This window comes from Corticium candelabrum, chromosome 7 (genome assembly GCF_963422355.1).
Source record: "Corticium candelabrum chromosome 7, ooCorCand1.1, whole genome shotgun sequence".
In the NCBI taxonomy this organism is placed as follows: Eukaryota; Metazoa; Porifera; class Homoscleromorpha; order Homosclerophorida; family Plakinidae; genus Corticium; species Corticium candelabrum.
In genome coordinates, this window is record NC_085091.1 from 4,546,861 (window position 1) to 4,607,808 (window position 60,948).

The 60,948-nt window shown below is 41.9% G+C and overlaps 4 protein-coding genes and 1 long non-coding RNA gene across 8 annotated transcripts in view; 3 read left to right on the forward strand and 2 right to left on the reverse strand.

The window, feature by feature from the left end:
• Positions 1-8,464, reverse strand: part of LOC134182144 (murinoglobulin-1-like) — a 13,127-nt gene extending 4,663 nt beyond the window's left edge. For both annotated transcript variants that reach the window (XM_062649498.1, XM_062649497.1), the window contains exons 1-13: positions 8,279-8,464; positions 8,041-8,216; positions 7,953-7,978; positions 7,713-7,878; positions 7,254-7,324; positions 7,144-7,195; positions 6,946-7,019; positions 6,826-6,877; positions 6,682-6,769; positions 6,515-6,614; positions 373-582; positions 118-315; positions 1-61 (exon numbers count right to left, since the gene is read on the reverse strand). The exon at positions 1-61 is cut by the window's left edge and continues 56 nt beyond it. In XM_062649498.1, coding sequence (XP_062505482.1) covers positions 1-61; positions 118-315; positions 373-582; positions 6,515-6,614; positions 6,682-6,769; positions 6,826-6,877; positions 6,946-7,019; positions 7,144-7,195; positions 7,254-7,324; positions 7,713-7,878; positions 7,953-7,978; positions 8,041-8,216; positions 8,279-8,358 — 1,354 coding nt within the window. In that variant the 5' untranslated portion in view covers positions 8,359-8,464. The remainder of the gene's footprint in view (positions 62-117; positions 316-372; positions 583-6,514; positions 6,615-6,681; positions 6,770-6,825; positions 6,878-6,945; positions 7,020-7,143; positions 7,196-7,253; positions 7,325-7,712; positions 7,879-7,952; positions 7,979-8,040; positions 8,217-8,278) is intronic.
• Positions 8,465-14,060: 5,596 nt separating this feature from the next.
• On the forward strand, positions 14,061-21,645 carry LOC134181916 (alpha-2-macroglobulin-like protein 1). Its single transcript, XM_062649203.1, has 32 exons — positions 14,061-14,181; positions 14,241-14,416; positions 14,480-14,505; positions 14,582-14,747; positions 14,812-14,882; positions 14,942-14,993; positions 15,107-15,180; positions 15,247-15,298; positions 15,356-15,443; positions 15,503-15,605; positions 16,388-16,597; positions 16,656-16,853; positions 16,912-17,028; positions 17,093-17,152; positions 17,217-17,447; positions 17,507-17,656; positions 17,716-18,024; positions 18,098-18,209; positions 18,267-18,477; positions 18,539-18,764; positions 18,819-19,043; positions 19,104-19,155; positions 19,216-19,347; positions 19,417-19,593; positions 19,655-19,736; positions 19,799-20,036; positions 20,094-20,477; positions 20,550-20,702; positions 20,764-20,939; positions 20,995-21,088; positions 21,150-21,224; positions 21,288-21,645. The coding sequence occupies exons 1-32, from the start codon at positions 14,099-14,101 to the stop codon at positions 21,435-21,437; spliced, it is 4,653 nt and encodes a 1,550-aa protein (XP_062505187.1). The 5' UTR covers positions 14,061-14,098; the 3' UTR covers positions 21,438-21,645.
• A 9,276-nt stretch (positions 21,646-30,921) lies between these two features.
• On the reverse strand, positions 30,922-35,305 carry LOC134182102 (uncharacterized). 2 transcript variants are annotated; one of them, XR_009970266.1, is made up of 7 exons: positions 34,929-35,305; positions 34,675-34,870; positions 33,483-33,688; positions 33,323-33,425; positions 32,223-32,411; positions 32,089-32,159; positions 30,922-31,311 (listed from the first exon to the last, which is right to left on the reverse strand). It is a non-coding gene; the product is annotated as an uncharacterized LOC134182102 (long non-coding RNA). The 2 variants fall into 2 exon arrangements; XR_009970265.1 differs by lacking the exons at positions 34,675-34,870; positions 34,929-35,305 and having other exon boundaries at positions 33,483-34,659.
• Positions 35,306-36,660: 1,355 nt separating this feature from the next.
• On the forward strand, positions 36,661-44,242 carry LOC134181944 (alpha-2-macroglobulin-like protein 1). 2 transcript variants are annotated; one of them, XM_062649240.1, is made up of 32 exons: positions 36,661-36,765; positions 36,824-36,999; positions 37,062-37,087; positions 37,164-37,329; positions 37,394-37,464; positions 37,524-37,575; positions 37,709-37,782; positions 37,849-37,900; positions 37,957-38,044; positions 38,104-38,206; positions 38,982-39,191; positions 39,250-39,447; positions 39,506-39,622; positions 39,687-39,746; positions 39,811-40,041; positions 40,102-40,251; positions 40,311-40,619; positions 40,692-40,803; positions 40,862-41,069; positions 41,130-41,355; positions 41,410-41,634; positions 41,694-41,745; positions 41,816-41,947; positions 42,012-42,188; positions 42,250-42,331; positions 42,394-42,637; positions 42,689-43,072; positions 43,145-43,297; positions 43,359-43,534; positions 43,590-43,683; positions 43,747-43,821; positions 43,885-44,242. In XM_062649240.1, the coding sequence occupies exons 1-32, from the start codon at positions 36,683-36,685 to the stop codon at positions 44,032-44,034; spliced, it is 4,656 nt and encodes a 1,551-aa protein (XP_062505224.1). In that variant the 5' UTR covers positions 36,661-36,682; the 3' UTR covers positions 44,035-44,242. The 2 variants fall into 2 exon arrangements, with proteins under 2 accessions (XP_062505224.1, XP_062505225.1); XM_062649241.1 differs by having other exon boundaries at positions 42,394-42,631.
• Positions 44,243-52,859: 8,617 nt separating this feature from the next.
• Positions 52,860-60,523, forward strand: LOC134182036 (alpha-2-macroglobulin-like protein 1). Its single transcript, XM_062649357.1, has 32 exons — positions 52,860-52,980; positions 53,039-53,214; positions 53,277-53,302; positions 53,379-53,544; positions 53,608-53,678; positions 53,738-53,789; positions 53,923-53,996; positions 54,063-54,114; positions 54,170-54,257; positions 54,317-54,419; positions 55,213-55,422; positions 55,481-55,678; positions 55,737-55,853; positions 55,914-55,973; positions 56,040-56,270; positions 56,331-56,480; positions 56,540-56,848; positions 56,918-57,029; positions 57,087-57,297; positions 57,359-57,584; positions 57,639-57,863; positions 57,924-57,975; positions 58,034-58,165; positions 58,235-58,411; positions 58,473-58,554; positions 58,614-58,851; positions 58,908-59,291; positions 59,363-59,515; positions 59,577-59,752; positions 59,810-59,903; positions 59,966-60,040; positions 60,103-60,523. The coding sequence occupies exons 1-32, from the start codon at positions 52,898-52,900 to the stop codon at positions 60,250-60,252; spliced, it is 4,653 nt and encodes a 1,550-aa protein (XP_062505341.1). The 5' UTR covers positions 52,860-52,897; the 3' UTR covers positions 60,253-60,523.
• Positions 60,524-60,948: the final 425 nt, after the last annotated feature.

Genomic DNA, 60,948 nt, shown 5'->3' on the forward strand with positions numbered 1-60,948 from the left:
TTAGAGAAGTGTATGCATCAGCAAAACGATTTGTTTCTCCTGCTATCAGAACTTCAGCAGCCTAAATACATAACGCGGTTGCATAAACCTTGTAAGCTTCAGAAACTTTTTACTTACTTTAAAACTGAGAGACAAAGCGTTGCATGGAGTACAAATATTAAATGTTGCTACTCCACTTTTATCAGTCTGTTGGTAAATAGCGGTCAGCGATTGAGAGTTCGATTTTTGACATCCGCTTTTGTTCATTGTGTATATCGTACTCGTCAGGCTTACATTTGCATACTTTGGAGTTCCCGTCAAACTTGAAGCTGCAACCTAGAGCGAGAACACTTAGAAACGATCACGACATCCAAATCTTCTAATTGTTTTTACTTTTACTGTGGTGTAGTGGCACTGGCTGAATGTTTTGTCTTCTTGGATAAAAGTAAGTTTGTTTGGTCTGTAGGTTCTTGTGATACTTGTCGGTCCGTCGCATTGGATGGTTTTTTGAGACTGTAGATCTGTCACGTTGACATCGATATTTAGCTTTCCTCCACAGCCACGTGCGCAGAACTTCATGCACATTTCAGTGGCTCCATTGATCTGTAAGAGATGTTGAATTCACTGTTCACTGTGTGCATACACAGTTTACAAATTCGCATTTAATATCATTTGCCTTCTAGATCAACAGAATATACTTCTTGATCCGATGTTAGTACGTGTATGTTACACTGACTGAACAGTGCATTGCATTGATACACTGACATTGTCTCATGTAATGCTACATTTACTAATTGCAATAGAAGAATTTCTCCCATAAATTGACAAAAGTATAATTACTAAATAATTTAAATTAATAAAAAGGTTGTTTGCTGTATCGCTCGTCTTAAGCTAGCTGAGGAGCGTTTTCTCTCGGGAAACCAGAGCACAGTTTGAAAAGTCGGCAGCTAGAATCTCTACGGTCGTTTGGAAGACTAGAAACAGTTGTACAATGAAGTAGGGCGACTGGTCGAACAATCTCTCGTTCTGCATCTGGTTTGAATTTGGCTTCAAATTCCGTTAGCGAGACTACTATGCCACCGTTCCTTAGGAATCTACTATCTCATCTAACTGAAGCGGCACTCCAAATAAACGGAAGTGGACACAACACACGACACAGGTAAGTACATTGTTACTACTGCGCTGGGTTGTCCAGTTTTAGAAAACTCATGCATCATATATGGTGTGACGAAATCCTTCTCTGACTAACGTCTCCAAACAAAGGCAGACCAAATGAGATATTTCCTAACATCTGGAAAACGGACTGAATCAGAGTTGAAAGAGATGAAGCGCGAGGCCGAACAGGATAAAACACCCGTCTCAGGTTTGTCATTTGTTACAACTTATCTTTGTGCTGGTACAGATGTCGACATTGGATGCGTTTTCTGACTCGGCAGCTGACGTTTCGGTGAACACACCCTCGCATGTCAATTCTGTATCACTTAGTACGGCTTTGGTTAGGAAGGCGCCTGTTGCACGAGGTGAGAAACTTGTGGTACTAATAATGCAAAAGGATCATCAGTCTACTAATTACTTGGGAAATGGCTCCTTTGATCAGCCATTCACTGTTCTGTCTGGAGACTGCACATCTATGGATTGCACTTTGGATTCAGGTTAGTGCAGAGCTACTAAGGAATCACCATCCTCTTGTGACTCAGTGAACTGTGATATGATGACCACACATTCTATTATACCTTCTCGGCTAGAAAAGATGTAGACTCTGACTTCTCCAATCAGTTCAGTCCACTAACAAAGAAAGAACGGTCTCTTTCACTTGATGATGATGCTTCTGTAGACCTTGTGCTATGTCGGGAGTTTCTTGATGGTTGATTGAGATACAAATAGCCAGGCAAATTCCTATCTGAGACAAGGATCCCTGTGAACAGTGTGACCCTGATGATTATTATGATGTTCTTCATGCAATCATCAAGTTTGTGAAGGCAAACCAGATGGTGAACTCAAACACCGACATGGATACGAAGACTGGATATGGAGATTGATGCACTTCAGCTGGCGATATCTGTGTTGCGGGAAGTTAGGAGTGGCACATCGAGTAGTCGTTTGTTACATGAGCTCCAACTACTCCGGCATCAATTTAGCATCCCTCATTCGGAGACTTGTGAGGTCACCATAAATCGGCTGAAAATGGAATTGCAGTGCAGGGTCGAGCGGGCTAGGAGGATGGAGAAGAATCGTAAGAGACTTCGCAGAATGGTTTGTTTTAACGGGATGCTGGGCGGTTTTACAGGAAATTGGGTGAGCGGACTATCCAGATCACTTCACCACCATCCGAATATGAGATTGAGCAGTATAGGGGTGATATCCTGGAAATTGAAGTGTGTCATAATGAGTTTGCCTTCTGGCTGAGGCGTCAAACCAATGGGGAGACGTATCGGACAGCAGAGCAGCAATGGCAACCGAACTCAGGCAATGAAGTCACATTGCGTCTCAAGAGGATAGAGAACTGGAAGTCTCCTGGTCCACATCAGGTTTACTGTTTCTGGGTCAAGCGCATCACGTGTCTTCACGATGACTTGACTCGTAACTACAACCTCCTGTTTCTAGACCTGCACTCTTTGCCCGACTTTTTATCTCTTGGAACAACCACTGTGATACCTAAGAGTGACAAGAGTAACCAGCCCAAAAATTACCAGCCTATCGCGTGTCTATCTGTTTCCTACAAGACCCTCACCTCAGTCGTCAGACAGAGGATTGCATGGCATTTGGTTCAAGAAACCTAATGGAATCGGAGCATAAGGGTTGTCAGCAGGGATCCTTTGCCGCAGAAAGCTGCTGATTAACAAACTGCATACCGAGGACTTTAAGACCATGGCAAGGCACAGGAGATTGAGCATGGCATGAGTTTTTACCAGAAAGGCCATGACAGCGTTCCACACAACTGTTTACTCCGATATCTTCAGCTGCATAAGATTAGTCCAGTCTTGTGTAGGTTAGGTTCCTATCACGTGTTATGAAGAGTTAGAAGAGACATCGATGGTGCTTTATTACTGGAACGGTGCCATCAAGACGAGGCTCATGGAGATATTTCCAAAGTGATTCACTATTTCCTCTTCTTTTCTGTACGGCTTTTAATTCTCTCAGTGTGGAGTTACGCAGAAGTGGTCAAGGTTATTTGATGAGCACTGGGCGTTGGTGAGACTGCCAAACGTCAGCTTGTCAGTCTTCTACTTCACACGGATAATCTGAAGCTGTATGGCAGGAATCTTGATCAGCTGAAAGGGTGGTCATCCAGATGAAGTTTGGTCTGGACAATTGCGCTGTTGCAGACTATGTCAACGGCAAGCTCTCTGGATACAATTCTGGGGTGATTGTAGGCAAAAGAACACACCAGAAACGTTTTGGAACCGGGTAAAGACTACAAGTATTTGGGTGTGAACGAGAGTAACGGTATCCAGCACAGCACTATGCGGGAGACACTCCGTCGTGAGTGCTTTCGTAGAACGAAGATGGTTCTACAGACCGAGTCGTACGGCCGGAACAAGATTTTGGCCATCAACGGGTTTGCACTGCCGGTTTTCACTTACGGCTTTGGTGTCATTCATTAGGAAACCACAGACCTGCAGCAGCTTGATCGACGAACCAGGAAACTTCTCTCTATGCACGGTGTCCACCATCCTGCAGCCGGCGTTGCGACTGGCTGTACGCTCTGTGCACCGAGGGCGGTTGAGCGTTACAACAGATAGAATCGACGTATCAGTGTTGTATTGTGGGGCTGGATTGTTACCTTCGTAGCAGCTCTGATCTCTTCATGCAAATGGTACAGGAGTGTGATGCTAAGAGGTCCTTTTTAATTCGATTCAACGCATGGTCCGTCAGTTTACTGCACAGCTGCAGGGGAGTGTCTCTAAAGGACAACAAGTCGCAGAGCTTACATCGAAGTGGGACCTTCCCGTCTGATGGTTTCTTTGAGCAAGCACCTCAGACAGATGCAAAACATTTCCACACGTGCAGCAGTTCTCTTCGTGTACATTGCTGGGGCAGGAAACCTATGCATGTTCAGTGTCGTCGTGTCACTTACCTGTGGACATGAAAGAGACTTACAGATGGCTGAAGTCATTGAATCTTTCTGCTGCACTGAGGGACTGGTTGTTGTTGCTCAATTCCAACTCTTGGGACTGTGTATTATGAACGCAATATTCTGCATCGAGATGTCAGTCGCACTTGACGCTTGTGCAGTGTAGGCCTGGAAACAGTTGACCACATTGTGGCAAGCTGTAGTGCCTTGGCACTGATGGAATACACTGATCGACACAATCAGGTGGCCTCCATTATCCACTGGAACATTTTTCGTCTCTTTTGGGTTCCATTGGAGAGCAGCTGGTACCGGTATCATCCTGATAGGCTTGTGAAGACGGACAACATTACTGTGACGTGGGATACAGCCATCCCTACTGCTAGGAAGATCGGTGCCAATCGTCCTGACATTTGTTTCAGAAATAGAAAACAAACACTTGTCTTGTTATTGATATCAGCTTTACTGCTGATGGCAAAATCGCCAGGAAACAGGCTAAGAAGTTGACGAAATACAGTGAATTGCGGGTGGAAGTAAGTCGCTTATGGCAATGTTGGACACTGGTTGTTCCAGTGCTGTTGGGAGCGTTGGGCATGTGCACAGTGCGCGCAGGTATTGCACGGTGGCTGGACATTATTGCAGGTCATCACAACCTGCAGCAATTACAGAAAGCGGTGCTTCTTGGATCCAGTCGGATCCTACGTAAAGTCATATCTTCAGTCTAGACAACCATGATGGTCTAAACACCTCTGAGGCCGGGTTTGCCTCCTGTGCTTACAAGAGACTTTACAAACCAGACTGATCTGGTTGAGTACGACATAAATAATATTAATAATATGAAATATTGCCTAACAAAAATTTTAAGGCAAAATATGAAATCTTTGAAGCTATCACATTTAAGTGCAAGTACAGCACAAGTCTTAGAGGGGAAGTCCAACAAAAATGAACTTAACTTGTATGAGTAGAGCTTACCAAGACAAATTGATCGGTATAAGTTACTCCGTTATCGTCGCTTTGTATACGAGAACGAGCGATGTTTCTGTGATGTGCAACGCCCACGCGCCTGCTCCGCGCTTCCTGGTCGATGAAGCTCCGCCCACTGCAAACGAATCAATGCGTTTACTGATGACTGCTACGGATATATCGAGAATGCAGAATGTGGATGCGAAGACATTATGAAGATCTGCCTTCTTGCCGTCAGTGGTTCTTCTCTAAAGTAAAATGGTGTCGGTAGAGCTGTTTTTCCGCCAGACTTTGAAGCAGAATTCCTCAACACCACGGCTTAGCTAGAGAACGCGCTTGTGCTTGAGTATTTGTTTATCCTTGTTCTTTTAATATCCGAAGAGAAACGTTCAGCGAGCAGTCTGGCGTGTGCTACAGAGAACGTTTTCCTATTTTCACATCCGGTGTGCTCACTTTCTTTGCCGCTGATTGGTAGAATGTTACAATCCCGGATGTCAAAGTAGGATCATCCTCTGATGCACAGGACAGACGGCAAGCTGAACGTTTCTCTTCAGATATTAAAAGAACAAGGATAAAAAATACTCAAGCACAAGCGCGTTCACTAGGTAAGCCGTGGTATTGAGGAATTCTGCTTCAAAGTCTGGCGGGAAAACAGTTCTACCGACACCATTTTACTTTAGAAAGGAACCACTGACGGCAAGAAGGCAGATCTTCATAATATCTTCGCATTCACATTCGACATTCTCGATTTACCCGTAGCAGTCATCCGTAAACGCATTAATTCGTTTTTAGTGGGCGGAGCTTAATCGACCAGGAAGCGCGGAGCAGGCGCGTGGGCGTTGCACATCACAGAAACATCGCTCGTTCTCGTTTACAAAAGCGAAGATAACGGAGTAATGGTAAGATCTACTCATACAAGTTAAGTTCATTTTTGTTGGACTTCCCCTTTAAACTCAGCTTACAGAAACATAACACCTTTTACTCAGATGACTACCAGTTACCACACTGCAGATACACTGATTGTGACAAGCCTAGTTTTAAGAAGAATATAGGCTGTACCTATTGGTACGAAGTAAAATAGATTACTATTATTATTATTAAAATTAAAATTTATAATATAATAATTAAACTTAAAAGTAATAATTGAAAATAATTTTGAACGTTAAATAAATCTGACTAATTCTTAATTAACAACTACATGATTTGTATGGTAAGCAGCGCCGGATCCAAGAATTTTCAAAAGAGGGGGTTCACCGTTAGCAGTTATTTATGGCATTACTAATTTCCTCTTTTCTAATGAAGTTATATAAAATTATTGAACCACGCTTATTGGAAAAGAGGGGTTGTAACCCTTGAATCCCCCTCTGGATCCAGTCCTGGTAAGAGATGAGATCCTAGCAGAAAATTTACGTCATCTTAACAACGGTTAAAATGATATACACTTAAATTTAAATAACTTCAAATACGGTGAATTACTTCACTTAATTAATCACATCTGACCTTGCGCGTTGTAACAGCTTTTTCTCGACATCGCAGCCATCTGTAATTAGGAGTCACTTGTGCTTTCAAATATCCTGTAACGTTTTGACCGTAAGTATAGCTAGAATATTGAATCAATTAACAAACTACATTTTAGAAGCTTGTAATATAATTATATAGATGCTTACGTTGCTGACACGGTGAAGCAGAGCTTTTTTGTAACACAATCGATGACATCATTAGTGAGAGCCACCAAACAGGAAAACTTGGGCAAAACTGCAAGAAACATTTATTGCAAAAGATATATTTTGGTTAGAGTGAGCAGAATTTACCGTAACGTTTGACTTTAAATGTAAAGCAAGAACGCTGGGTTTTGGGCACACCCTATGTATGAAGGGATATAAAGTCTTAGAGTACCTATATACACAATTAATTGGTAAGCGTGTACATACCTCGTATGTAGCACATAGCGTGTGTGTTCCAAGAACGGGTTCAGAAGACAGTGGAAACTCAAACTTGCCAACACCTGCGCAAGATACCATAGTTACAAATTCATTGATCAACGAATGCCCTGTCAAAGCGTGCCAGCTAGTGCTGCAGTGTGTTGGTAACAGCATTCTTAGTTAACGCATTGAATTTTAGGCACTCACCAAATTCTAAGTCAATGTTGGAATAACGTCCAATGGTATATGATTTAGGATTCTATAACATAATGAAGTATGTAGACCAAAGTTGGCGCGGAAATTGTGATCATGCCCACCTCTATAGTGACGGTAACTCCTCCTGTCACTGATCTCGTCTCACGATCAAGAACAATCACTCTTCCCATGACTGAAAACCAAAACCCATTTAGCATCATCTAGAGGTTGATTTGTAGACAGTTTGTCTTGTGTGCTCTGTATTTAGTTGTGTGTGTGTGTGTGTGTGTGTGTGTGTGTGTGTGTGTGTGTGTGTGTGTGTGTGTGTGTGTGTGTGTGTGTGTGTGTGTGTGTGTGTGTGTGTGTGTGCGTGTGTGTGTGTGTGCGCGCGCGCGCGCGTGTGTGTGTATGTGTTTGTGTGTGTGTTTGTGTGTGTTTGTGTGTGTGTGTGTGTGTGTGTGTGTGTGTGTGTGTGTGTGTGCGTGTGTGTGTGTGTGTGTGTGTGTGCGTGTTAGTATGCCCCCAGTGGGAACTGTATTACTGTGCTGATGCGATAGAAATATATTATGATTATATTATACCCGTTTCTCCTGGTTTGTAGATAGGTTTGTCTGTCTGAATGAGGATGATTCTGTTCTTTCCAGATATCGTAAGTGGTAGACTCCTGGTCACCAACGTTTTCAGATGCGTTGTCATATTGACGTCGATGCTGTACGGACCGTCAGCCGGATCAGCATCTTCAGGAATCTAAGGTGTAAGGTAACTACAGTAAGTGCATAGTTAAAGACAAGTAGAAGAGTAACACGTGTACAAAGACACACCGCTAGTGAAAACGTGTTGACTGAACCTACAGAAAACAGATTCCCTCTGACTCGACTATTGAAATAAACTATATCAATACTTTACTACCTGGGATTACTGTTCTCTCCTTGCTTGAAGCAAGCGAGCTGCCGGAAGAATGTGTCACGTGTACAGACACTGACTGTTTTGCCTTGGAAAGAATGTCTTCTACGTGAACGTACACATCAAATGTTTCTCCCGGTGCTACACTTTTTGGTGCCACGACATGACTAATATTGGGAAGCCTGAAAGGTAATAGCCAACCGTAGCACAGTCATTTTGCAAATGTGATATTAGCTAGTCTCACGGAACAAGAGATTGTGAAGATACACAGCTCAATGTCGCAAACAGTCCAAATGATGCGAGAAGCAAATATTGTGCCTTCATCTTGAAATGATCTAACGAAAGATCGAATGAGGGTCCTTTGTTCTCCAGCTATGTGACGTCAAAGTGACAACTGCGTAGGAGGGTGATTAATGACACGACAAGTGAGAGGCGGGAACTATGTCGTTTCGTATGAATATTAATGGTATAGCTGTGATATCCAGTTTTGTCAAGATTAGTGGACTTACATACGTATCTGCTAACGCGCTATCGAATTCGATTGCATCTCCAACGACAGTCTCTTGTAGCTCCTGCAGCAGCCTTTTGAGGTTGTGTTTCTTCGACCGTGCACGTAGGACTGTGGCGTGTGTTTGTGAGTTTAACGGTGTGTTTGCAAGCTTAATGAGATGTCATATAGGGGCGTGTTTGATGTTATTTGAATAACCGCTAATAAGTGGGTACTGCCTCTCAATTGATCACGCATTAGGCGGATGAAGTCTAGACGACGTCCGTTTTGTCCAAGGTACTACCACGCACTTTAAGCACAACAGCGACTGGTAAAACTAAGTCTTGCGTCTCTAATTGTTTATGCAATTGCTTACAACGAAAAGTCAGAAAGTAGTTGCATGATTGGCCTTGGTATTGGGAATTTCACGTCTACTGGTCTTGAAAAGAGGGAGGGGATGGCTGTGTGAGACAACGACACGCCTACATATGTAAGCAAATATCATTATGTTGTGCATTTTTCTATTCTTTTCGATAACAACAACTATGCAATTCTAGATCTTTGCCATAGTGAAACGTGTCAACTCATGCACTAGTCTCGGTACATGTACTCTAGACTGCTTTTTGGCCGTGATGGGAGGAGAGAAGAAAGCAGTATATAATTGACTTCGGAAATAGGTGGTGTTCTACAATGCCCATGCTCGTTAGGAACAGTATACCTGATGGGATATTGCTGGAAGCTGTTTGCTGACAGTAGCGAGACTACCAATGAACGCGGGAGTACATAGAAAATTAGTGACTTGGTGATTTTGGTAGAAAAACAGGCAAAGACATTGCGAATCCGTACCAAAATCGCCTAAGCTAGTGATATGTGTATACATACATACTGATCTTGGATATCAATGTCATTCCGCTTCTGGTGAGAGGCAGATATAACTGCCTCGATATATGTATTTATGAAATTCCCGTACGATAATAATAACAGTTTCCACCATGCACATAGGCAGCCACTCTTCTGTCAATTTTTTCCATACATTCAGCAATCATTTCCATCTGGCGTAATCTTGCTTTCATCAATAGAGAGTATTTTCCCTACTCTTGTTAGCCCAATCATGCCAGGCGCGAATCCAGAGCCCGAGGATGGGGTGCACGATTAATATCAATAAAATAAAATAGATATTAAAACAAAAATTATCTCACATAACCTCGGTAGTTGTATAAAACGGCATTACGCGCTAAGCTACCAATTAGTTATCTGATCATGAGTCTATTATATTAAATTCTTCAGGAATGCTTTCTAGCAAAATTGCATGTCCTAGTGAATCGAAATTGTAGCTAGGAGAGACAGTTACGTTTTGTCTGTCCCATTGTGAAACGCAGGTAAGTTTAAGTTATGTCGTTGTAGTCCACTGATGCAACTAGAGTGCATGGTTACTGTTTGTGTGCATGCAAGTAATTCTCAATACAATTGGAGAATACTGTGTATACTGTAAAATACTGAGTTTGCAAAGTTGAGAGCAGGTTTTCTATTTCAAAGCCTGCCATTGAACAATCCAACATACCCTGAAGGTCCTCGTCCAAAGTGGCACGATTATCTATAGCCAGATCCGCCTGTAAAATAATTAACTAACCAAGGTCTTCCGCTTGTTGATTCCAAAAGGGATATATATGTACACATGTTATAGGGACAAGGCTTAGTCCAAGCAATGACTTCTTCTGCGTTTCATAAACTCTTTTCCTTCGCAATTGCATTGACTAAAGAAATAAGGTCCCAATCACATTTGAGTCAGAACACTTACCTAATTTGACCAAGGAAGTGATCCAGAAACGTAATGGCAAAGTTCTTCTATAATACTTTTCTATTGTCCCTGATAAAATATTTCCATGGTTTCTTTGCTTAACACAACGACGAGTGAAGGACGGCACACAGTTACCTAGTGACCTACTTAGAGCTTTTTGAGCTTGCTCAGCTGCATATTTAAATCATTAGTCACTGTGCTTCGACAAGTCATCTCTGAAATGCTGCAGCCCTTGGAAAGTCCTATCTATAACTCTATATATTCTGTAGCATATTTTTATAGAATTTCTATAGACATCTTTTAAGGCATGCCTACTGGATTGGGGGTGGGCGTGAACGTGCACCAATTGCACCATCTCTGGATCCGAACCTACCATGCCTTGGTGAATGTGGACGCAACGTATATCCTATAATAGTCTGTTGATTGTACTCTGGCTAAATGACGTCTGAAAAGAGTGGCTCCATTTTCTGAAAGATGACTTGGCAAGAGTTTCTGCTCGCTGGCAATCATTTGCAGGTGACGCACGTCCTGATGCGTAAGTTTTTAGGTCTTCCCGTTCTGTTTTTGTTATTTTCAATTTGTTCTATTTTTGCAACACTATTTGTTACACAATTAGGTAAAGACAGAATACCTTTGGTCGCCTACATCGCACACATATGTTGGACGAACATAAATTACTATTTAGCTGTCAATCTTAAATTACTATTTAGCTGTCAATCCATGCAGTTGCTTTGAAATTCTTCAGTATGCTCGCCATTGCTGACCACGTAGGCTAGCTCTCTGACTGCAAGTATAACATTTTTATCTCTGCTTTCACTATATGCCAAAAATCTCTGAATCTAGTCACTTTTAGTTGTGAGTTGTCTTGGCTAGAACACACGGTATATGCTGAAAATATATCTTAGAGCAGCCTTCTTGCTTAATTAAACTTTAAAATCGAGTGAGTCGTTCTGAAAAGACTTACAGGTTTTACACATTTTTGCATGCGATATGAGTCTTTTGGGTAAGCTAGAGATCTCAGAACAAACGAATCTTGCGGAAGTAAGTGCTTGTGTACCTTACGACGACTTTGGTGACTCACTGTTAATTCATGATGACATGCAAATTGCAGCGCTAGAGACTAATTGAATATTTTTCTCCCAAACACTAAAAGCTGCCTCATTTTTCTCCCCTCAATCAAATAATGCCTCCAGATGATTTTGCCAGAATTTTTATGTACGGTATTCCTTGGCTGCTGTTCTTCGACTTCCAAAATGTTAACAAAATCACTGAAGTAGAGATTCTACAGAAAGCCCATAACTGAAAGCGACGGGGTAGACAAGACCTCAATTGTTTGTATAAATTAAAAAAATCGATTCCGTGTCCGACTACAGATGATTCTAGGAACGATTCGTACAAGTGACCAAACGGCAAAGAAAAAGCTTGATGAAGTTCCGTCGCCCTATCGTTTTGTATTGTAGATAGGGACGGTGTGTACTTGACAACCAAGAAACATCTTCAGGAGTTGAATGCCATCTACAGTCAACTATTCACACTTCCCATACTTCAATCAATCCTTTACTACACTGTGCTACATCTAACACTGTTGATAGTCAATGTTTGCCGATATCAATTTCTATGTCAGTAAATGCCATACCACTGTCGTTACAACGGAACTGAGTGCATACCCTAGACTGTACATTTCAATTGTCTTGATCGCGATCGCAAACGAAGACTACATATACCAGGCCTATATACGTAATCTAAACTACTAGGAAGTTTGCATGTTTACTTCCATGACAGCTAGGGTCTCAACAAATACGTATTGTCTAGCTAGGACACGGCGTCTCAGTAGATGGTCTAAAACTCCGTTGGACGTGTTAAGCTGGATTTACAATATGCAAACGTCTGAGCGTCGCGTCGCGTCACGTCGCGTAGTACAAATTCAAATTGTAAATGGTCTACGCGACGCGACGTTCGACGGACGCGACACTCGTGACGCGACGCGTCCAAATAGAACCAAGTTCTATTTGAGCTTCGAATCGGAAGCTGTACACGTCGCGTCGGAAGTAGCACCTTGATTTCGACCAATCACAGCCAACTATAAATGCACGTGTGGCTTCCGTGGGCAATGATTATTGATTTGGGCGCTGTACTCGACGTTGAGCGGTCTATAGATTGTGTAGGGAGCTGTCCTTGCTTGTAGATGATCAACTGCAAGACGTACAAAGACCTGCGTGCATGGGAGAACGCCTAGAAATTGATTTTGAGCAAGCTGGGGGTTCCGGCAGAGTTCTGCTAGTAGAAAATCGAAGCGCGAGTGGTCAGTTCAATAATTCAGGCAGCGACGTCTACGGCGCGCTGAAATCGTATTGTGAATGGTACGACGCGTGTGACGCGATACGTGCCACTCCCACGCAAGACAACGTGACAGGACGCACGCGACGCGACGCTCAAGCGTTCCCATATTGTAAATCCAGCTTTACTCACAAACGCGAGGCGTCTACGGATACCGTAAAACTAGTTTAATTGATAGTCTAAATTCAAGTAGCAATGCCAGAATTTATTGGAAACACAGCACTAATTTTTAGGTGTGCTTACCTACAGTTTATGTAGTACAGTACAGTACACTTATCATTACTTTAATATTTGTTGTGTGCTGCCTGCGTGTGTGCGTGCGTGTGTGTGAACAACAACTATATTTACTGGTTTATTAGCGGTGGCACACAAAACACTAGGGATATGTGTGCGGGGAAACTTGCAACCCGGGGAAACACATATCACCGTCATTGTTTGTCGTCCGTTCAGTGATGTGTGTGCGAGGACACACAAAACACTAGGGATATCTGTGCTGAGAAACTTGTAACTGGAGAAACACATTACTGTAACACCAGCTGGCCTCCACTCGTGGTTTAGCTCACGTGAGTGCAACCGGTCTGTACCTACCAAGGTTAGATACGTAATCTAAAATACTAGAAAGTTTGCATGTTTAATTCCAAGACAAGGTTTCAACAGATAGGTTTTTATTGTCTAGCTAGGACGCGGCGTTTCAGTACAGTCAGAAATCTCCGTTGGACGTGTTGCTTACCAACGCGAGGCGCCTACGGATACAATAAAACTAGTAATCGATAAAGGATAGGGAAATGCAAAACGTACAGAGGCTTGACGTACGCCCCAAACTGACCAAATGATATTGCATGTCCAAAGTGCTACTGATGTGTTACACTAGGAGTAGGCGGGTGTGACCACTGGCCACAACATACCACTTTCTCACCTTGTTGTACGCAATTGTAACTAATTTAGAGACGCAAGAGCTGGTTGTACCAGTCTCTGTTTGGTAGTACCATGAGCAAAACGGACGTCGTCTAGACGTTCTCCGCCTGATGCGTGATTGAGAGGCACTTCCCACCTAGTAGTTAGTCCAATAACGTACAACGCGCTTACTATAGATGACAGCTCGTAGCCCTCTGCAAACACTCCGTTAGACTCACAACTACAGTCCTACACGTGCACGTGTTGAAGTAGCACAAAATTTAAAAGGCTGCTGCAGAAGCTTGTAAAGACTGTAGTTAGCAAATTGCAGTCCAAACGCGGTATCTACGAACTGCACTAGTCTTGACAAAACAGGATCTCACAGTTCTAATTAGCATTCGTAATTTACGGTCGCCTCTCGTTTATGATGTCATTAACCACCTGCCTACGCATGCAGTTGTCACCCACGCACGTCAAACAGCTGGAGAACAAAAGGCCCTTCATTCCGTTCGTTTGATCATTTTGAGTTTCAGCTTGGTCTGACCAAGATGACGACACAATATTTGCTTCTTTCATCATTTGGACTGTTTGCGACCTTGAGCTGTGTATCTTCACTATCTCTTATTATTCCGTGAGAAGACTATACATTGGCAAAATGGCTGTGTTTCTAAAGTCGGTTTTACGTTTCAGGCCTCCCAATATTAGTCATGTCGTGGCACCAAAAAGTGTAGCGCCGGGAGAAACGTTTGTTGCGTACGTTCACGTAGAGGACATTTTCAGGAAGGCAAAACAGTCGGTGTCTGTACACGTGACACGTTCTACTGGCAGCTCTCTTGCTTCAAGCAAGGAAAGAACAGTAATTCCAGGTAGTGAAATATTGATTTAGCTTATTTCAAATAGTCATGTCAGATGGGATTTATGTTCTATAGGTTCATTCAATGCATTTTCACTGACGGTGTGTCTAGACACGTGTTACTCTTCCACCTGTCTTTGACTATGCATGAACTTACTCTTGTTACCTTGCACCATAGATTCCTGAAGATGCTGATCCAGCTGAAGGTCCGTACAGCATCGACGTCAAGATGACAACGCATATGCAAACGCTGGTGACCAGGAATCTACCACTTACAATATCTGGCAAGAACAGAATCATCCTCATTCAGACAGACAAACCTATTTACAAACCGGGAGAAACGGGTATAAAATCAACCTCTAGATCGATGATGTTATTAAGTCTAATATAATATACATCGTTTTTCAGTTATGGGAAGAGTGATTGTTCTTGACCGTGAGACGAGGTCTGTGACAGGAGCAGTTACCGTCACCATCGAGGTGGGTGTGTTCACACTTTTAGCGCGAATTTATGCTCTACATGCTTCATTGTGCTATAGAATCCTAAATCATATACCATTGGTCGTTATTCCAACATCGACTTACAATTTGGTGAGTGCCTAAATTTAAGAGCATTAATTAATTAAGTAATAGTGATATTACCAACACACTATAGCACAAGGTATTCGGTGATCAATAAATTTGAATTAATATATCTTGCGCAGGTGTTGGCAAATTTGAGTTTCCGTTGTCTTCTGAACCCGTCCTTGGAACACACACGTTATGTGCTACATACGAGGTAGAAACGTTTACCAATTGATGTGTCTAACGTATAGTCTAAGACTTTCTGTTTCTTCAATTATAGGGTTTGCCTAAAAATCAACGTTCTTGCTTTACTTTTGAAGTTAAACGTTATGGTAAACTGTGCTCATTCTAATCAAAATCCAGTTTATTGCAATAAATGCTTTTTGCAGTTTTGCCCAGATTTTCCTGTTTGGTGGCCCTCACTAATGATGTCATCGATTGTGTCACAAGAAAGGTTTGCTTCACTGTTTCAGCAACGTAAGCATCTATCCAATTACATTACAAACCTCTAAAACGTAATTGATAAACTGTTTTAGCTATACTTACGGTCAGAAAGTTAGAGGAAATTTGAAAGCACAACTGACTCCTAATTATAGATGGTTACGATGTCCTCTAGAAGAAGTGGTTACAATGCGCGAGGTCAGATAATGTGTTTAACTAATTAATTAATTAATTAAGTTCTGAAGTCTTTACCGATTAACCGAATTTTTTTATAAACAACAAATTTGCTATTAAATATATAATATTTGATGTGTCACTATACCCTCCATAATGGGCAAGTGTGGTCTTTACGCCATCTAGCCCAGCAGGGTACATGTTTCTGTGTATTCCACATGGCGATTAGTAACTAGCCAATTAGATATAGATTGCAGGAATTACGGTGACCGCAAACTCGGTACAGCACTCCTAGGGATATCAATGATCTCCAGGCGCTGAACGTCATCGTCAACTGATTATTCACCAGACAACAGAAACTCCCCAAAGACCGAAACAGGTCATAGTACTATGGACAAAGCTAAAGAAACCTGAGAGAGAAACACAGACAGACAAGTTTCATAATTTACTGTCGTCACTGGGGTTTGAACCCCAAAACCATGGAGTGGTAGCTACTGTCGCTAACCACAGAGCCATTGCAGCGACTTAATGTTATTGTAACTATTATTTATTAAATTTAAATTATTTATTAATTATGCATCGGCAAATTTATGGGAGAAATTCTTCTTGTGGCTACTAGGAAATGTAGCATGAGACAATTATTTCAATACAATGCAATGTCGAGGCTCGGTAACATACAATATAACTTCGTATATAGAAATCGAAGTGTACATGTATAATGTTGAACTAGAGAGCAAATGCTATTAAATACGAGTTACTATTCTGTGTATGCACACCGTGAACCGTGAATTCAACTTTTTTTACAGATCGATGGAACAACTAAAGTGTGTACGAAGTTCTGTACACGAGGCTGTGGAGGAAAGCTAGACATTGATGTCAACGTGACCGATCCGCAGTCTCAAACAACCGTCCAATGCGACGGACCGACAAGTATCACAAGAAGCTACAGACCGAACAAACTGACGTTTATTCAAGAAGACAAAACATTCAGCCAGTGCCACTACACCACAGTAAAAGTAAAAAACAAGTAGAAGCTATTTGAATCGCTATCATTTCTAAGTGTTCTCTTTCTAGGTTGCAGCGTCAAGTTTGACGGGAACTCCAAAGTATGCAAATGTAAGCCTGACGGGTACGATATACACGATGGACAAAAGCGGATGTCAAAACAAGAAGTATCAATCGCTGACAGCTATTTATCAACAGACTGATAGAAGTGGCGTAGCAACATTTAATGTTTGTACTCCATGCAACGCCTTGTCTATTCGTTTTGCCGTAAGCAATAAGTTTTAAAGCTTACAACGTTAATAATGCAACCGTGTTATGTAATTAGGCTTCTGCAGTCCAGACAACAGGAGAAACAAATCGTTTTGCTAATGCATACACTTCTCTAAATATGATCTATGCTCCCGAACGAATTGTGTTGTCAAGCAACCAAAAGCGGGTAGAGGTATAACGTAATTTATTTCATTTGTCTGGATAGTGCTTTGTGGTGACGGTTTGTTTTGATGCAGGTCGGTAATACAGTATCTGTCTATGCATCTTTTTCTAGCAAAGCAGTTGCAGATTTTTATGTAAGTCATTACCGTCTTCATTAAAGAGTAGCAAACGATATTTACGTCATCTACACTTATCTAGATTGTTAGCAAAGGTAAGATTGTCAATCATGGTCAGTGCTTACCTACAAGAGATGAGAATGTCAGAAGCAAACATCAACAGTTGTGTGAAGATGGAGGCATAAAGAGAACTTGTTCATTCTCATTTTCTGTGACGTCATCGATGGCTCCAAAAGTTACTGTTATTGTCAGTCAGAAGAATCAAGCGGCTTCACGCATCGCTTTTGATGTAATTGAGAATACCAAATCACAGGTCAGTTGCCCCGCAGCCTGCAGGTGTCTTACTTTGTATTACAAGCTTGTTCTTTCTAGATGTCACTTGAATTTCAAGAAGAAGAAGTGAGACCTGGCGAGAAAGCCCATTTACTAATACAAGCGCCTGTCTCGTCATACGTGGGTGTAGTAGCAGTAGATCAAAGCGTTTACCTTCAGCAAGACAAGAACCAACTTACAACAGCTAAGGTTACCTTATATGTCTTGTCATTTCTAAACCATTCCATAAACAGTCGTTTGTCTTTCAGTTGTATGATGAGATTAGACAGTTTGATGAGCACAAGCCACTGGCCATCAAGAGCTACGTTTGTGGCTGGTATGCATACTGGAATTGTTATTGTGACTGCTATGGATATTCCAAAGGAGGAAATCCACCTTTTCCACAGCCGAGACCTCTGTCTGCATTAGGCGTAAATGGTCCTCCTGGAGTCAAAGGAGACGTAGGAAAACCGCAACCAGACATTATCAGGCCTCGTAAATGCTGTGCACGACGTTGCTATGATGTCATTTACTCTCCTCGGTATTGTTCTTACGTCAAAGCAAGCAGCTACTTTACCGTATGACTAATACTATCGATTGCAAGACAGACTCTTGTTACTAACCGAAACGAATTTGCTATTTATTTTGCAGGCTTCTGGAATTAGTGTGTCGGACAGTGATACGACGTCTCCGACTGAATGCTCGAAACCATCACCTCCACCCAAACCTGAAGTTACATACGACTGTTGTTATCAATGGCCATGTTAGAAATCCTGCAGGTGATAAAACAAGATTTTGTTTTATAATTTTTGAACTTTAGTTTGGCGAACAAAAACCCTCGGTGGTCCAATTGGTCTAGCTGGCAGATTAGATGTACCATTTGCAGCTCCAATTCAAGAGGATCGTCTACCAGGTCCAAAAGGCGAACCAGGTAAAGCAATTGACTCACCGAACGTTGCCAATCTTTTAAATCCAAGTCGTGTACGAAAATACTTTCCCGAGACTTGGCTTTGGTTTGAGATGGAGATGAAGTATATCATTGATTTCTATTTTGTCTTGTTGCATTGGCTAATCAATTATATTGTTATTCAGTAATCATACACAGACAAAGGAAGTTACTGTGCCTGATACGATTACGTCTTGGGTTGCGGATGCTTTCTCTGTTTCACCGTCAACGCACATGTCAATAGCAAGACCGACAACTTTGAGAGTATTCAAACCATTCTTCATCACTATCAATCTGCCCTATTCGGTGATAAGAGGAGAGCTAGTAGAGATCACTCTCACCGTTTACAACTACTTGGAGACACCACTAACAGTGAGCGACCAAACGATTTCATGTTATCTGCCATTGCGACACACTTTTTCCTAGGCAAATGTCAAGGTCCTAGTCGACAGCAATGATCTACGAATAGTGTACGGAAAGGGAAACAAGACAGAGCTAAATCAGGCTGTTAGAACGGTGACTGTTCCTGCGAGCGCAGGCAACTCCCTATCGTATTACCTCCTACCTCTCAAGAACGGCCACCTGCCTATAAAAGCCACCGCCAGATCGACATCCGCTGCAGATAGCCTGATACGAAATCTGTTTGTCGAAGTAATCAAAATCATGATTAAAATATAAATTTGTAATCTAACTCTCTACTACTGTTGTTAGCCTGAAGGAGTGAAAGAAGAGTATGCCCAATCAGCCCTCCTGTGTATTGAAGGTATATATATATTTAATTGTGTTATAAATGCTTTCAAAACATTAACGTTATTAATTGCAGATACTCCTACTCCCACCACCAAACTCGACGACGCGTCTGATGACGGTGTGAAGTGCATTACAAAACGCTTCAATGCATCTCTCCCACCAGACTATGTTCCCGACTCAGAAAGCGCAGAAGTTTCGGTAACAGGTTTATATACATTCATTTTAACAGCGTATCATACAAATATAAGGCAATAACAACTATGTATATATTCAGCGAATTACATGGGACCAACTATTAGCGGTCTCGAAAGTCTTTTGAGGTTGCCAACGGGCTGTGGTGAGCAGAACATGCTCAACTTTGCTCCCTCCGTCTACATTGCTCGCTACCTCGACACAATCGGAAAGCTTGACGCTGCAACGCGCAAGAAGGCTCTCCACTACATGCAAACAGGCAAAACATTAAATGCTCTCAGAATTTACTCAAATCAATTAAAAATACCTTGTTGTATTAGGCTACCAGAGAGAGTTGACGTATCAGCGTCAGGATGGATCATACAGCGCATTCGGAGATCGCGATCGTTGTGGAAGCATGTGGTATGTTGAACCAACAAAATGTATTACAATTTCTATAACATTGTTTATCATCTTCTCGTCAGGTTGACCGCGTTTGTATTGAGATCGTTTGGTCAAGCGGACGGCCTCATTGGAATGTCTATCGATAACAAAGTACAGGAAGAAGCAATCGACTTCATCATATCGAAACAGAACGACGACGGTTCGTTCCCGCCGGTGTGTGGTCCAATACACAAGGAGATGCAAGGATGCAGCGGTGGTGGTTGTTCTCTGACCGTCTACGTCACACTGGCGCTTCTTGAGGCTGGACTACAACCAAAGGCAACAGCAAACGGATATTATATGCTCAAGATAAACTGCTAATACGTTTTGGTGTAGGATAAAGCGGTAACGGCGGCTCTGAGCTACTTGACAAACAACTGCATACCGTCCAACTGCAGTAGCCCGTATAATCTGGCTTTAGTCGCTTACACGTTGACAAAAGTCTCAGGATACGAGACGAACGCGGACGCAGCTCTCGATTCGTTAAGAAATTGTGCCAAAACAGATGGCGACCACACTTACTGGCAATACACACTTTCTCCAACTTGTGAGAACAAGTGGGCGTGGTCCCATTATTGCCGATCGAGCTCTTGTGACGTGGAGACGAGCGCCTATGCGTTATTGGCGTTTGCGAACAGAGGAAACATCGCGTATAGCCTACGAATTGTTCGCTGGCTACTCGAGCAGCGTAATCCGAGAGGAGGATTTAAGTCCACACAGGTTGGTATCAATTGATCTATAGTATTTATAACACGGAGTGTCACTAAGTGTTTGCTATTGCGTTTATTGTAGGACACTGTGGTGGCACTTCAAGCTCTATCGGAATATGCCCAGTTGACTTTGTCTGACGGGCGCGTTTCGGCAACAGTGCAACTTACAGCTAGTGGTCTAGACCAAGAGCTAATTATCGATTCCTCGAATGCCATGCAAGTACAAACTGTCCAGGTTGACTCCAAATTTGCAACAAAATTGTTTTGATAGCAAAATTGAGTAAATGTTTGTTTAGCTTCCCGTTCTTCCTACCCCCATCGAAGTGTCTGTTTGTGGTAGCGGTTGCTTGTTAGCCTCACTCGGTGTCAACTACAACGTGCCCAAACCGGACGAGATCGCGGCATTCGAGGTGTCTGCCGTCGCCACTGTTCAGAAGGGATCATGCAAATACGTCGTCAGAGTCTGCAACAGGTTAGCTTTCATTGCACGTTATATACCTTCCCTCTATACAAAATGGTTGATATAGGTGGATCGTCAATGATTCGGATAGCTCCAACATGGCGGTGACCGAGGTTACATTCTTTTCCAGTTTTGCACCAGTGCAAAGCGAGTTGAAGCAGGTTAACTACATTGATTAATTAATTAATTAATAATAACTACAAAAATTATTGTGTTGATTAGTTGGTGAAAGAAGGGCGATGTATGATCAAAAGAACAGACTTTAAAGGACGAGTTCTTAGCGTTTACTTTGATGAGGTACGTCAATTTTGACAAATAGACAGAAGTCTAGTCTTGGTTAACACTGTCTATAATGTTTAGGTGACCAAAAGAAAGTGTTGCTTTGACGTAACGATGAAGAGGATTTCAGTGGTCGAAGACCTGCAAGGTGTTCCCGTCATTACGTACAACTACTACGAGCCCGACCAGAAAGGAGGAACTATGCTGTACCCTCGACAAGATTGCGAATGACACATAAAAATTGTACTTGACGTTGAATAGTTACGTGACGTCGACTGGTTGCTAAAAATATATCTTAGAGCAGCCTTCTTACTTAATTAGACTTTAAAATCGAGTGAGTGGTTTTGAAAAGACTTTCAGTTTTTGCACATGTTTGCATGCGATTTGAACTTTTTGGGTAAGCTAGAGATCTCAGGACAAACAAATCTTGTGAAAGTTAGTTCTCGTGTACCTTACGACGACTTTGGAGACTCACTTTTAATTCATGATGACATGCGAATTGCAGCGCTAGAGGCTAATTGAACATTTTCCTCCCAACTACTCTAACAGCTGTCTCATTTTCTCCCGTTAATTAATTAATACTTCCAGATGACCTTGCCAGAATATAATTGTACGGTATTTCTTGGCTGCTGTTCTTCGCCGTCCAAAACGTTAACAAAATTACTGGAGTAGAGATTCTATATAATACTATCGTGGATTACAGAAAGCCCATAACTGAAAGCGACGGTGTAGACAAGACCTCAATTTCTTGCATATACTTAAGTTTATGTAATACACATACTCGCCCCGTTCTTCGTACGGGCAAGATACTGTAGGGTTCTGACGGAGGACGCAGTCAGAGCGTGTTTAGACACGTCACGTGCAATCTTTGTTGCAAAGTTTCATGCTGAATGAAGTCGAATCTAGCTCTTCGCACTTTTTTCGATAGAAATCTATACACTCTCCATGTAGCCCTTGGTGCAGGAAACGTCTTTGTAATCCGTGCAAATGCAATCTGAATTTGGAGAGAAACGAAAGCGCTAGAACAGTAGCGCTGCAATCAACAAGAAATATTCGATTGCTCGAAGCTTTGCGAAGAACGGCGACGCGTACAGTCTAAACAGGACTGGTGTAGGCGTGTGTTCGAATTTACTAACGTTTGCGCAGCGGCGTAGCGTGGCATGTTCGTATTTCAGTTACCAGGAGAGCTGCAAAATTGGTCTGGAAGTTTGAAGTACATAGACCTATAGAGTCGACAATTGGAAATCGTAGAGTTTGCATGTATTTGATCAATTACCAGTGACATAAGATGTTTACGAGCTAGGGGAGGGGCTGTACCGTGTAAGTCATCACGAGTAAGAAAAAACTGTCTCGCTTACCAGACCGTATATACATTTGTAAAAGTAACTGGCACAAAAATTCCAATTTATTTACTGAGCGAAGGGCTTCAACCCCCTAGCCGCCGCTTATTACGCCGGTGATAACCTACCCGGTAGTTATTGCCGATTATAGCGAGGCTTCTAATCCGGGTCGCACAACAGACAGGGGCATAGTCATATGTGAATCTCCATCCAACTCTCGGAATATATATCCGCGCGCGCGCGCTCGCCCGAACCTCAAATATCTCTTCCTTACGACCACGTTTCATTTTAGGACTTTCTTCAAAAAATCATTTCCGTGTCTGTGATATACCGCTTTAGTTTTATTCTGTGTAATCTCTTGTATTCTAATCTAATCGAGGGCAACAATCAGTCACTAACACTCTTTCTGTAGCCATGTCATATGCAGATATGTTTCAAGAAATGGGACTTATACATCGTTGCCAATATACCGTCAATTTGCAAGAAACAGTCACTCCTCAAGCTGTGGCCAGTCTTAGAGGAATTCCCTATCCATTGATGGTAAGGTAAAAGAAAAACTGGATTGAATGTTAAGATCCGGAATCGTTGAAGGAGTTTTCCAGCCGACAGACTGTGTCAGTCCTATCGTTCCAGGGCCGGATCCAGGAATTTTTGAAAGAGGGGTTGACTCGGTAGCAGTTATTTATAGCATTACTAATTTTCTCTTTTCTAATGAAATTATATAAAATTATTGAACCACGCCTATTGAAAAAGAGGGGGTTGCAACCCCCTGATCGTCCTGTCTGGATTCGGCCCTGGGTTCCTGTGCTCAAAAAGGACCGTAGCGTGCGTATTTGTGTAGAATATACGGCTGTAAACAAGGGGTACAACGAGGAAGATTTTAGTTACCAGTAGCAGAAGACCTGTGCCAAAATGCACGGTGCTTGGTATTTTACTACCTTTTACGCCGCATCAGGTTCTGGCAGATACCTTTGTAAGCCAGTTGTTCTAGTCTTACCACATTTATTACACGGTTTGGGAGATTCCGATACACGCGTCTGCTATTCGGGATTACATCAGGACCTAAAGTCTTCATCGTGTCATCAAGAATATGTTGCCTGATATGTAGAGGAAACCGATTGCTTTATTGATGACATTGTCATCTGGGGAAGCACCCATGCGAAGCATGACCAAAGATTACAGCACGTCTTTAGACGTTTTGAGAGAATGGTCTGACTCTCAATCAGTCCAAATATTCCTTTCGTCGCACGGAGATAAAATATTTGGTTATGTCCACACACAAGAAGGCACCCGAGCAGATGAAGAGATTACTAGAGTGGTAGCGTCCATAGAAAGGCCGAAAAACCGCGAAGAACTACAACGGTACATGGGCATGATCGTGTGTCTAGCAAAGTTTTGCCATATCATTCGCACGTTTTTGCTCCTTTGCGTACCCTGCTGCGAGACGACACAACGTGGACGTGGACCCAACATAAGGAAACGCTTACCATTAGCTCCAGGCAACGATCACCGCTCCACCAGTTTTGGCGTTCTTTTCGTCTCAGGCGGACACGATCGTGTCCACTGATACATCGTCATAGGGTATAAGCGTGGTGCTGCTCCAGGTTGAGAGTGACGGTCGCAGGGCACCTGTTTCTTACGCCTCACGGGCCCTCGCGCCCGCAGAATAGCACTTTGCGCACATAGAAAAAGGAGCACTCGCCATGACGTAGGCGTGAGAAAAATTTAAATGATGTCTTTTGGAAAGCCTAACGCCCTCTGTGGTCGAACCAGACGATTATGAACATGCAACCTCTAGATCAGTGCCCGCCTTGCATACAACGTCTTAAAATGCGGTGATGAGGTACCTCTTTCAGGTAATGTATGTTTTGGGAAAGGAACTAACGATAGCCGATACCCTATCTCTGAGCCCCGTTGACAAGAGTGACGAGACTCTGAGCACATAAATTTACTTACAGCAGTCCGGCTAGTTCCAATTTTATGAAAAATAGAATGCGGAAAGAGACGTTAAAGGGCCCCCAATTATCACAGTTGTTGCAGATATTACAAATCCACTGGCCCAAAAAATACATTATCTAAACATTGAACTACGACAGTTTTGGAATGAGCGTCACTTACTCACAGAAGTCACTGGTATTGTACTTCGGAAAAATAAAATTGTGATTCCAACAAAATATGCATTGACATGATCGAAAGAGGTTAGGAAGCTCGTCTGGGGATTGCTGACATCAAGCGCAGGGCCCGACAAGTTATCTGGTGGCTGGGTATGGATGTCCAGATGGAAACGGTGGTCGCTAATTGCGATTTGTGTGCCGCCATCGGAGAGAGCAGCGAAAGGAACCCTTGCAAGTCTCTACCCTTTCTGAACTACCGTGGCAAAGAGTATCCGCCGATCTATTCCAACAAGAAAATGAGCAGCATCTGGTACTATTCGCGGTTCCCCGAAGTATACAGCCTTTAGCAACTTCAGTCTCATGACGTAGTAAGTGGCCTCAAAGAAATTTTGTCGCGCTATAGGAACTTCACTCAGAGTCTGAGGCACCGGGTCACAGTTTGTGAGCGACGTATTTCGTCAATTTTCTCAAAAGTATGGCTTTCATCACACGATATCGTCTCAGCACCATCCGCATGTCAACGGATTGGTGGAGCGGTCAGTACAGACTACTAACGTCTTGTCAACAAAGGCATCAGAGGCCGGTGGGAATTTTTACTTTGCCTTGTTGGCGTATAGAACATGCCCTTCCGAGGCTACGACATTCTCTTCTGCTCAGCTTTTAATGGAACTTTGCCTCAGAACTAACTTACCTTTAATGTCTTCTGTTTTACAGCCAGCAACACCAGCTCTAATAATCAGAGATCAAACAAAGAAAAAACAGCAAACCAATTACTACAACAAGCAGCACGGTGTTCGACTCTTGCAACTACTGCGTCCGGGAGACGCAGTATGCTCTGATATGGGACAAGCCAAGTCACAGCTGAAAAATCCCAGCAACAGTACAACGCCAGATTCATAATCGTTCGTACAGTTCCGTCTACCAGGGCAGGGATAATACTCAGACGTAACCGAAAACAACTTTAGCGTCGTTCTCCAGAACGAGCGTACACGCGAGACCCATATGAGGATGATATAGACAAAACATTTTGGGATAGCACCAGTCAGGAGAAGGAGGAATAAAGAAGCAGAAGCAAGCACATAACTTGTCAGGAAACCAACAAGAGATGCTAACGACTCGTTCTGACCGCGTAATTTGCCCTCCGTCTTGGCTGACAGACTATTATTAACAGTGTAGGTTAATCTAGTTGATAATTATGTAGACTTGAGTTGCAGGTTGAAGTGAGTAACAGGCTAATAGATATAGGTTGTGTAGCCTAGGGTTGCCAACCTTGCTGTAAGGAGTGAGATGTGATATACGGGTCTTGAGTTTTAATCCGGGTAATCTCTTGTAGTCTAATCTAATCTAGTAGAACTAGAACACTGCGTGTACGCTACGTCTCGAGAACACGTACCACAGTGTCCAACTACAGATCAATACAGAACGATTCGTGCAAGTGACCAAACGGCGACGAAAAAGCCTCATGAAGTTCCGTCACGCAATCCTTTGTATTATAGCTATGAATTGTGTGTACTTGACAACTCAGAAACACCTTCAGAAAATGATTGCCAAATACAGTCAACTATTTAAATATCCTGTGCTTTACTAGAAGTTTGCATGTTTACGGTAATTTCCATGACAGGGTTTCAACAAGTACGTGTACTGTCTAGCTAGGGCGACGCGTTCAGTAGGCTACCGTGGACGGTCAGAAGACTCCGTTGGACGTGTTACTCACCGACGCGAGGCGCCTACGGTCACCGTACAACTAGGTATCCGTAGGCGCCCACGTTGGTGAGTAACACGTCCAACGGAGTTTTCAGATCGTCTACTGAAACGCCGCGTCCTAGCTAGACAATACGTATTTGCTGAAACTCTGTAATGGAAGTAAACATGCAAACTTCCTAGTAGTTTAGATTACGTATATACGCCTGGTATAGGTAGTCGTCGTTTCGCGATCGTGCTCAAGGCAATTGAAATGTACAGTATAAGTATGCTGTCAGTAACGTTGTAACGACAGTGGTATTGTATTTACTGACATAGATATTGATATTGGCAAACATTGACTATCAACAATGTTTGCTGCAGCACAGTGTAGTAAAGGATTCGATAGCAGTACGGGACGTGTGAATAGTTGACTGTAGGTGGCATTCAGCTAATAAAAGTATTTCTTAGTTGTCAAGTACACACAATCTCTAGCTACAATACAAAAGGATGGGACGACGGAACTTTATGAGGCATTTTCTTTGCCGTTTGGTCACTTGCACGAATCGTTCGTGTATCTAGCCCTGTTGATAGTCAATGTTTGTCGATATCAATTTGTATGTTAGTAAATACCATACCACTGTCGTTACTACTGAACTGAGTGCATACTGATGTTGTACATTTTAATTGTCTTGATCACGATCGCGAAACGACTACTATAGACCGGTTGCAGTAGGCGTGAACCTACTCACGTGCGCACGTGCTGGAGGACACTCGAGACTTCACTTAATAGGGCAATGAAAACTTCTGTGTTGTTGTGGGTTGCGAAAGCCGTGCCGATCGTAACTGAGACATTATTTTCGTTTGTTTTCCAGCGATTGTGACAGTCAAAGCCGAGAAATTTGACAGAACGGCGACGATGGGCGTGGATCACTGCTATCAACAGAAAAGACCAGAAACAGGTAAGTTTGAAGTACACACGTGTCTTTTGCGATCACATTGTAAGCGTAAAATCTTCTGCAACGGAAGACCAAACAAATCCGGATTAGGTTTCTAGTCAAAATCTGTGATATTCGTCAAGGCATTCATTGACGACAGAACGGTACACGTACGAACGAGTACAGCAAAGGGATGCAAAGACACTGCGATTAGAAGAAGACAACGAAACCGTTCCTCCACTTGATTGCAGTGCATGTGCAAGCGAAATTACAGACGACATTGAAACTGATGACAATTGCAATTTAGTGAATGGGAGCGATAGCATGCATGCAGACCTAGCAGTAAAGATGTTGACACTGTCAAAGGCTAAAGAAGCCGTTGCACTGTCTTCAGGAGGAACTGGCAACAATATGCGGAATTTCGATTTTTATCTAAAGCAGTTTGCTTTCAGATAAAAATTCATCACGCGTAGATGCAGGTTTGTCGCTGTGGCCACACGTCGACGTCCTCGGACAACTCGCTGATGGAAATTTCGTAAAGGTCTCGACCATCAGCGTATTGCAATTTAGCGTTGTAGCGACGTCGGCTGTCAGAATCTAACAATCTGTCGCGATAACCGAAGAAACAGCTAGGCCTCTAACTTATCGAAAACGTTCCGGTGTTACAGTGATATGTGTTTCCCAGGGTTACAAGTTTTCCCGCACATATATCCCTAGTGTTTTGTGTGTCCCCCCGTCGCACACATATCACTGGACTGTCTACATCAAAGACACGACAAGAGCGCATGCTCCAACCATTCAAAATTGGCGCGCACGATGGATAAGGAACAACATGAGAGACTGGTCGCGTTTATTGTAAATGGAGAGTATCCAGACGGACTAAAGAAATCAGAGAAGTTTGTACTGAGGCGAGTGAGCAAGAGCTACTCGGTGAAAGATGGGAGGCTATATTACGAGGACAAAATGGCGGATGGACAAGCTACTCTCTCGCGCTTGGTGAAACAGGGGAGAGAAGAAGTGGAACGTGTATACACAGAATATCATTTATTAGCTGATGGTCATAAAGGACGAGATGCTACTATCGAAAAACTCGAACTACGATACTAATTGCCAAACTATTACAAAGAAATCACAGAAAAGGTAAAGTTGTATGGGCTTCACGATAGGAGGTGTAGGGAAGTGCGCATATTTGCCATACTTGAGTACAGAAGGCTATACAGTACTTACGTGTTGAACGCTGTTTTGAATTCTTTGTAATTGCTTTATATGACGTAGAAATTGCATTTTGTATCTTTAACTTTATTGATCAAATTATGTGACAGATGCCAGAGAAACGATCCTCAACTGCAATCTGCAGCTTTGCCATTGCAGACCATTAAAGTTCACCCAGAAGTCTAGTATCTTGTTGGCATGGACCTGATAGGACTTTTCAGAAGAGTAAAAATTGCAACAAGTATGTCCTAACAATCACAGATCACTTCAGGAAGTACGTAGAAGCTGTCCCAATACAAGACACGTCAGCATTCAATGTTGCAAGAGCAATATACAAGGTATTTATTATCGTTAGCAAGTCCGTTGTGTCAGTTTTCTTTTACATAGTCGCTTAATAGTCTGGATACCCAAAAATAGAAGATTTAAGTAATTTATTTCATTTTAAAAAATCACTAAAATTTAGTGAGCAGAGACTTAATTATACTAAGTGGGTGTGATGTGTTAGGTATACTGTCGTTATGGAGCTCCTGTTATCCTGATTTGTGAGCAAGGAACTGAATTTATGAACAAGGTAGGTAATGTGTATGTTGGTTCCACTGGAATAGATTTGATGTGTGCTAAATAAACTCTATTGGTGTATTATAATTCAGTTGAATGAAAACCTTCAGAACAAGTTTGACGTCAAATGAGAATTACACTGGCATACCATCAGCAATCTAATGGGTTGGACGAAAGAACAAATCAGACAATCATGAGGTGTTGTACCTGTGTTTATACTTGATTTCCATAGATGATGATTATTATTGTTGCAGATCTCTCTAAAATGATGTCTTCACCTGATGATGATGGGGAGAAGTACTTAGATTCGGGGATCTTTGCAACAAATACAAGTCGACAAGGCACAACCAACACCAGTCCATTTAGAATGATGTTTGGACGTGAGCCAAGGTTTCCATTAGAAGCTGAGAAGGCTGGAGATGGTACAGACATGAGTGATGTCAAGAAGCAATGGCAAGATTGTGACATTGAACAAGTGATAGACAGGATTATTGAAAAGCAAACATCTCTTTTCCGTGAAGTGGAGCAACGAATTACGAATGCGCAGGAAAAGCAAAAGGAGCAGTATCAAAGACGCAAAGGGATTGTTCAATATCTATTTGAGATTGGATGTAAGGTCTTAAGACGCAACATGAAGCAGAAAACCAAAAAGGAGCACAAATCTAAAGATCGATGGCTTGGCCCCTACACTAATGCAGAGCTCTTAGCAACATCATGTTTTCTGGTAAACAAACACAATGACAGACTTGTGGATGCTGCCCAGGACCTGCTTAAAGTATAGTTTTCAAACGTACCTGGCTTTCAGAACACACTTCTTGGACAGAAGTTTTGATTTAATGTTCAGCCATCAGAGTTTGTCCAGATACTTCACAATGGTCAGAACTACTGGTTAATGGTGTCTACTATTGGTTGTGGCCCTGGTGAGATTGAAGTATACGACAGTGCGTCCAGCAACCTTACTACTTCTTTGAAGAATCAGATTGCATCTCTCCTGTTTACTCCATTGCCATGCATCACAGTCAGGTGTGTAGAAGTATTTAAATACTGAATACTGTTTGTAATGTAATACTCAGTATTGGTTGATTTAATTCAAGGTACATTGATCCTCGAAGACAAACTGGACCATCAGACAGTGGTCAATTTGCAGTGGAAAATGCCAGAGCTCTGTGTTCCGGCGAGCAACCAGAAGCTCTGATGTTTGATCAACATTCGATGCGAAAACATCTATTAACTGGACTAGAAACTGGCAACCTCCGATTTTTTCCAACAATGAAAAAGAGAAGAAGATGGAAGAGAGTCACATATGAATGTCAAATTGAAGTGCATTGCTCTTGTCGAATGCCGGAGACAATGGCGTCTACTATTTTTCAACGCGAAAATGCAAGAACTGGTTTCATTTGAGTACTTGCGTGAAGGCAGAACTTGACAAAAAGCAGTGGCTATTTCAGTTGTGTGTCTAGATAATTTTAAAGTTTTTCAGGTGATTGGAAGACATTTTAAGTGTTTTTCTGTAATAGCTTTATTTAATTAATATTCTAAATTCAAGTAGCAATGCCACAATTTATTGGAAACACAGCACTAAATTTTTTAGGTGTGTTTACCTACACTGTTAAAACAGAGGTGTTCTACAAACTCCAAATTACGTGCAAAGATGCTGTCGCTATACTAACACTCGCAAGCGTGCGGGAAAGTACCACAATCTGGTGTAACACTGTTACACTATTTCATGGTGCTTAAAACAACTTTCGTTTAGTGTTACCCAAACAACAAAAAGATGTTTATCTTATTCTTTAGTAGGCTGCTATTAGCACCATTTTCTAAAGGCGGTCTGGAGTCCGCGGCCAACGGTTCTGGCACGTGCACATCAGAAAGATTTCAATACCATTGCTTGTATTTAAACATTTAAACCAAAAATAGTAAGTCAACACACTACACAAAAAGCAAACACAATTCATCAAACAAAGTTCCTCATTGCAATCCAGCTAAAAAACTAGATATCACTGGAGCTGAAGAACATCCCAGTAACATGACGTCCAGGCACCAGTAAAAAGTTGCTAAAGATTGAGGGAAATTTGTATTGAAAACATAAATTACAGCAAGCAATAGGGCTGGACGGCATATGCTGTTGCTGCACTGAATTTCAAACATGATGATGAGCTCGAATGCCAATAACTTGGCTTGGTTTGACTGGATTGCCACATACAATCAAGTATGGAGCAACTTGAGAAACCTTGTCTACTGTGAACTCTGCATCATCACCTTCCTAGGAGAATACACAAAAGGCATAAGGTATCCATATCCAGTGGACCACACATTAAATATGTTCTATGTGGCATAACATATTATTGCATACTTCACAGAATTAATCTACTTAACAAATCTCCTAAATGTGTGTGTGTGTGTGTGTGTGTGTGTGTGTGTGTGTGTGTGCGTGCGTGTGACGTTTTTAGCTCAATTGGTTAGAGAGAGCATTTTAAGAATAAAAACATCCGGGACCTTTGGGTCATGAGTTCAAGTATGGGCTGGGCATGACGAGTATAAATGATTACCTGGTCATTGACTGAGGTGGACAAGACGGCTGGCTTGGCAGAACATCATGCAGTATGGGGACATGTGGGCTTGAGATCCAGTACTGAGACTGCGCCAAAGTCAGTGCCTTTGGATGCTCTGGCCAAGTACCTAAGGGTACGTCAGCGCAGCCTAAAACTTGAGTAGCGCTGGAAGCCCACCTAGAAATAGGCTGGGGGCGCTGTCTTCAGTACTCTACTGAAGTGTGTATCCATTTGTGTGTGTGTGTGTGTGTGTGTGTGTGTGTGTGTGTGTGTGTGTGTGTGTGTGCGTGTGTGCGTGTGTGCGTGCATGCGTGTGTGTGTGTGTGTGTGTGTGTGTGTGTGTGTGTGTGTGTGTGTGTGTGTGTGTGCGCGTGTGCGTGTGTGTGTATTATACAATAGTGCAAAGATGTCGCAGCTAGTAACTTTGAGGCAAAGTGTCTATATGTTGCAAAATATAGATGTACGACAACAGTAGAAAAATTTCATACTGATAAATACTTGATCACAGCATCTATAGCTGGTATTTGACGTTTGCATGACAATAGTACATGAGTATGACCTTCATCAAAGCAAGGCACTTAGAAACTGCATAATGAATTGCATTAGTATCAACATCAATTACCTTCTACATTCATATTCAAGAGATCGTATTCATATTTTCTGACTAGGTCTTTTGCCACCTGCCTTCAACTCTCTTTGTCCTTGGTTGAGTTATCTTACATGTTTCAGACCACTTCTCAGAGGGAGTCGACAAGAAAGTCGATTGTTCATGATGTCCAAAGGCAATAATATGTCCAAGTTCACAACCAAGCTAGGAAAAACATCAACATATTAATTAACTTGTACAAGATGTCACACGCAGAACCAGAGAAACAGACACACATGCAAACACACACACACACACACACACACACACACACACACACACACACACCACATACACACACACACACACACACACACACACACACACACACACACACACACACACACACTTCACTTCTTCACTTCACGCTGCGTTCATTCCAATAAGAAACGATGCAGGCCAAGGTCACTTAGGCTATATCGGAGAAGTGTATGTTCTCTGACAGCAGAAATGCTCGTGGTTGTGGAGACCTTGTTGGCGGAATGTTTGGTGACAGTACTGACATTGACTAGTCAAGGACTGACCATGTTTCTGTCTCTGGTAGTACACAAGGCCGGCACACCATCAAAGCTGCAGTGTAAAGCAAACTCTGATGTCGTTTGCCTTGCTTCACACACACACACACACACACACACACACACACACACACACACACACACACACACACACACACACACACACACACACACACACACACACACACAATGCTGAGTAAATCTGAGAAACTGTGATGAATGCAAACAAGACCAAACATTTTGAAAAAATGAGAAAACTGTACGGTTGCCGTACAAAAAAGAATAGAAACAAGACCATGTAAGGTGTGCTGTGAAATCTTTCATGAATTCACTCATACAGACTGAGCAATACATCATCCCTACATTGCACCATTTTCCAAGGTATCACATAGTGTTTAGAAAATGGTGCAATGTACGGATGATATATTGATCAGCCTGTATGAGTGAATTCATGAAAGATGTCACAGAACACCCTACATCTTTCTCATTTTTTCAAAAGGTTTTTAATCTTGTAATATACAATGGGACATTGTTACACTATCACATATGAAACAATCTTACCGATAATCAGATATATCAACTTTGACTTCTTGTCGAATTGGTTTCTGCATCTTGCTGGAAAGCTGCACCATCATCAGCTCAATGGCAGCAAAGCATCTGCAACCTACACACTTACAAGTGTTACCAACACGTAAACCTAAATCCATTATATCAGTTATACCTGAATTATCAATGTCTTTAAACTCAGCCCCACATCTCTGTTCAAGTTCAATCATTCATTTTCCACCCACTTTGGTTTCTTGCTGCCCCATCGCCAAAGTCTTGTGCAAGAATCATTCCACTTCTCCATCATGCTTGCAGTAAAGATTAGCACAAAATGCGTCCGAACTCTGAACAAAGCTAGACAATGATTCTCATCTGATCATTCTAGCAAATATGTATTGATAAAACCACATTACATGTTACAAGACATCCCATGCATACACAGTGTTACCAAGAACAAGGTAGCAAGTACTAATAATCAGAAATAGAGTGTATAGGGTTATGTGTTTAAAACTTGAGACAACTGGACATTCGTCAGGAATCAATGATGCAAGCCGTGGTTCAACCAGTACTCATTTTCTTTCTGGGTTAGGCGAGGTTATGGAGGATTAGGAATGGTTAGATTAGGTTGGTACACTGTTTACAGTTAGGCGGAGCACCCACATTAGTCAGGGTAAGTGAACCACTCGCCACTAACACCAGCATCAAATTAATTAATTAATTAATATATCATAATTACTGTTACCAAATTGTATTGCTAACAATACACTATGACACTTTTCAGTTAGGTGAAGCACCCAACTTAGTCAGGGTAAGTGGACCACTCGCCACTAACAGCAGCATCCAACTAATTAATTAATTAATATGTCATAATTACTGTTACCAAATTATATTGCTAATCATACACTATGACACTGTTTTCAGTTAGGTGAAGCACTCAACTTAGTCAGGGTAAGTGAACCACTTGCCACTAACAGCAACATCCAAATAAGATAATTAATTAACTAATCATAACAATACATTAGAACACTGTTTTCAATCAGGTGATGCACCCAATCTAGTCTCGACAAGTGATTCACTCATCAGAAACTGGAGTGACATATTTTTTGCTCTTCTAGAAGTACAAGAATTGGTTTAATTATAATTAATTAATTAATATAAATTCTTTACATTAATTAATTAAAATAAATTTAATTCTAATTTAAAATTGATTAGTTAATCTATTATTTATACATTTAGTCTACTAACTCAATCATATTAGGCTACTCCAATATAATTCATTGCTTCCCATTTCCCGCCCGCGTCCTTTTGGGGGACCGCATGCTCTATTTGATGAAGTGTCTACTTTTACGAGCACGTGACAGAATCACCTGACTCAAAATGGCGGTCGTGAATGTTCCGTGGTGTGGTTGTCGAGGAATCTCCTTTCAGTACGTATAGTGCAGGCATCACGCACGAATGCAGTGCGTACATCTCGCAAAGAAGGAAGGTAACACCGTAGACGAAAACGGACGGCTAGCGTAGCCCGCGACGAGGCGCAATCGGTTTTTGCAACAAACTCCTAGTCTACAAGTTGGGAAGTTGAGCGCTATACACATGGCAATTATTATTGTAAATACTGTACCTTGCATCACTGTCTTTTTCCATAATGTCGCCGGCAATCCACGCTCAGTTACTCACACGTTAGGTATACGGGATTTCCTGCAATTGAGCCAGGTAGGGTGTTATTGCTACACCTCCTGGCGTAAAATTTGCACCGATATCGGTGCAAAATTTTACATCCTCAGTAATAGCACTGAAAGGTGTCACTAGAGAACTTTAGTTCTAACAGTGAGTAAGTGTATGACTTGACACCAAGGTGTAAGGCACAAACAAGGGCTAGAATAGCACTCGAAGGTGTAGATAGAGCACTTCATTTTTAACAGTGTACAGTTTATGTAGTACAGTACAGTATACCTATCACTACTTTAATATTAGTTGCGTGCTGCGTGTGTGTGTGTGTGTGTGTGTGTGTGTGTGTGTGTGTGTGTGTGTGTGTGTGTGTGTGTGTGTGTGTGTGTGTGTGTGTGCGTGTGCGTGTGCGTGTGCGTGTGCGTGTGCGTGTGCGTGTGCGTGTGCGTGTGCGTGTGCGTGTGCGTGTGCGTGTGCGTGTGCGTGCGTGCGTGCGTGCGTGCGTGTGTGTGTGTGTGTGTGTGTGTGTGTGTGTGTGTGTGTGTGTGTGTGTGTGTGTGTGTGTGTGTGTGTGTGTGTGTGTGTGTGTGTGAACAACAACTATATTTATTGGTGTATTAGCGGGGGCAGACAAAACACTAGGGTTATGTGTGCCAGGAAACTTCCAACCCAGGGAAACACATATCACTGTCATTGTTTGTTGTCCGTCCAGTGACATGTGTGCGAGGACACACAAGAAACTAGGGATGTCTGTGCGGAGAAACTTGTAACGGAGGAAACACGTATCACTGTAACACCGACTGTCCTCCACGCGTGGTTTAGCTCACGTGAGTGCAACCGGTCTATACCTACCAGGGTTAGATACGTAATCTAAAATACTAGGAAGTTTGCATGTTTACTTCCAAGACAAGGTTTCAACAAATGCGTATTGTATTGTCTAGCTAGGACGCGGCGTTTCAGTACAGTCAGAAATCTTCGTTGGACGTATTACTTACCAACGCGAGGCGCCTATGGATACCGTAAAACTAGTGATCGCTAGAGGATAGGGAAATGCAAAACGTCTAGAGGCTTGACGTACGTCTCAAACTGATCAAATGATATTACACGTCCAAAGTGCTACTGATGTGTTACACTATGAGCAGGTGGGTGTGACCACCCGCCACAACATACCACTTTCTTATCTTTGTTGTACGCAATTGTAACTAATCTAGAGGCGAAAGAGCTGGTTGTACCAGTCGCTGTTTGGTAGTACCATGAGCAAAACGGACGTCGTCTAGACGTTCTCCGCCTGATGAGTAATTGAGAGGCACTTCCCACCTAGTGGTTAGTCCAATAACGTACAACACGCTTACTAGAGATGACAGCTCGTTGCTCTCTGCAAACACTCCGTTAGACTCACAACTACAGTCCTACACCTGCACGTGTCGAAGTACCACAAAATTCAAAAGGCTGCTGCAGAAGCTAGTAAAGACTGTCGTTAGCAAACGCAGTCAAAACGCGGTATCTACGAACTGCACTAGTCTTGACAAAACAGGATCTCACAGTTCTAATTATCATTCGTAATTTGCCGTCGCCTCTGGTTTATCATGTCACTAACCACTCGCCTACGCATGCAGTTGTCACCCACGCAGGTCAAACAGCTGGAGAACAAAAGGCCCTTCATTCCGTTCGTTTGATCATTTTGAGTTTCAGCTTGGTCTGACTAAGATGACGACACAATATTTGATTCTTTCGTCATTAGGACTGTTTGCGGCGTTGAGCTGTGTATCTTCACTATCTCCTATTATTCCGTGAGAAGACTACTTTTGGATAATGGCTGTGCTTCTAAACATTTACTTTACGTTTCAGGCCTCCCAATATTAGTCATGTCGTGGCACCAAAAAGTGTAGCGCCGGGAGAAACATTTGTTGCGTACGTTCACGTAGAGGACATTTTCTGGAAGGCAAAACAGTCGGTGTCTGTACACGTGACACGTTCTACTGGCAGCTCGCTTGCTTCAAGCAAGGAAAGAATAGTAATCGCAGGTAGTGAAATATTGATTTAGCATATTTCAATAGTCATGTCAGATGGGATCTATTTTCTATAGGTTCATTCAATGCATTTTCACTGACGGTGTGTCTAGACACGTGTTGCTCTTCCACCTGTCTTCAACTATGCATAAACTTACTGTCGTTACCTTGCACCATAGATTCCTAAAGATGCTGATCCAGCTGAAGGTCCGTACAGCATCGACGTCAAGATGACAACGCATATGCAAACGGTGGTGACCAGGAGTCTACCACTTACAATATCTGGCAAGAACAGAATCATCCTCATTCAGACAGACAAACCTATCTACAAACCAGGAGAAACGGGTATAAAGTCAACCTCTAGATCGATGATGTTATTAAGTCTAATATAACATTACTCCTTTTTCAGTTATGGGAAGAGTGATCGTTCTTGACCGTGAGACGAGGTCTGTGACAGGAGGAGTTACCGTCACCATCGAGGTGGGTTTGTTCACACTTTTAGCGCTAATTTATGGTCTACATACTTCAATGTGTTATAGAATCCTAAATCATATACGATTGGTCGTTATTCCAACATTGACTTAGAATTTGGTGAGTGCCTAAATTTGACAACATTAATAAAGTAAATAATAGTGATATTACCAACACACTGTAGCACTAACTCGCACGCTTTAACAAGGCATTTGTTGATCAAATGATTTTGCAACTAATATATCTTGCGCAGGTGTTGGCAAATTTGAGTTTCCATTGTCTTCTGAACCCGTCCTTGGAACACACACGTTATGTGCTACATACGAGGTAGAAAAGTTTACCAATTGATGTGTCTAACGTATAGTCTAAGACTTTCTGTTTCTTCAATTATAGGGTTTGCCCAAAAACCAACGTTCTTGCTTTACCTTTGAAGTTAAACGTTATGGTAAACTGTGCTCATTCTAATCAAAATCCATTTTTGCAATAAATGCTTCCTTTCAGTTTTGCCCAGATTTTCCTGTTTGGTGACCCTCACTGATGATGTAATCGATTGTGTCACAAGAGAGGTTTGCTTCACTGTGTCAGCAACGTAAGCATCTATCCAATTACATTAGAAATCTCTAAAACGTAATTGATGAACTGTTTTAGCTATACTTACGGTCAGAAAGTTAGAGGAAATTTGAAAGCACGACTGACTCCTAATTATAGATGGTTACGATGTCCTCTAGAAGAAGCCATTACAATGCGCAAGGTCAGATAAAGTGATTAATTGATTACGGTATTTGAATTTCTGAAGTCTTTACCGTTTAAACGAAAAATTTTCTATTAACAACATAAATTTTCTATTAAACATATATTTGATGTTTCCTTATACCTCTCCATGATGTGCAAGTGTTGTCTTTACCTCATCTGGGCGCCCACAAACATGGTAGGTGAGCCCAGCAGGGTACGTGGTTCTGTGTAGGCCACACGGCGATCAATGACTAGCCAATTCGATATAGATTGCAGGCATTATGGTGACCGCAAACTCGGTACACTACGCCTAGGGATATCTGTGATCCCCAGGCGCTGAACAAAATCTTTACTGGACTATTCACCAGACAACAGAAACTCCCCAAAAACTGAAACAGGTCATAGTGCCATAGAAAAAGGTAGAGAAACATGAAAGAGAAAGACAGACATGGTTTGAACTCCGAAACCATGGAGTTGTAGCCACTGTCTCTAACCACTGAGCCATGGCGGTGACTTAATGTCAGTATGACTATTATTTATTAAATTTAAATTATTTATTAATTATTGTACATCTGCTAATATATGGGAGAAATTCTTCTTGTGGCTACTAGGAAATGTAGCATGAGACATTGCAATACAACGCAATGTCCAGTATCGGTAACATACAATATAACTTCGTATATAAAAATCGAAGTGTACATGTATAATGTTGAACTAGAAAGCAAATGCTATTAAATAAGAGTTTATATACTGTGTATGCACACCGTGAACCGTGAATTCAACCTTTCCTACAGATCGATGGAACAACTAAAGTGTGTATGAAGTTCTGTACACGTGGCTGTGGAGGAAAGCTAAACATCGATGTCAACGTGACCGATCCGCAGTCTCAAACAACCGTCCAATGCGATGGACCGACAAGTATCACAAGAAGCTATAGACCGAACAAACTGACTTTTATCCAAGAAGACAAAACATTCAGCCAGTGCCACTACACCACAGTAAAAGTAAAAAACAAGTAGAAGCCATTTAAATCGCTATCATTTCTAAGTGTTCTCGTTCTAGGTTGCAGCGTCTAGTTTGACGGGAACTCCAAAGTATGCAAATGTAAGCCTGACGGGTACGATATACGCGATGGACAAAAGCGGATGTCAAAAAAAGAAGTATCAATCACTGACAGCTAGTTATCAACAGACTGATAGAAGTGGAGTAGCAATATTTAATGTTTGTACTCCATGCAACGCCTTGTCTATCCGCTTTACCGTAAGCAACAAGTTTTAAAGCTTAAAAGGTTAATAATGCAACCGTGTTATGTATTTAGGCTTCTGCAGTTCCGATAACAGGAGAAACAAATCGTTTTGCTAATGCATACACTTCTCTAAATATGATCTATGCTCCCGAACGAATTTTGTTGTCTAGCAACAAAAAGCAAGTAGAGGTATAACGTAATTTATTTCACTTTTCTGGATAGTGCTTTTTGGTGATGGTTTGTTTTGATGCAGGTCGGTAATACAGTATCTGTCTATGCTTCTTTTTCTAGCAAAGCAGTTGCAGATTTTTATGTAAGTCATTACCGTTTTCATTAAAAAGTAGCAAACGATATTTACGTAATCTACACTTTTCTAGATTGTTAGCAAAGGTAAGATTGTCAATCATGGTCAGTGCTTACCTACAAGAGATGAGAATGTCAGAAGCAAACATCAACAGTTGTGTGAAGACGGAGGCATTAAGAGAACTTGTTCATTCTCATTTTCTGTGACGTCATCGATGGCTCCAAAAGTTACTGTTATTGTCAGTCAGAAGAATCAAGCGGCTTCACGCATCGCTTTTGATGTAATTGCGAATACCAAATCACAGGTCAGTTGCGCTGTAGCCGGCGAGGTGTCTTACTTTGTATTACAATCTTGTTCTTTCTAGATGTCTCTGGAATTTCAAGAAGAAGAAGTGAGACCTGGCGAGAAAGCCCATTTACTAATACAAGCGCCTGTCTCGTCATACGTGGGCATAGTAGCAGTAGATCAAAGCGTTTATCTTCAGCAAGACAAAAACCAACTTACCACAGCTAAGGTTACCTTATATGTCTTGTCATTTCTAAACCATTCCAAAAACAGTCGTTTGTCTTTCAGTTGTATGATGAGATTAGACAGTTTGATGAGCACAAGCCACTGGCCATCAAGAGATACGTTTGTGGCTGGTATGCATACTGGAACTGTAAGTGTGACTGCTATGGATATCCAAAAGGAGGAAATCCACCTTTTCCACAGCCGAGACCTCTCTCTGCAGTAGGCGTAAATGGTCCTCCTGGAATCAAAGGAGACGTAGGAAGTCAGCAACCAGGCATTGTCAGGCCTGAAAAATGCTGTGCACGACGTTGCTATGATGTCACTTACTCTCCTCGGTATTGTTCTTACTTCAAAGCAAGCAGCTACTTTACTGTATGAATAATATTATCGATTGCAAAGCAGACTCTTGTTACTAACCAAACGAATTTGCTATTTGTTTTACAGGCTTCTGGAATTAGTGTGTCTGACAGTGACACGACGTCTCCGACTGAATGCTCGAAACCAGCACCTCCACCCAAACCCGAAGTTACATACGACTGTTGTTTTCAATTTCCATGTTAGAAATCCTGCAGGTGTACAAAAACATCATTTTGTTTTATAATTTTGATCTTTAGTTTGGCGAGCACTAACCAACGGTGGTCCAGTTGTTCTAGCAAACGGATTAGCTGTACCGTTAGCAGCTCCAATTCAAGAGGATCGTCTACCTCCAGCAATCTCAACAGATGAAGGAATAGATTCACCAAACGTTGCCAATCTTGTAAATCCAACTCGTGTACGAAAATTCTTTCCTGAGACTTGGCTTTGGTTTGAGATGGAGATGAAGTATGTCATTGCTTTCTATTTGTTTTGTTGCATTTGCTAACCAATTTTATTGTTATTCAGTAATCATACAGAGACAAAGGAAGTTACTGTGCCTGATACGATTACGTCTTGGGTTGCCGATGCTTTCTCTGTTTCACAGTCAACGCACATGTCAATAGCAAGACCGACAACTTTAAGAGTATTCAAACCTTTCTTCATCACTATCAATCTGCCCTATTCGGTGATAAGAGGAGAGCTAGTAGAGATCACTCTCACCGTTTACAACTACTTGGAGACACCACTAACAGTGAGCGACCAAACGATTCCATGTTATCTGCCATTGCGACACACTTTTTCCTAGGCAAATGTCGAGGTCCTAGTCGACAGCAATGATCTACGAATAGTGCACGGAAAGGGAAACAAGACAGCGCTAAACCAGGCTGTTAGAACGGTGACTGTTCCTGCAAGCGCAGGTAACTCCCTATCGTATTACCTCCTACCTCTCAAGAACGGCCACCTGCCTATAAAAGCCACAGCCAGATCGACATCCGCTGCAGATAGCCTGATACGAAATCTGTTTGTCGAAGTAATTAAATCACGATTAAAACATAAATTTGTAATCTAACTCTCTACTACTGTTGTTAGCCTGAAGGAGTGAAAGAAGAGTATGCCCAATCAGCCCTCCTGTGTATTGAAGGTATATATATATATAAATATATTCAGTTGTGTTATAAATGCTTTCAAAACATTAACGTTGCTAATTGCAGATACTCCTACTCCCACTCCAGAAATCGACGACGCGTCTGATGACGGTGTGAACTGCATTACAAAACGCTTTAATGCATCTCTCCCACCAGACTATGTTCCCGACTCAGAAAGCGCAGAAATTTCAGTAACAGGTTTGTTTACGTACATTTAAAGAGTGTATCATACATTATGTAAAGCAATAACAATTATATGCAGCGAATTACATGGGACCAACGATTAGCGGTCTCGAAAGTCTTTTGAGGTTGCCAACGGGCTGTGGTGAGCAGAACATGCTCAACTTTGCCCCCGCCGTCTACATCGCTCGCTACCTCGACACGATCGGAAAGCTTGACGCTGCAACGCGCAAGAAAGCTCTCCACTACATGCAAACAGGTAAGACATTCAAGGCTCTCAGACATTACTCAAATCAATTAAAGATATCTTATTGTATTAGGCTACCAGAGAGAATTGACGTATCAGCGTCAGGATGGATCGTACAGCGCATTCGGAGATCGTGATCGTTGTGGAAGCATGTGGTATGTTGAACCAACAAAATGTATTACAATTTCTATAACATTGTTTATCATCTTCTCGTCAGGTTGACAGCGTTTGTGTTGAGATCGTTTGGTCAAGCGGACGGCCTCATTGGAATGTCTATCGATAACAAAGTACAGGAAGAAGCAATCGACTTCATCATATCGAAACAGAACGACGACGGTTCGTTTCCGCCTGTGTGTGGTCCAATACACAAGGAGATGCAAGGATGCAGCGGTGGTGGTTGTTCTCTGACCGCTTACGTCACACTGGCGCTTCTTGAGGCTGGACTACCACCAAAGGCAACAGTAAACGGATATTATATGTTCAAGATAAACTGCTAATACGTTTTGGTGTAGGATAAAGCGGTAACGGCGGCTCTGAGCTACTTGACAAACAACTGCATACCGTCCAACTGCAGTAGCCCGTATAATCTGGCTTTAGTCGCTTACACGTTGACAAAAGCCCCAGGATACGAGACGAACGCAGACGCAGCTCTCGATTCGTTAAGAAATTGTGCCAAAACCGATGGTGACCACACCTACTGGCAATACACACTTTCTCCAACTTGTGAGAACACGTGGGCGTGGTCCTATTATTGCCGATCGAGCTCTTGTGACGTGGAGACGAGCGCCTATGCGTTATTGGCGTTTGCAAACAGAGGAAACATTGCGTATAGCCTACGAATTGTTCGCTGGCTACTCGAGCAGCGTAATCCGAGAGGAGGATTTAAGTCCACACAGGTTGGTATCAATTGATCTATAGTATTTATAACACGGAGTGTCAGTAACTGTTTGCTATTGCGTTTATTGCAGGACACTGTGGTAGCTCTTCAAGCTCTATCGGAATATGCCCAGTTGACTTTGTCTGACGGACGTGTTTCGGCAACAGTGCAACTTACAGCTAGTGGTCTAGATCAAGAGCTAATTATCGATTCCTCGAATGCCATGCAAGTACAAACTGTCCAGGTTGACTCCAAATTTGCAACAAAATTGTTTTGATAGCAAGATTGAGTAAATGTTTGTTTAGCTTCCCGTTCTTCCTACCGTCATCGAAGTGTCTGTTTGTGGTAGCGGTTGCCTGTTAGCCTCACTCGGTGTCAACTACAATGTACCCAAACCGGACGAAATCGCAGCATTTGACGTGTCTGCTGTCGCCACTGTTCAGAAGGGATCATGCAAATACGTCGTCAGAGTCTGCAACAGGTTAGCTTTCATTGCACGTTATATACCTTTTCTCTATACAAAATGGTTGATATAGATGGATCGTCAATGATTCGGATAGCTCCAACATGGCGGTGACCGAAGTGACATTCTTTTCAAGTTTTGCACCAGTGCAAAGCGATTTGAAGCAGGTTTAACCAAATTAATAAATTAATTAATTAATAAAAACTACAACCAATTGTTATGTTGATTAGTTGGTGAAAGAAGGACGATGTATGATCAAAAGAACAGACTTTAAAGGACGAGTTCTTAGCGTTTACTTTGATGAGGTACGTCAATTTTGACAAATACACAGAAGTCTAGTGTTGTTTAACACAGTCTAAAATCTTTAGGTGACCAAAGGACAGTGTTGCTTTGACGTGACGATGAAGAGGATTTCAGTGGTCGAAGACCTTCAAGGTGTTCCCGTCATTACGTACAACTATTACGAGCCCGACCAGAGAGGAGGAACTATGCTGTATCCTCGACAAGATTGCGAATGACACATCAAACTTGTACTTGACGCTCAGTAGTTACGTGACGTCGACTGGTTGTTAAAAATTTATCTTAGAGCAGCATTCTTACTTTATTAGACTTTAAAATCGAATGAGTGGTTATGTAGAAACTCTCAGTTTTTCCATTTTTGCATGCGATATGAGTCTTTGGGTAAGCTAGAGATCTTAGAACAAAAAAATCTTGTGAAAGTTAGTACTCCTGTTCCTTACGACAACTTGGTGGCTTACTGTTAATTTATGATGACATGCGTCCAAACACCCTAACAGTTGCCTCATTTTCTACTCTCAATTAATGAATACTTCCAGGTGATCTTGCCAGAATTTTTAAGTACGGTATTTCTCGGCTGCTGTTCTTCGCCGTCCAAAACGTTAACAAAATTACTGGAGTAGAGATTTTAGATAATCTTATCGTGGGTTACAGAAAGCCCATAACTGAAAGTGACGGTGTAGACAAGGCCTCAATTGCTTGCATATATCTAAGTTTATATAATACACATACACGTCCCGTACTTCGTACGGGCAAGATACCGTAGGGTTCTGACGGAGGACGTAGTCAGAGCTTGTGTAGACACGTCACGTGCAATCTTTGTTGCGAGGTTTTGTTCTGAATAAATTCGAATCTAGCTGTTCGCACTTTTTGCGATAGAAATCTATGTAGCCATTGGTGCAGGAAACGCCTATGTACTCCGTGCAAATGCAATCTGAATTTGGAGAGAAACGAAAGCTCTAGAAGACTAGCGCTGCAATCAACCAGAGATATTCGATTGCTCGACGCTTTCCGAAGAACGACGACACGTACAGTCTACACCGGACTGGTGTAGGCGTGTGTTCAAATTTACTAGCGTTTGCGGAGGGGCGTAGCGTGGCATGTTCGTATTTCAGTTACCAGGAGAGCTGTAAAATTGGTCTGGTAGTTTGAAAGTACCTGGACCTATAGAGTCGACAATTGCAAATCGTAGAGTTTGCATGTATTTGATCAATAACCAGTGGCGTAAGAAGATGTTTACGAGCGAGGAGAGGGGCTGTACCGTGTAAGTCATCGCGAGTAAGCGAAAACTATATCGCTTACCAGACCGTATACAGATTTGTGAAAGTCACTGGCACATAAATTTCTATTTATATTTTGAGCGAAGGGCTTCAACTCTCCATCCCCCGATTCTTACGTCGGCGATAACATACCCACTAGTTATTGCCGATCATAGCGAGGCTTCTAATCTTAGTCGCACAACAGACAGGGGCGTAGTCATATATGAATCTCCATCCAACTCTCGGGATATATATCTGCGCGTGCGTGCGTGCGTGCGTGCGTGCGTGCGTGTATGTGTGTGTGTGCGCCCGAACCTCAAATTTCTCATTCTCACGACCACGTTTCATTTTAGGTCATAGTTCAAGAAATCGTTTCCGTGTCTGTGATATACTGCTTTAGTTTTAATCCGTGTAATCTCTTGTATTCTAATCTAATCAAGGGCAACAATCAGTCACTAACACTCTTTCTGTAGCCATGTCATATGAAGATATGTTTCAAGAAATGGGACTTCTACATCGTTGCCAATATACCGTCAAGTTGCAAGAAACAGCCACTCCTCAAGCTGTTACCAGTCTTAGACGAATTCCCTATCCATTGACGGTAAGGTAAAAAAGGACTAGATAGAATGTTAGCATCAGGAATTGTTGAAGAAGTTTTGGAGCCGACAGACTAGGTCAGTCCTATGGTTCTTGTGCTCATAAAGGACGGCAAGGTGCGAATTGGTGTAGACTATACGGCTGCAAACAAGGGGTATAACGAGAAAGATTTCAGTTATCAGTTGCAGAAGACCTGTGCCAAAATGCATGGTGCTTGGCATTTTACTACCTTGGACGCCGCATCAGGTTCTGGCAGATACCTTTGTCAGCCAGTTGTTCTAGTCTTACCACATTTGTTACACCGTTTGGGATATTCCGATTCACGCGTCTGCCATTCTAGATTACATCAGGACCCAAAGTCTTTCATCGTGCTATCAAGAATATGTTGCATGACATGTATAGGGAACCGATTGCTTTATTGATGACATTGTCATATGGGGAAGCACCCATGCGAAGCACGACCAAAGATTACAGCACGTCCTTAGACATGTCGAGGGAATGGTTTGACTCTCAATCAGTCCAGATCTTTCTTTCGTCTCACCGAAGGTAAATATTTGGTCATGTTTTCACATAAAGAAGGTACCCGAGCAGATGAAAACACTACTGGAGTGGTAGCGTCCATTGAAAGGCCAAAGAACCGCGAAGAACTGCAACGGTACATGGGCATGATCGTGTATATAGCAAAGGTTTTCAATATCATTCGCACGTTTCTGCCCCTTGGCGTACCCTGCTGCGAAACGACACCACTTGGACGTGGACCCAACCCAAGAAAACGCTTACCATCAGCTCAAGGCGACGATCACCGCTCCACCAGTTTTGGCGTTCTATTCGTCTCACGCCGACATGATTGTGTTCACTGATACATCGACATAAGGTATAGGCGTGGTGCAACTCCAGGTTTAGAGTGACGGTCGCTGGACACCTGTTGATTACGCCTCATGGGCCCTTACGCCCGCAGAACAGCGCTATGCGCACATAGAAAAAGGGGCACTCGTCATAACGTAGGAGTGATAAAAAATTTTAATGTTGCCTTTCGGGAAGCATATTGCCCTTCGTGGTCGAACCAGACAATTATAAACATGCAAATTCTAGATCAGTGCCCGCCTTGCCTACAACGTCTTTAAATGTGCTGATGAGGTAGCTCTTTCAGGTAATCTGTGTTTCGGGAAAGGAACTAACGATGGCCGATACCCTATCGCCTAGCCCCGTTTACAAGAGTGACGAGACTCTGAACACATAAATTCACTTAAGAGGTCCGGCCAGTTCCAATCTTATGCAAAATAGAATGCGGAAAGAAACGTTAAACAACCCAATTATCATTGTTGCAGATATTGCAAATCCAATGGACCAAACAATACATTATCTAAACACTGAACTACGACAGTTTTGGAATGAGCGTCACTTACCCACAGAAGTCAATAGTATTGTACTCCGGGAAAATGAAATTGTGATTTCACCAAAATCACGCAGTGACATAATCGAAGGAGGTTATGAAGGTCATCTGGGGATCGCTGACACCAAGCGCAGGGCCCGACAAGTTGTCTGGTGGCCGGGTATGGGTGTCCAGATGGAAACTGTAGTCGCTCATTGTGATTTCTAGTTGCCGCCATTGGAGAGAGCAGCGAAAGAAACCTTTGCAAGTCTCTACCCTTCCTGAACTACCGTGGCAAAGAGTATCCGCCGATTTATTTCAACAAGGAAATGAGCACTATTTGCTACTATTTGCAGTTCCCCGAAGTATGCAGCCTTTAGCAACTTCAGTCTCATGACGTAGTAAGTGGCCTCAAGAAAATGTTCTCGCGCTATGGCATTTCCAAAACACTTCATAGAGAGTCTGAGGCAACGGGTCTCAGTTTGTGAGCGACGTATTCCGTCGATTTACTGGAAGTATGGCTTTCGTCACACCACATCGTCTCCGCACCATCCGCAAGGCAACAGTTTGGCGGAGCGCTTAGTACAGACTTTTAAGGGCTTTTTAACAAGGGCAGCAGAGGCCGGGGATTTTTACCTTGATTTTTGGCGTAAAGAACATGCTCTCTAGAAGCTATGCCATTCTCTTCTGCATAACTGTTAATGGGACGTCGCCTCAGAGCTACCTTACCTTCAATGTCTTCTGTTTTACAGCCAGCAACATCAGCTCTAAGAATCATAGGCCAAGCGAGAAACAACAACAAACCAATTACTACGTAATTGGAACGAGCGTACACGTGAGACTCATGCATATGAAAATGATAAACACGAAACGGTTTAGGACAGGACCAGTCAAGGGAAGAAGGAGTAAAGGAGAAGAAACAAGCACATAACCCGTCAGAAGACCATCAAGAGATGCTAACGACTCGTTCTGGGCGCGCAATTTGCCCACCGTTTTGGCTAGCAGACTATTATTAACAGTGTAGATTAATCTAGTTGATAATCAAGTAGAGTTGAGTTGCAGGTTGAAGTGAGTTACAGGCTAATAGATATAGGTTGTGGAGCTAAGAGTTGCGAGCCTTGCTGTAAAGAGGGAGATGTGATATACGAGTCTTTAGTTTTAATCCTGGTAATCTCTTGTAGTCTAATCTAATATAGTGAAACTAGAACACTGCGTGTACGCTACGCCTCGAGAACACGTACCACAGTGTCCGACCACAGATCAATACAGAACGATTAGTGCAAGTGACCAAACGAAACTGCCTCATGAAGTTCCATCGCCCCATCCTTTGTATTTTAGCTAGGGATTATGTTTACGTGACAACCCAAAACACCTTCAGAAGATGAATGCCACCTACAGTCAACTATTCACATATTATGTGCTTTACTACAAGTTTGCATGTTTACGGCAATTTCCATGACATGGTTTCAGCGAATACGTATACTGTCTACCTAGGGGGACACGTTTCAGTAGGCTACAGTAGAGGGTCAGAAAACTTCGTTGGGACGAATACCATAAAACTATTTTACTAATTAGGATACTTACCGTATAATATAAAATATTGGCGGGAAGTCATTTTAGCGGATTGGCGGATTCTTCGTCGATAACTTTGGGCACCGAAATAGAAATCCGGGTATAACAATATTCTGATGTCATTACCCACGTTCATCAGGCATTGATAATGGCGATAATAATTAATGCCAACAGCATAGGAATCATGTATGTCCTGTTCTTCACACTTACACCACAATTCTTTATTGTTGGAGACCACAAAGCCACGTGATGGCCACGAATGCTGCAAGACGGCCACGTGTCAAGTGGGTGGAGACTATAGGGTCGACGCCTACAACAATTATCCAACAGCCACGTCAAACCACTAAATAGAATCCGCAAATATGTTTTATGTCAATTTTTTTGCAAACCGCCAAACTGAACTCTTAGCAATATTTCATCTTACACTGTAATGAAACGAAAGTAGATGAAATAGGCTTCTGTTGAAAGTTTACTCTAGGAAAAAAGTGGCCGGACCAGCCGGACCCGTTCTTACGGTTCTGGACTTCCGCACTCAGAAGCACTGTCTAGTTGGCATGGATATTGTTTCCGAGCATGGCGAGGCTTCTAATCTGGATCGCACAACAGAAAGAGGCGTGGACCTATATGACAATCTATCGAGCTCTCGATATATATATATATATATATATATATATATATATATATATATATATATATATATATATATATATTATATATTATATATATATATATATCATTAAGACCTACTTTAAAAGAATTGTGTCTGTGTCTGACTACAGATCGGTATAAGAACGATTCGTGCATGTGACCAGACGGCGAAGAAATGCCTAACAAAGTTTTGTTGCCATTGTAGCTAGGGATTGTGTGTACTTGACAACTTAGAAACACCTTCGGGATCTGAATGCCACCTACAGCCAACTATTCACACCTCCCGTGCTACAGTATGATCAATCCTTTACTAGCCTGTGCTGCATTAAGCACTCTTGATAGTCAATGTTTGCCGATACCAATTTGTATGTCAGTAAATACCATAACACTGTCGTTACAACGGAATTGACTGTATACTTATACTGTACATTTAATTTTTCATGATCACGATTGAGAAACGACGACTAGAGACCGGTTGCGTGTAGGCGCAAACCTACTCACGTGCGCACTTGCTGGTGGACATCCGGGACTTTCATAGCGCAATGAAAACTTCTTTGCTGTTGTGGGTTGCGACAGCCGCGCCGATCGTAACAGAGACATCAGTTTCGCTTGTTTGCCAGCGATTGTGATGGTCAAAGGTGAGAAATTTTGAAAACTGACCGAACGGCAACGAGGGGCGTGGATCACTGTCTGCTATCAACAGAAAAGACCAGAAACATATCAGTTTGAAGTACACACGCGTCTTTTCCGATCACTTGGTAAGCGCAAAGTCTTCTGCAACTAAAGACCAAACGAATGCGGATTATGTTTCTAGTCTTAGACTGCTATATTCGTCAAGGCATTCATTGACGACAGAACGGTACGAACGAGTACAGCAAAGGGTTGCAAAGAGACTGTGATTAGAAGAAGACGACAAAGCAGTTTTTCTACTTGATTTTAGTGCATGTGCAAACGAAATTACTGACAACATCGAAACTGATGACAACGTAGTTAATGGTTCGATAGTATGCATACAGACCTAGTAGTGAAGATGATGACACTGCCGCAGGCTAAAGAAGCCGTTGCACTGTCTTTAGGAGGAACTGGCAACAATATACAAAATTCCGATTTTTAAAGCAGTTTACTTTCAGAGGAAAAATCCGTCGTGGATGCATGTTGTTGATGCTGACACACGAGAATTTCCTCGGACAACTGGCTGAGAGAAATTTCGCAAAGGTCTCGACCATCAGGGTACTGCAATTTAGCATTGTAGCGACGTCGGCTGTCAAAATCTAACAATCTGTAGCGATAATTTGGAAAAAACTAGGCCTCAAACTTATCGAAAATGTCCCGGCTTATGGCGCGCCATGTGTGTCAAAAGTCGTTTCGTCGGCTCATTGATGTCGTTTCGTCGGCTCGTTGATGTCGATTCGTCGGCTCGTTGATGTCGATTCGTCGGCTCATTGATGTCAGCGGGTGGCCTCAGGGTGCGTGACCATTTCGTCCGTCCCATTTTCAACAATTGAATAAATATTGAATTAGAAATTGAAAATAGCCTAGAAGTTGCTTGTAATCTCAATATTCAATTCTATTAAAAATTAAAATTGACTGATTGACAAACTATAATTATCTGCGGATTATAATAAATATTGAAAACACCTAATTTCTAAACAATTTTCTATTTCAATGCTATGCGATATTGAAATTGCAAGCACGTTAGTTTAATTTTTAATGTTAAATTCAATAATCAATTTAAACTTAATTTAATCTTAAATTTAATTTTTATTTTCAATTTAAATTTTAAAAATTAAATTTTGAATTTTGAATTTGCATGGCCAATTTGTCCATTCCATTTTTAATTTTTGAGACAAATTAAAAATTGAATGTCATTAAAAATTGACTGGCGTTGTTTGCTTTTACCTGCGAATTTTCAACACTTGCTGTGTCCACTGTGGACTCGGGTCCGCCACACGCGGGGAAGTCCCTAGAGGCACTAACCTTAGTGGATACAACAGATCAACAATTCACAGGTAAACACTGTGTTATGATAAGGTTCTTACAGGCCTGTACAGGCATCTCTACACGTTGTTGTAAACATTGTTGTCTAGAGATGTACGCATGTTAATTAACACGTCGTAGCTTGTTGTATCCACTAGGGTGCCTGTTATAAGAAAGCCTTTATACAGCCTTTAGGGACTTCCCCGCGTGTGGCGGGCCCGAGTCCACAGTGGACACAGCAAGTGTTGAAAATTCGCAGGTAAGAGCAAACAACGCCAGTCAATTTTTAATTTGACATTCAATTTTTAATTTGTCTCAAAAATTAAAAATGGAATGGACCAATTGGCCATGCAAATTCAAAATTCAAAATTTAATTTTTAAAATTTAAATTAAAAATAAAAATAAAATTTAAAATTACATTAAATTTAAATTGATTATTGAATTTAACATTGAAAATTAAACTAACGTGCTTGCAATTTCAATATTGCATTGCATTGAAATAGAAATTGGTTAGATATTAAGTATGGTTTCAATATTTATTATAATCCGCAGATAATTATAGATTGTCAATCAGTCAATTTTAATTTTTAATAGAATTGAATATTGAGATTACAAGCAACTTCTAGGCTATTTTCAATTTCTAATTCAATATTTATTCAATTGTTGAAAATGGGATGGACGAAATGGTCACGCACCCTGAGGCCACCCGCTGACATCAATGAGCCGACGAAACGACATCAACGAGCCGACGAATCGACATCAATGAGCCGACGAAACGACTTTTGACACACATGGCGCGCCATAGACGTCGACATCAATTAGCCGACGAAACGACTTTTGACACACATGGCGCGCCATACCGGCTGTCCTCCACGCGTCAGTTTGTCTCACGTGAGTGCAACCGGTCTATACCTACCAGGGTTAGATACGTAATATATAATACTAGGAAGTTTGCACTCACCAACACGAGGCGCTAACGGACACCGTAATCGATAAAGGATAAGGAAATGCAAAACGTGTTGAGGCTTGACACACGTCTCAAACTGATCAAATGATATTACATGTCCATAGTGCTACTGATGTGTTACACTATGAGTAGGCGGGTCTGGTCACTCGCGACAACATACCACTTCCTCACATTTTGTTGTACGCAATTTCATAAATAATTTAGAGGCGAAAGAGCTGGTTGTACCAGTTGCTCTTTGGTAGTACCATGAACAGAACGGTCGTCGTCTAGACGTCCTCCTCCTAATGCGTGATCGATAGGCACTTCCCACTCAGTGGTTAGTCCACGTGCAACACGCTTACTATAGATGACAGCTCGTTGCTCTCTGCAAACACTCCGTTAGATTCAAAACTACAGTCTTATGAGTGCACGTATCGAAGTAGCACAAAATTCGAAAGGCTGCTGCAGAAGCTTCTAGAGACTGTCATTAGCAAAAGCAGTCAAAACACGGTATCTACGTACTGCACTAGTCTTGACAAAACAGGATCTCACAACTCCAATTATCATTCGTAATTTACGGTCGCTTCTCGTTAATGATGTCATTAATCACCCGCCTACGCATGCAGTTGTCACCCACGTCACACAGCTAGAGAACAAAAGGCCCTTCATTCCGTTCGTTTGATCATTTTGAGTTTCAGCTTGGTCTGACCAAGATGACGACACAATATTTGATTCTTTCGTCATTAGGACTGTTTGCGGCGTTGAGCTGTGTATCTTCACTATCTCCTATTATTCCGTGAGAAGACTACTTTTGGATAATGGCTGTGCTTCTAAACATTTACTTTACGTTTCAGGCCTCCCAATATTAGTCATGTCGTGGCACCAAAAAGTGTAGCGCCGGGAGAAACATTTGTTGCGTACGTTCACGTAGAGGACATTCTTTGGAAGGCAAAACAGTCGGTGTCTGTACACGTGACACGTTCTACTGGCAGCTCGCTTGCTTCAAGCAAGGAAAGAATAGTAATCCCAGGTAGTGAAATATTGATTTAGCATATTTCAATAGTCATGTCAGATGGGATCTATTTTGTATAGGTTCATTCAATGCATTTTTACTGACGGTGTGTCCAGACACGTGTTGCTCTTGCGCCTGTCTTCAACTATGCATAAACTTACTGTCGTTACCTTGCACCATAGATTCCTAAAGATGCTGATCCAGCTGAAGGTCCGTACAGCATCGACGTCAAGATGACAACGCATATGCAAACGCTGGTGACCAGAAGTCTACCACTTACAATATCTGGCAAGAACAGAATCATCCTCATTCAGACAGACAAACCTATTTATAAACCAGGAGAAACGGGTATAAATCAATCTCTAGATCAATAATTTTATTAAGTTTAATATAATATAAATCGTTTATCAGTTATGGGAAGAGTGATTGTTCTTGACCGTGAGACGAGGTCTGTGACAGGAGGAGTTACTGTCACCATAGAGGTTGGCGTATACACACTTTTAGCGCGAATTTATGGTCTACATGCTTCATTGTGCTATAGAATCCTAAATCATATACCATTGGTCGTTATTCCAACATTGACTTAGAATTTGGTGAGTACATAAATTTGAAAGCATAAATTAATTAAATAATATTGATATTACTAACACACTGTAGCACTAGCTCGCACGCTTTAACAAGGCATTCGTCGATCAAATGATTTTGCAACTAATATATCTTGCGCAGGTGTTGGCAAATTTGAGTTTCCATTGTCTTCTGAACCCGTCCTTGGAACACACACGTTATGTGCTACATACGAGGTAGAAACGTTTACCAATTGATGTGTCTAACGTATAGTCTAAGACTTTCTGTTTCTTCAATTATAGGGTTTGCCCAAAAACCAACGTTCTTGCTTTAATTTTGAAGTTAAACGTTATGGTAAACTGTGCTCATTCTAATCAAATTACATTTTTGCAATAAATGCTTCCTGCAGTTTTGCCCAGATTTTCCTGTTTGGTGACACTCACTGATGATGTCATCGATTGTGTCACAAGAAAAGTTTGCTTCACTGTGTCAGCAACGTAAGCATCTATCCAATTACATTAGAAACCTCTAAAACGTAATTGATAAACTGTTTTAGCTATACTTACGGTCAGAAAGTTAGAGGAAATTTGAAAGCACGACTGACTCCTAATTATAGATGGTTACGATGTCCTCTAGAAGAAGCCGTTACAATGCGCAAGGTCAGATAAAGTGATTAATTAATTACCGTATTTGAAGTTCTGAAGTCCTTACCGTTTAACCGACAAATTTTCTATTAACGCCATAAATTTGCTATTAAATATATAATATTTGATATGTCATTATACCCCTCCATAATGGGCAAGTGTTGTCTTTACCCCATCTGGGCGCTCACCAACCCGGCAGGTGAGCCCTGCAGGGTACATGGTTCTGTATAGTCCACCGGGCGATCAATGACTAGCCAATTCGATATAGATTGCAGCCATTACGGTAATCGCAAACTCGGTACAGCATGCCTAGGGATATCGATGATCCCCAGGCGCTGAAGGTCTTCGTCAACGGACCATTCACCAGACAACAGAAACTCCCCAAAGACTGAAACAGGTCATAGTACCATGGGAAAAGCTAGAGAAACATGAAAGAGAAAGACAGACAGACAGACAGGCAGGGTTTGAACCCCGAAACTCTGAAGTTGTAGCCACTGTCGCTAACCATCACTGAGCCACGGCAGTGACTTAATGTTATTATGACTATTATTTATTAAATTTAAATTATTTATTAATTCTACATCTGCGAATATATGGTAGAAATTCTTCTTGTGGCTTCTAGCAAATGTATAGCATAAGACAATTGCAATACAATGCAATGTCCAGCTTCGATAACATACAATATAACTTCGTATATACAAATCGGAGTGTACATGTATAATGTTGAACTAGAAAGCAAATAGTATTAAATACGAGTTTGTATACTGTGTATGCACACCGTGAACCGTGAATTCAACCATTCTTACAGATCGATGGAAAAACTGAAGTGTGTATGAAATTCTGTACACGTGGCTGTGGAGGAAAGCTAGACATTGATGTCAACGTGACCGATCCGCAGTCTCAAACAACCGTCCAATGCGACGGACCGACAAGCATCACAAGAAGCTACAGACCGAACAAACTGACTTTTATCCAAGAAGACAAAACATTCAGCCAGTGCCACTACACCACAGTAAAAGTAAAAAACAAGTAGAAGCTATTTGAATCGCTATCTTGTCTAAGTGTTCTCTTTCTAGGTTGCAGCGTCAAGTTTGACGGGAATTCCAAAGTATGCAAATGTAAGCCTGACGGGTACGATATACACGATGGGCAAAAGCGGATGTCAAAAAAAGAAGTATCAATCGCTGACAGATATTTATCAACAGACTGATAGAAGTGGAGTAGCAACATTTAATGTTTGTACTCCATGCAACGCCCTGTCTATTCGTTTTACCGTAAGCAATAAGTTTTAAAGCTTACAAAGTTAATAATGCAACCGTGTTATGTATTTAGGCTTCTGCAGTCCAGGAAACAGGAGAAAGAAATCGTTTTGCTAATGCATACACTTCTCTAAATATGATCTACGCTCCTGAACGAATAGTGTTGTCTAGCAACCAAAAGCGAGTAGAGGTATAGCGTAATTTTATTTGTCTGGATAGTGCTTCTTGGTGACGATTTGTCCTGATGCAGGTCGGTAATGAAGTAACTGTTTATGCATCTTTTTCTAGCAAAGCAGTTGCAGATTATTATGTAAGTCATTACCGTCTTCATTAAAAGAGATAGCAAACGATAATTACGTCATCAAAACTATTCTAGATTGTTAACAAAGGTAAAATTGTCAATCATGGTCAGTGCTTACCTGCAGGAGATGAGAATGTCAGAAGCAAACATCAACAGTTGTGTGAAGACGGAGGCATTAAGAGAACTTGTTCATTCTCATTTGTTGTGACGTCATCAATGGCTCCCAAAGTTTCTGTTATTGTCAGTCAGAAGAATCAAGCAGCTTCACGCATCGCATTTGATGTAATTGCGAATACCAGATCACAGGTCAGTTGCTCTTTAGTCGAGAAGTTGTCTTATTATGTATTACAAGCTTGTTCTTTCTAGATGTCTCTGGAATTCCAAGAAGAAGAAGTGAGACCTGGCGAGAAAGCCCATTTACTAATACAAGCCGCTGTCTCGTCATACGTGGGCGTAGTAGCAGTCGATCAAAGCGTTTACCTTCAGCAAGACAAGAACCAACTCACAACTGCTAAGGTAACCTGATATGTCTCGTCATTTCTAAACCATTTCACAAACAGTCGTTTGTCTTTCAGTTGTATGATGAGATTAGACAGTTTGATGAGCACAAGCCACTGGCCATCAAGAGATACGTTTGTGACTGGTCTGCATACTGGAACTGTAATTGTGACTGCTATGGATATCCAAAAGGAGGAAACCCACCTCTTCCACAGCCGAGACCTCTCCCTGCAGTAACCGAAAATGGTCCTCCTGGAGTCAAAGGAGACGTAGGAAGACAGCAACCACGCATTATCAGGCCTGGTAAATGCTGTGCACGACGTTGCTATGATGTCAGTTACTATCCTCGGTATTGTTCTTACGTCAAAGCAAGCAGCTACTTTACCGTATGATATTATCAATTGCAAAGCAAACTCTTGTTATTAACCGAAACGAATTTGCTATTTGTTTTACAGGCTTCTGGAATTAGTGTGTCTGACAGTGACACGACGTCTCCGACTGAATGCTCGAAACCACCACCTCCACCCAAACCTGAAATTACATACGACTGTTGTTATCAATTTACACGTTAGAAATCCTGCACGTGTATAAAAAAGATTTTGCTTTATAATTTTTGATCTTTAGCTTGGCGGGCAAGAACCAGCGGTGGTCCACTTGCTCTAGCTGATCGATTTTTAGCTGTACCGTTAGCAGCTCCAGTTGAAAAGCAACGTCAAGGTCCAGCAGGCTTGACAGATGAATCAATTGATTCACCGAACGTTGCCAATCTTGTGAATCCAACTCGTGTACGAAAATTCTTTCCCGAGACGTGGCTTTGGTTTGAGATGGAGATGAAGTATATCATTGCTTTCTATTTTGTCTGGTTGCATTGGCTGACCACTTTTATTGATATTCAGTAATCATACAGAGACAAAGGAAGTTACTGTGCCTGATACGATTACGTCTTGGGTTGCGGATGCTTTCTCTGTTTCACAATCAACGCACATGTCAATAGCAAGACCGACAACTTTAAGAGTATTCAAACCTTTTTTTATCACTCTCAATCTGCCCTATTCGGTGATAAGAGGAGAGCTAGTAGAGATCACTCTCACCGTTTACAACTACTTGGAAATACCACTAACAGTGAGCGACCAAGCGTTTCCATGTTATCTGTCATTGTGACTCACTTTTTCCTAGGCAAATGTCGAGGTCCTAGTCGACAGTAATGATCTACGAATAGTGCACGGAAAGGGAGACAAGACAGAGCTAAACCAGACTGTTAGAACGGTGACTGTTCCTGCAAGTGCAGGTAACTCTCTATCGTATTACCTCCTACCTCTCAAGAACGGCCACTTGCCGATAAAAGCCACAGCCAAATCGACATCCGCTGCAGATAGCCTGATACGAAATCTGTTTGTCGAAGTATTCAATATCATGATTAAAACACAAATTTGTAATCTAATTCTCTACGACTGTTGTTAGCCTGAAGGAGTGAAAGAAGAGTATGGCCAATCAGCCCTTTTGTGTATTGAAGGTATATATTTTCAGTTGTGTTATAAATGCTTTCAAAACATTAACGTTGTTAATTGCAGATACTTCTACTCCCACCACCGATCTCGACGACGCGTCTGATGACGATCTCAAGTGCATTACCAAACGCTTCAATGCATCTCTCCCACCAGACTATGTTCCCGACTCAGAAAGCGCAGAATTTTCAGTAACAGGTTTATATACATTCATTTTAATAGTATATCATACAAATATAAGGCAATAACAACTATGTATATATTTAGCGAATTACATGGGACCAACTATTAGCGGTCTCGAAAGTCTTTTGAGGTTGCCAACGGGCTGTGGTGAGCAGAACATGCTCAACTTTGCCCCCGCCGTCTACATTGCTCGCTACCTCGACACAATCGGAAAGCTTGACGCTGCAACGCGCAAGAAGGCTCTCCACTACATGCAAACAGGCAAAACATTAAATGCTCTCAGAATTTACTCAAATCAATTAAAAATACCTTGTTGTATTAGGCTACCAGAGAGAGTTGACGTATCAGCGTCAGGATGGATCATACAGCGCATTCGGAGATCGTGATCGTTGTGGAAGCATGTGGTATGTTGAACCAACAAAATGTATTAAAATTTCTATAATATTGTTTATCATCTCGTCAGGTTGACCGCGTTTGTATTGAGATCGTTTGGTCAAGCGGACGGTCTCATTGGAATGTCTATCGATAACAAAGTGCAGGAAGAAGCAATCGACTTCATCATATCGAAACAGAACGACGACGGTTCGTTTCCGCCGGTGTGCGGTCCAATACACAAGGAGATGCAAGGATGCAGTGGTGGTGGTTGTTCTCTGACAGCCTACGTCACACTGGCGCTTCTTGAGGCTGGACTACAACCAAATGTAACAGCAAAAGGATATTATATGTTCAAGATAAACTGCTAATACTTTTGGTTTAGGATAAAGCATTAACGGCGGCTCTGAGCTACTTGACAAACAACTGCATACCGTCCAACTGCAGTAGCCCGTATAATCTGGCTTTAGTCGCTTACACGTTGACAAAAGTCTCAGGATACGAGACGAACGCAGACGCAGCTCTCGATTCGTTAAGAAATTGTGCCAAAACCGATGGCGACCACGCTTACTGGCAATACACACTTTCTCCACCTTGTGAGAACACGTGGGCGTGGTCCTATTATTGCCGATCGAGCTCTTGTGACGTGGAGACGAGCGCCTATGCGTTACTGGCGTTTTCGAACAGAGGAAACATTGCGTATAGCTTACGAATTGTTCGCTGGCTACTCGAGCAGCGTAATCCGAGAGGAGGATTTAAGTCCACACAAGTTAGGATCAATTGATCTATAGTATTTATAATACTGAATGTCAGTAAGTGTTTGTTATTTTGTTATTGTAGGACACTGTGGTGGCACTTCAAGCTCTATCGGAATATGCCCAGTTGACTTTGTCTGACGGACGTGTTTCGGCAACAGTCCAACTTACATTTAGTGGTCTAGACCATGAGCTAATTATCGATTCCTCAAATGCCATGCAAGTACAAACTGTCCAGGTTGACTCCGAATTTGCAACAAAATTGTTTTGCTAACAAAATTAAGAAAATATTTGTTTAGGTTCCCGTTCTTCCTACTTCCATCGAAGTGTCTGTTTGTGGTAGTGGCTGCTTGTTAGCCTCACTTGGTGTCAACTACAACGTACCCAAACCGGACGAGATCGCGGCATTCGACGTGTCTGCCGTTGCTACTGTTCAGAAGGGTTCATGCAAATACGTCGTCAGAGTCTGCAATAGGTCAGCTCTCATTGCACGTTATGTAACATCCCTTTATATACAAAATGGTTGGTGTAGGTGGATCCGTAATGAGTCAGATAGCTCCAACATGGCGGTGACCGAAGTGACATTCTTTTCCAGTTTTGCACCAGTGCAAAGCGAGTTGAAGCAGGTTAACTACATTAGTAAATTTATTAATTAATAAGAACTACAACAAATTATTGTGTTGATTAGTTGGTGAAAGGAGGACGATGTATGATCAAAAGAACAGACTTTAAAGGACGAGTTCTTAGCGTTTACTTTGATGAGGTTCGTCAAGTTTGACAAATACAATGAAGTCTAGTCTTGTTTAACACAGTCTAAATCTTTAGGTGACCCAAAGAAAGTGTTGCTTTGACGTAACGATGAAGAGGATTTCAGTGGTCGAAGACCTGCAAGGTGTTCCCGTCATTACGTACAATTACTACGAGCCCGACCAGAGGGGAGGAACTATGCTCTACCCCCGACAAGATTGCGAATGACGCATCAAAAATTTACTTGACGTTCACTAGTTAAGTGACGTCGACTGGTTACGTACACACGTATGTAGTAGAAAAGCGCAAGAAATTGCTTTCCTATAAGTTGTTATAATTGAGAAACGGCGATATGCATACCTTTCTGTCCAATTTGTATCTTTGAATTATGTTACATATCAATTCATTTTGATATGCGTAGGTACTAATCATGCACGAGGTCTAAGGTACTTTTGGTTGAGTTAATAGCATTCAAATAATTTCTAAACATTCCGAAAAGCGTCTGGTCTAATTGAAATTTATATATTTAGGGTTTCATTGTGTTGCGTTGTGTTTTCTTTTAACTAACCAAAAATTTCGTAGCCATTGTGGTAAACGGACACAAGACATACAATAGCTGAGAAAGTTGAGATAAATACGGAGTTTTTCTTGAGTCGTAGGACTGAAGTGAGGCATCTTTAGCCCATGAGGGGCATCGGTCATTAGGGGCCGGTGACTTTTAACTGTCCCGGGCCCGGGCATTTCATGGAAGAAATCCTACAGGCTACCAATGACTCTTACTTATAGAAAAGTATTAAAATCCAGACACCCACCCGGGAGAGTTTAAAAACTATGACTCCCTGTCACGAACTTGACTAGCAGGAGTCTATATAGGATGTGTGGTACCCCGACAAAGTTTCTCGCCTAGACCACACGTGTTACCAG

Coding starts and splice junctions, on each gene's coding strand:
- LOC134181916 (XM_062649203.1), top strand. CDS start 14,099: ATGACGACACAATATTTGCTTCTTTCATCATTTGGACTGTTTGCGACC. Junction 18,765..18,818: donor ACTTGGAGACACCACTAACA/GTGAGCGACCAA, acceptor ACTTTTTCCTAG/GCAAATGTCAAGGTCCTAGT. Junction 20,940..20,994: donor GTCGTCAGAGTCTGCAACAG/GTTAGCTTTCAT, acceptor TGGTTGATATAG/GTGGATCGTCAATGATTCGG.
- LOC134181944 (XM_062649240.1), top strand. CDS start 36,683: ATGACGACACAATATTTGATTCTTTCGTCATTAGGACTGTTTGCGGCG. Junction 40,252..40,310: donor ACCAACTTACCACAGCTAAG/GTTACCTTATAT, acceptor TTTGTCTTTCAG/TTGTATGATGAGATTAGACA. Junction 43,535..43,589: donor GTCGTCAGAGTCTGCAACAG/GTTAGCTTTCAT, acceptor TGGTTGATATAG/ATGGATCGTCAATGATTCGG.
- LOC134182036 (XM_062649357.1), top strand. CDS start 52,898: ATGACGACACAATATTTGATTCTTTCGTCATTAGGACTGTTTGCGGCG. Junction 58,412..58,472: donor TCTCCACTACATGCAAACAG/GCAAAACATTAA, acceptor TTGTTGTATTAG/GCTACCAGAGAGAGTTGACG. Junction 60,041..60,102: donor TTAGCGTTTACTTTGATGAG/GTTCGTCAAGTT, acceptor CTAAATCTTTAG/GTGACCCAAAGAAAGTGTTG.